Raw genomic sequence first — 70596 nt, forward strand, 5'->3', positions numbered from 1 at the left:
GAGGCCGGAGGCCGAGGTTGAGCTTGTAACTATAACTATAACTACGTATATTACGTATATATATAGCATTACGTATAACTATAACTAGCATTACGTTACAATTGATGTCCGAGAGTAAGTCTGGGACGCTAGCAACTACATATTTTATGAAGGCTGACTGCTGCATAATTGCGACTGTAGCGTTTCGGATGGCTGATTTAAGCGCAATATTTAATCAGAGTTTCCGGTCGGATTGCAGTTACTGCAAGTTGTGCTCGCGTTAGTCATCGGTTGCAGTGGTATTCCCTGTCGGCTGCAGTGCCGATGTGTGATATGTATTGTATTGTCACGGTGCATGCTAGATGTATGGAGCAGCCGCCCTAGGTGGCTGCTGGTATAGATTTCCTGCATTTCCTGTGGAAATGCTCAGTTTATTGCTTCTCTTTTCCCCATTTTCTATATTTTTCCCTTTTTTGGGCAATAAACTCTTATTTTGTGGAAGGCCCGTGTTCTTCCACATCCAGATTTATCTGTATTTCGAGGGGGTGTTAGACCTTCCTCGTGACAAATGGCGCTCCTGGCAAAAAATGCACCAGTCTGATGGAGACGTAGCCTGCCCTGTGGGTTCGTGGATGCCGACAGGGACCTCGTCAGTTTCCCATCAGATTTCCCCATACCGGTGGACGTATGGTGGCCAACCTGTGGACGAAATTTATCCTGACACTCTCTTCTACTCTGGACAAGAACAGCCGGTCCAGTTCGCACCATCTTATGCCTTTAGTGGATATAGCAGTGATCACACCGTTGTACGACGTGGTCCCGCTGCTTCTAATGGCCATAGTAGCCATTCCAGCCCCGCACTATCTCCCAAACCGAAGAGAAAGGTGCCCTGCACCTTTGACTATTACGTGGGGCAGCCATCTGAGCCCAAAAGCCTGCAAGTGAGAGATCGGGACATCTCCAATGCCTGCGACACAGAGCATCTCTACGACCGACCCCCTTCGCTGCCAGTGAGTTACAGGGTCGAGCTGCTTGAGCAGCAGCTTTCTCAGCTGCTGGACGAAAACAATTTCTACCGATCCGAAACGATTCGACTGGAAGGGGAGCGGAACTTTTATGCGGAATTGGCCGAGGAGCGAGGGGCAGCACTGCGACGGCTGGCAGCTCGGCGCCCGCCAGTACGCCTTGTTCAGCAGCACCGTACAACGCAGACCGAAACAGGGACTGATGACGTTGCGCCGTTAGCAGCCAAGCGCACCCGCACAGCGATTTCCCAGTGCGATACCGGCATCATTTTGGACCGAGGTACCAGCAGCGATGCTAGTCCCCCTCATACCATGTCATCAGCATTATCTCCTGCTCCACCAACTGGAAAAGGCGCCATGCAACCTGTGCGCCAGACAGACCAGGAACGGATGGCCAGTCCCCGTGCGTACCACCGTAATACAGCGACATTAACTGCCGCTAAGCGTGTGTCGCTTACGGAACACATCGCTGTCACCGTCCTCCACCGTGCAACTTCGAAGAAAACGGTACGGCGTGCCGTTCACTCCTCTAAATCGCCAAAAAACGTTCAGCAGCAGTAACCCGAGGCATTACTGCTGCTTACCGATGTTCAAGCCCTCCGCAGGACCGTCCCTGTATACAGCGCAGGACGGCCGTATTGGAGCACCGTTGCAGAGCCAGGGCCGATGTGGCCGATGAACCTGTATCGCCCAGGGTGGTGAAGGATCCGGACAAGGCGGGCGATGTGCTGCACGCCGATTCCAAGGGTTGAATCAGCCCTTCTGCGCATCCTGCCTCCGCCGCCATCCGGCTGCTGGACAACCTGGAGTGCGCCTTTTGGCGAAAGAGTTTATTTTTCTGTTTTCTTGTATCTTTTTGGTTGTTAAAACCATTTCGTCATTGTCTTATGTGTTTTCTTACGGGCTGGGGGCAGCCCTTTTTCGAAGGAGGGGCATGTGTCACGGTGCATGCTAGATGTATGGAGCAGCCGCCCTAGGTGGCTGCTGGTATAGATTTCCTGCATTTCCTGTGGAAATGCTCAGTTTATTGCTTCTCTTTTCCCCATTTTCTATATTTTTCCCTTTTTTGGGCAATAAACTCTTATTTTGTGGAAGGCCCGTGTTCTTCCACATCCAGATTTATCTGTATTTCGAGGGGGTGTTAGACCTTCCTCGTGACAGTATGTAAGCGTAATGGCTGCATTCAGTTGACTGTTGCCGCCCTCACGAACTTATTGAAGTTCGCTACACAGTAAGTGCACAGCTTCGACTGGTCATATGGCGTATCTTGTTGGTGCTTGGCTGCTTTTATTCAAAAATTAGAGTTTCTCCGAGCAGTTACGCGATGAAACATAATAATATTATAATTATTATAATATACGATACAAGCCGGCATCTGTATCAGACTGTATGACATCGGGCTTCCAACCGCCATGAGGCGGCGCGTCAGTGCAAATCACGCACCTTGCATGGCTGATGGTGCGTCAGGCTGTCAGCCGCCCTGCCCAAGTTCTTCTCGCTGTATTCTATTTTCTCTGTTTTTTTCTCACATTGTTCAGTGGTGTTAAGGATTACTGTCCATTACACTTGTCATCAGGCACATCTCTGCTTCCTCCTTTCCGCCAGAAATTAAAGGATGCATCTGTACGAGAATGGTAAGCGATCGGTGTACGCGTAGAACGCTGTGGATGTGGAGATTGACAGTTCCCTGCAGCATGGTTATGTCGTCGGCCTGGAAGAGAATCCAGAGAACGACCGCACTCCGCCGCGCCTGATCGTCGATTTTGGATGCCCGACGCAGCAGGCGGTGGTGGCGGAATACGGGAAGGCCTGGGACTGCTCCACCTATCGATTCAACGAGGCGCCCCGGGGATCTGCCGTGGAGGTGCTGCTGCACGACGGCTCGCAGCGCCCCTGGAAATGGTACCCAGGGAAGATGTTGATTCGCATGTTAGGTCAGCTCAATTATGTGGCGCTGGTGGAGGTGATGATGCACGGGCAGTGTCGTCGCGAACTGCTTCCCCACCGACAGATTCGGGTTCCATCCAGAGGACAACGTACGCGAGGACCCCTTGCTCCTGGCGATTTCGTCATACAGACCTGCACCGTTGGCTGCTGGACTCAGAAGGGACCGCCCTCGACCTGGCTGCTCCGCCGAGTGGAGCAGGAGTTACAGCTGCGTGTTGTCAAGGTTCTTGGTCAGGAGATGCACTATCTGCGGCGACGCCAAGAGCTGCCTTTGGCCGAAGAAGATATCGTAAGTGACAGAGTTTTGCTAGAAACTTGTGGTCACCGTGGCGAATTCTTAATACTAGTAACTAGTATAATTGATTGCTGAATTCGTTCCCTGTGTTTAAAATTGATTTAGTTAAAAGTAGTAGTATGCCAATGGACGCTTTGTCTGCTCTTAATAATATTGCGTGTCTGTAATAGAGTACTGTTGAACGTATAACTTGTTGATATCCCGCATAATCTTACGATCCTACCACAGGTGAGGGTTTTCGATCGAAACTCCCAGCTTCTCGCATTTCACCCTGAATTATGCAAAGAAAACGAAGAGCTACAGCGATCAGAGCAGGTGGGTGTCGGGGAACGCGGCTTGGTGTTGCCGTTTGTATGCTGAAGGAGATCTTCCGCTCGCTAGACACCGTGGATCGGCAGCGCTGCCGTCGCACCTGTCAGCTGTGGGAAACCCTTCTCACGTCGGCGGAACTGTGCACAGAGGTGCGGGTATCGCGGCAGCGTCCATCGCAACGCATCCAGTGGGACGGCGATTACCTCGTGTACGCCTGCTTCTTCAAGCACATCATGGCGAACACCTTCACCAACAGCCTGTGTAATATCCCCGGGACGGAGGACGCTAAGGGAGACATGGGTGGGCTTGATGCAGCAATGGAGCAACTGGTCAAGGAGGTTTCCAACGACATGGGCATCCGCATGGAGCGTTTCATCCTGCAGCAGCCGCAGCGCACGATCGTGATCCGGCACTCGGGAATGGAGCGGTGGAATCTGACAGCGCTGGCGGCCGTGATCGCGGCGCTCCTGGCACGCCGGATGTCGTGCTGGGATCGGATGGTTTTGAAGGAATAGGCCATCCTCTGGTTTTGAAGGAATAGGACTCTTTGACTAGATTCACACTCTTCGTTGCACAGAACCAATACCTTTGTTATATTTACGTACACTTCTTATTATAAAATGCTTGCTTATGCTCTGTTTTGCTTTTTCCTCTTACAGACTTCAGTTTTCTTTTTAGCTCAGAAAAGCCGGGGACTAGAAGGGGTGGGACTACAGTTTTGAAAATTAGGCAAATTTGAACATCAGCCAAATCCATTTCTTGGTACTACAGTTTTGAAAATTGGCAATCTGGCACAGAAAAATTCAGTCACGATAGAAATATTTTTTTCAGAATTTTAGCGACCGTAGGTCAGGCAATATGTGACCATGCCGGGCTAGTACGCGTGGTAACCGTGTAGCGCCGACATGCTATCCGTTGCCGCTTATAACAACTGTTGAAAAATCCACGCAGAATATGTCACTACATAGCCCGAACGATAGATCTCAGCGAGTATCTCAATACAAGTGCATTGTGATAGTCATCGAAATGACCAGTGACTAGGAAAACCTGAAAAACGAAGAAGCACTGATACGCACCATTGCATAAGTGCTATAAATTAGGAATTTCGGAACAGTTGGTCACTTCTGCTGATGTTTTTTACAACTGGTCATGACTCATGACCGTAATGTGGATCACAGCTTGAGTGACATGTACAGTGAAAGTAATTTTATCTCCGGTGGTGCAACTGAATGGAATACTCGTAGTACAGATAAACAGCAGGGCTGCTTCCGGAGAATAGTCACCATCGTTAACAGACCGGTGGTCAATTCTTACTAAACATACCAAATTTTGCATGCCCATTCCGCCGTCCTCGTCACGTCTCTATAGATGACTTTGTCACAACATGCAGCCAGAGCACCGTAGCCTTGGAGCACCTCTTTAATACAATCCGCCAGGGGCTTGCCAGCGCTGTTCACCTTGATGACAGGGCGACAGAAGAACATTCGCTGGATGCGTTGGCCTGCCACGCCCAGTACTTGCTGCACATAGCCAGTCACGCCGGCGCTCCAATCCTGCTTTTCGCGCCACTCTCTACCATAGTCCGGAAATAATTATGTTGATTGCCGAGTCCGAATTAGGGATCTGTGCGATATCAGCTGTCAGTTTACAATGTTCGACCGGCTGCTGATGTCAGAGGGATCATGAGGGCCCAAGTAATATTCGCTGATTAACTGAGGCATCAACTTCACATCACACAACAGATGCGCCCTTTCAAAAGGGACGGAATACTTCCGGCACACCCGTCTGGAAGCATATAGCTCCTTTTGAAGATCTCTAAGCTCTTCAAGGTCGGAGCTGTAAGCTCTTGAAAATTTTTTTACGAAGCTCCTCAAGCTTTTTAGAAAAAGCCAAGGGCATTTGCTCCGGCGGAGCAGTTCGATGCTGAATAGCGCAGGTGCATACCTGCAGTACAGTTAATTTGCCGGATATGCCGATATGAATGACTGGCGAAGCTGGAAATATAATTTTTTTTCTTGATTTTCAGCAAGACCGCCGTACTTTGCGATACCGTATCATCCCTTTAATCGTTGGGAAAACGGCACTGCGCATTTCATTCGTCAGATGACAAAGGAAGGATTCAGTTGGCTATGCAGGAAGCAGTACAGAATGATAGGCATCATAAACTGGAAATCATTGAAACTGCAATCAGACAGAACTTTGATACAGATCCTAATCAGCATGCTAGCGTCACCGGTCTGGAAGATAAGTCAGAAAGCGACAGCAATCGCCGCGTGTGCTCCTCGATTTCGAAAGGCAGTCGGTGCGAGGGGACTACGGAAAGGTCTGGAGCTCCTCCTACCATCGAATGCACGCCGCGCGCGTAGGCAAAGTTATTGAGGTGCTGCACAGCGGCGCGGATAGGACCTCGAAATGGTATTCGGGGCAGATATTAGTTAGATGCTCCTAAATTTTGAGAAATTTGTTGCGGGTGGAGGTGATGTTGGAAGGCCATGGGCGTCACGAACTGCTCCCCGACTCACAGATTTGGAAAAGGGACCCTACGACCACGAGAGCATATGTGAAACTAGAACTGGTTGTAAGAGGCGATTTCGTCATGCAGACATGCAGAGTCCTTAACCGCCACTGGACTCTGCAGCCGGCGGTTGCGGATTTGCTGCTGAAAAAGGTGGAGCGAAAGCGTTACGTTTCGTCAGGATCCTCAGCCAGACGATGCATCATCTGCAGAGGCGCGAGGCAACACCTGTAGGTGACAAAGATGTGGAACGTGTTCAGATTTTCTTGTTGATTGCTGTTACTGCTACAGATAATTATCGAAAGCTTCTTAGCAGGCAATGTGACGAAGTCACGACATGCACCCTGTGAGCCTTCAGACTGACTGGCGGTCGGAAGGTCTCCTTATATATTAGGAACTGAATCGATTCTGCCTGTTTGCCTTAGCGCGCTTCGTGGACTACAAGTCCAGCAGTGAACCGAGCCATGTCGAGGCCTAGGGGGTAGTTTGAAACTGAGTGGCTCGATAATTTTTAACTGATTCTTGCGCTTTTTTGGGCCATGCTCTGTTTCATTCACTTTATCATGGTTAAATTTTCCCGTTATGCGGGACTTGTATCTTGTATCTTCAGTTTATACTACAAAGCCAGGAGCAACGTCAAACACACCATTTTCATTGAGCAGACAGCTGCTGAAGAATCAAGATTAATCGTCCGTTCGATTAACATTATTCGTTCACTATCTCAGAAACCGAATATCCTACGTACGAATCGTTTGAACTATCAGTGATTGTAACGATGTGAGGTAAGTCACAACGTTATAGCATTTGGCATGGGACTGACAGCACCGTTTTCTGCTGTATAACCTTTTCGTCCACGATCTATCAAACAGCGTGCACTGGGATGGCGGTGAGTGCGCAGAATCGAAATTGCTACGTGAGCAGCAAAAGGTGTTCGAATATTGTACAGTTTTCCTTGCCGCTTGGTGTTGTGTCGAGTGCAAACCATCAGTATCCTGCAATCTTCGAACATTTAATACCGCATTACACATAGAATGTCCACGTTAGGACATCGGGGGTTCTATAGGTTCGAACCTATAGACTGGTACAGAAGTGGTTTACCAAGTTCTGAACCCTACACATTTCAAACACCACTGCAAAATAAGAACTTGGACCAATGGAACCACAATGAACCATTCACAGTCAATTGCCGACACACTGTCACACCACCACTTTACCCCGTGAACCAGGTGAGGGCAAGGTGCAAGTGACTTTGGCGCTGCCAATGCCTTGGCAAGAGATAAAACCTGGTATGTCATCCCTCTTGCACCGTTGAACGCAATAAATATGGCATAATTAAGTCAGAAAACTAAAACCATTAAAATCAAAACTTGCAATACGATGTTTTAGTTTGGTTTCTCGTAGACAGCTCTACCGCGAACTAATGGATTATAACGTTTTGCTAGCAGTTAACAGTATTAATTAGGGCTATTTGTTTCGCATAATTATCACAATAAAAGAAAAAAGACGACAATGCTTTGCGCAATGTAAGGACTGGGGACAATGCCTTCCGACGGAAAGAAACCTATAATCTGCTAAATAAAGAATAAAATAATGTAAACTGCTAAAATGAAGAATAAATAAAATTTGAACGTTTTTTAAGCTAAAAAGATAAAAAGGTCTTTAAGCAATTGAGCAGCCTCGTATTCATATAGCAATACGTATTCTCATAAGGTCACCTTTTGATTAACTTTTATTCTTATTGCGTATTCTCATTTCCTCTTATTTCGAGACGACAGATAGTTGTCTTGCGTTGATGATCGGGCATTGCTTGTAAACTGGCACAGCTAGGCATTACTAGTACTTGTACTGCTGTTTTCGAACACTATTTCTGTTTCACTAATATTCGTGATAAAACAGATATTCGTAATAAACAGAAGCTGATGTTCGTACTGATAGTCAAGGGATTTACAGAGCAAGATTTCACACAATAATTACTATCGTACTAAATTAACTGATACGAACTAAATTTCTTAAGGGTACAGACTATAATAATTTTATTCCCAAATAAAAATACGTATGGTTTAACATAGATACAGCTTAGGACAAAATGGTCGCATACCCAACATCTCCAAATTCAGTACGAATGCAGCGCAGTGCACTGTACGACTGAGTTCAAAATATCCGTTTCGTACAAGTGCACTGCACCGGTTGCGTACAGAATGCTGGGTATGGGGCTATGCGACCATTTAGTCCTACATTGTATGGTTGAAAAATTGTATTCTGCGTATTAATACGTCGATAGACGATTGTTATTTCGCGATGTTGCACGGGTGTTAGACGCTTCTCCGCGCTTTCCAGTGTCCGAATCCACCGAGCGAGGAACGAAACCGGTAAAGCAGGACCTAATCAAGTGGTTAGTCTGGCGACGGTACTGGGTACTGGAAGCGTAATAAATCACCTAAAAGTAGAAAGGTCACGTGTCCGATTTGTAAATTTGAATCCTAAGTTTGAATTTGTATTTCGATCACTAGTTGCGGCACGGAGCGGAAGCTAAGCAAGAACTGTCGTTCCATGTGAAACTGGGTGTACCAGACTACCAGTTAAACAGAAAGCGAAAATACAGTAGTTCCAACAAAGTATGTAGACTGCTACAGAGTACATACTAACAATAACATAACACTGCTGACATACCAGGTGGCCGAACAAAATGGCCTTCACCGCTTTTGGTTTGCCCCACGCAAATTATTTGATGTACTGTAAACTGCTTAGACTAGATAGACAAATTAAATTTTATCAGTTACAAAAACCTTTAAAACGTTTTTCGAAAATTGAGCGTTCCCCGTTCAATATGGCGCCAAATGAAATCATCTCAAGATTTTTTGTGTCCCAGTTAAAACTTTCGTCTCACCGTTTTTGGTACTTAATATTTTTATTTTTTAAATGTTTTTTCTTTTTCCGGAACAATAACGTGACAAACAGTAACGTGCTTAGTTGATTACCTACAATTATATTTATAAAATTTATCAAGAAAATCAGAAGTTTTGTTTTCCAGGACATCATTCAGCTCTACCCATTTTATCAAAAAGAATTCTGGAAAAAAACAAAATTTCCTTGCACTAATGGTTTGATATGACTTTTATCTACTATGGGGATCGATTGCTCTTCTGAATAAAAATACCATCTTTATGAAACACTAGACAGACCCAGTGCACTTTAGTAAACCAGAGGGCCATTTTGTTCAGCCGCCCGGTAATAAAAATGTTTTAATTTACCGGTATCGATGCTAGGCCGAAAAGCACGGTTGCACGGAATACCAGCTGTAACATGGGTCGTGCGATGTAGCTCTTCAGAAACGGTCCTGCTGCAATCGGTGCCGGTATTAAACAACTGGCATAGCAAACGAAAACGATAAAAAACATGCGCACACTGCGGTTGCGTCGCAATGATTTTGGTGATATTTCCTCGATTCGAGGCTGAACGATGCGCTTCGCAAGGTATCGCCGACAAAATAGGATGAAGAAAATTAGGAGGTAAAAAGTGAATGCCAATGCCAGAGGGAGTCCTATTCCAGCCACTGTATAAATGGTGGTTATGGTTTGGGAATGGTACATAACAGTGCAAGAATCCCAAGCGGAGAATCTCATGAAAGCGCCACCGATTTTGAACTGCGATAACGCAGCTGCTGCAAATCCAAAAACGTATGGAACGATCACCATAACAGCAAGAATCTTTCTCTGGATCAACCGTGGATAACTGTGCGGGAAGCATACTGCAACGAAGCGGTTTAAACTGATCGTCACTTCGGTCCAGTCGATGGACATGGTCAATGCTTGGTATATGATAAAAAACTGGGTGCAAAAATCCCGGTTAGCGGATTGACTGAAGGGCACATCATGATAGGATAATACAACCAACGGCATACCGATACCGCATTGGAAGGTCACTTGCACTAATAAAGTAAGAACAAGCACGCCCGATCCCGAGCGTAGAGTTCTGGATGATAATATGGTGAATATCAAGAAAATGCTGGTCAGGGTGCCAGTAACGCTCAATATGAGCATTGCTGCGTACCATATCTGAACTTCTTTTGCGTACGTTACCCACACCAGGGTGGATGTGTTTGTACCGGGCGCTATGCTGTCGTTGCCGGAAACGCTTATTGCCATTATAAGATAAATATAAGTGCGCAAGGAAGATTGATCCACGAACTAGTATTAGTATTTTCTATCGATGTAGCAAATCTGATGACGTAAACGTTACAGAAGTATGGGAAACATACACTTACTTCAAGAAATGCTTCAGAGTTTTGTTTATAAACCTAGCAGCCGAGTATGCAAACTCTATCATGACAGCATGGAGCCGGAATCATCACTACGCAGCTTTTCTCGTCTGTTGAAATGTTGTAGTTTTAAAATTTAGTTCGCTCCGCTTATATGCAATTTCCGAACCGGAAATAAACCTTGACTTCGGGAAGCCTCTACGTCAGAGAATTATCACCAAAACAAGTCCAATCATCCTCTTGGGCATTATTGGAGCAGTGTCGCGCGCACACGAGATATGGGTGATTTATTTCCTGGTTTGAAAATTCGGCTAAACATAGCAAAGGGTAATACTGACTAGTTGTCTTCCTATCTCTCGCTGTAATACATTAAAAATTACTAGCACGAAGCTGAGTGGGTTGTCAGCTGGGAATACAGCCCAATTGGCCCTTCTTGTAAGCGGATCAAAGTCGCAAACAGGCGTATTTTCCTCAATACGCTGTACAATGGACCAGGATACACAAAAGCGCACCTAATTAATCATGCCGGTCTATCGTCGCTTCGGATACACACCAATATATTATATTATATATTTATATTCTAGCAACCGCTCTGCCTCCGGATTGCCCGTGGCACACGATTGCATTTCGTTATTTAAAAATGGCATTCTTTAAGGCTGGAAAAATTTCGTGACGAAGCAATTTCCTTATTTTCATTTTAAATGTTACCGCTCTCGACAATATTAGGTAACCGTTTTCCAATTTTCGAAACGTAAAGCTTACCAAAACTTCAGTGTTGCCGGATTCTGAATCACACGGTACTAGTTATGGCTGCATCCTGCGCATTTTAATCGTGAGAAGGGTGTGTGTGGTTTAAGATAAAACCCAAGAACGTTTTAGGAAAGCAGAGAAGATCGGCCTTTTAGAAAAGCTTTTCATTGACACAATAAACGTAATAAGATATCACCACAATATTTCGGCAAATTACATAAATACTACTGTTAAAAATGCACACACAAGCTCAAGCTTTAAGTTGACCGATATTTAGATGCCGCAACTCGGAGACACGCAGTTCCAAAATTTCGTTTGTTCTAGCTAAGTTCAGTCTGGCTACCGTTTTTTCCATCTCAGGTAACTCAAGATGCCTTGATAACCCTCTAAAAATGTTGCTTTGTTTAAAGATTCTATTAAATGCCTCCTACGTATATTCGGCAATAAAAGGTTAGCAACCTTAAAAAGTGGCTTTCAATTGAATGACTTATTGCTGGTTTGATTTTAAAAGACTGTAGACCTACTACGGCCCCGTCACCGGACATAAATTCAAAAAACTTTCATATTTCACAGGAAAAGAAAGGACTTTGAATAAAATTATTTTCTTCGGCAATGGTCCATGGGCATGGTCAGAATGAAATTTAAAGGCAAATGCCACACTGCGCTGTAGCTCATAGGAAATGCACCGCATCAAGATTTATGACGTTACTGAGCACCTGTACGAGGTCAGTATACTCGTTAAAAATTTTTATTTGGGGTGCATGCATATGGTAATCGTTGTTCGTCGTTTCAGGAGGTAGTACAACTGATATTTTTCCTTTCAATTCACACTAACTTTTATCGGAAGAATCAGATCGGTACCAGCTTCCTGGTTTGGCTTTCTCAGTAATTTTTCAAGCATTACAAACACGAGCAATACGATTTATCTCGGCACAACCAACCCGTTTCAGCGGCGCTTAATTTGTGAATATTTATATCTATAATGACTGACACGTGATTTTGAAAGATGTCAGCACAAACTTAAAATAATAGGTAGCGATCCATTTCTACAGAACAAAATACCTGACACTGTATTATCTCCAGAAACGGTGACCAGTGTGAACGAAAGTGTATAAAAATTTTCAGTTATTGAACCACATTGTGGAAAAATTCATTCCTTTTTTGCCATCAACACCTCATTAACATTTCTCGAAAGATTAAAGAAATACAATGGCCAAAACCGCCATCAAGTTGAAAACTTGTGGCAGTGATTTTCGTACGATTCATAAAGGCTACAAACTTTTTACAGGCAGAAGGCCATAGTAACATTTTACGCTGATTCTGATTCTGAATCTGCATTTTGTTTTTTGAAATTCTAAAAAACATCTGGGTCGAGTAAAGTAGTAGAAATGTGGTTTGAATCGGGCATGAATACATAGATGCCAGGCAAGCAGCGCGTTAGCGACAAACTGTTTGCCCCCTACAACCGCACTCACTTCGACTGCTACTACGACTTATAAGTACATGTACAAGGCTCACTCATATTCATAATTCGAGTTCTGCAAAGACCATAATTTCTTATCAAATCGATAACGAGCATGGAGAGCATAAAAAACTGACAAGAGAATTTGCAATCCGTTTTGAGAAATTCCAAGCGGTTGAGGCAGTAGGTCGTGCCTGAAGTTTCACCTCTTAATTACAACTTGATACCTTTGCCGAAAACAAGCTGAAAAGTACTGGATTTTTATCGAGCAGATTTTAACCTCATTCAATTCCAGAGATATTATCTCTTATATACCTTGGTAAAGCTTACTTATAACTTAATATTGTTCTGATTACGCCAATCGACCATGGCAGATGAAAATAGTTTTACGTTTACTCCAATGTTTTTTGGCCTACTACAGAACACAAAATTTGCCTGAAATTTACAACCGGTGACGGGGCCTTGGGTAGTTTAAGCTCTATAGCTGCGGTGATTGTATCACATAAATATATTAATTAAATAGTATGATATGTCTGGATTGTGACGGTAAGTTCGAAGTTACGACAGACCGGCGTGTTTTATTAGGCACCCTTTGGTACGCTTGGGTACGCTCGTATATCCTGATGCTGTCTACGTAATAGAGGAAAGCATGCCCGTTTGCGGCTTGGATCCGCTAACAATGAAGTTTTTTATTGGTCAAATACACTGAAGTACATTCTTAAAAAAATAAGTAACTGCACTCATAAAAGCAAAATTTCATTTAACGCTGCCGCTCCTTCCATTGTTCCAAGAACGGAGGCGGCGTTGCCTCGCTGAATCTCCAGCGACAGTCGTTGGCGGAGGAATTCATGGGAGCGAGGTTCACCCGTATGGAGTTGGAGTCGCTTGCCGATTTCTTTCACCAATAGGCTAGCTGACTTTCCCCATGGGCCAATTAGTAACTAACAATTAGTAGCTAACAATAGGAGCCAATTAGTAGCGTTAAGGTTGAGTGTATTCCCAGCTGATAACCCCGTATTGTGCATATCCTGTATATATAACTGAGTGTATTGTGCACAGACCCTTCTCATGTTAACTGGGACAAATTCTTTATTTGATTGTACAGTATATAGCATGTACTGACCGTGAGTGGCGTTCATTGATGGGCATATTGAAAAATAAATTAAAACAGATTTCTATATTGCAGGTTTTCAGTTCGTCATTGTGAATAGTGGAGTGTAGTGGTATGACTGGTATCTGTAACATAATCATACAAACATCATCGTCGGCTTAGCCTCAGGTGATACTGTGGAACACGTAATTTCTTTATGATCCGAAGTTTGAATATTTGGTTAGGTGGAGGTAAGGTTTTACCTACTCGACAATGCCCAAGATTTAAAAGAAATGGTGCCCATGATCTAGTGAACTACAGCTCAATGCAGAAAATACAGATCGGAGCGAATCAAGAAAAGGAAAAGGAAAGAATACTAAACCAGAAGAACTATGGTAATCCAATAGACTTACTGTACCGCCTACTTCAGTTTACATGTCTTCAAGTGGGCAATTCCGACTTTAACAGCTCTTTGTCAGGGCGGGCTTATGATTCAGCCCTTCTCTCATTGGTTGGTTTTGGGTTTTTCCTGTCTGGGCATTTCATGCGTTTTGATGGCTCTGTAAGGCAGCTGCGCTGCCTACAGAGACCAGTTGGTTTTTGGCTGGCGCGCAAGGCGCGGTGTGTGTTAGATTTCGGCATTAAAGCCTTCATCCGGGTTTGCTTTTGTTCCGCTGTCGATGGAGGATGCGCGCTTAGCCAGCGCCATCTGATATCTTCTACTTTTACCTCACAGCTCGCAGTCACACAAACCAGTTTTTGTAAGAATGGGATCGCAAAGACAAAAACAACTAATCTGACGAAGAGATAGTATTGAGAAATTGTCGTTGACAAGGACTGAGTTTGTCCCCGAAGATTCCTGCACATTCGAAAAAAGCGGTGAAAAAAATGCAAATGGCTTTTCTTATACGTACATTGGTAAACGTTAGCAAACGTTTCTAAAAATACCATCCAGAGCGCTCCATTAAGCGATATCTGACAGCCGCAGAAACTGCACGGAATACGTCAGCGAATTGATTGCCTTTTTATTTTTAGACTCAGAATGAAAAAGCACGACTGCAAATATAATTTTTAGCGAGCTAATACGACATAGTGCAATTTAAATTCACTTCCCGTGGCAAAGCTTTAATAGATTTAAATCTGAAAGAAGATGCTCTAAACTTTAAAAAAATTACAGTCTTGAAAATTGCCGTACTCATGTCGATCTTATGTAGTCCCTACAAACAGTAAATCGATATTACATAAATATAGTGATTTCCCGTCTGCCACTCCCTATTTCCGTCCTTATTTCCCGATCGGTGGTGTCCTTATACCGCAACCTTTCTGAGCGCAGGCGTTGTCCCGCTCGCCAAATTTTATTGTTTTTTATAGAATCATATAATTATGTAAAATATTACAAAAAACGAACCGAACTTGTCGTGTTTGTCTCATCGAATTTTTTAAGTTTTGGATAATAGCGGTGGTATTTACAGCCAAATCAGGCCATTTTCGGGAAAGCGTAACTGGTAGACTATAAATGTTCGTAAATTCTTAAATTTTGTAATTTTCATAATCGTAGTTCTCGGATCTTCATTTCATAGCCAATTTTCTTAAAGTCTTAAAAACCATGACAAACGAAAGACCATAGAAATAACGTTCACTCTCTCTTTTCAGTTTTTCTAAAAAGCAGCTCTCCTTTGACCCCTGCCGCTCGGATCAAGGGATTTCCAGCTACCGCTGTTCATGTGTATTTGGCCATGCAGCCAGCCGGCTGCAGCGAAGCGATTTGAGCTTACCTCAACTTATTGGAAGTATTATTTACTGTTATTGCAACACATCATCATAAGGATAAAAGAATTCTCTACAAGGTCATACAAAACTTGCCAACTTTAAAAGCGCCAAATTAAAAATACAGCGGCTATGGTACCCATAAGTCCTGCCAGGCCTAGTCGGGACAGCCAGAAATATTCCTCTACTTTCGCTGCTTCTACTGGAATCTACCATTTTTTTTTCAAATGCGGTAATTCTTTGTGACAGCACTCGGTCTGTAGCACCTTCGATAATTTTGTTTCGATGCTCAACTCTAGGGTAGTTGGGGAAACTGGAAATAGGTCTTCAATTTGGTGCAGAAATCGGGCTGCTGAACAACAAATAACCATTTTCATACAACTATGATTCAAAACTGGAAGGGGGTGATAACTACCAGACAGTAGCGCAATTCCTATCCTTTCATCCGCTACTTTTGTTTTTAACATCAACATCTTGCCTAATGCCATCGGTGCTCCAGGCAACCGCGCTCCTCGGTATGGACTTTTTCATATACAGTACTCTTTCAGACATTACATTATTTCACGCAGTTGTTCCAACTTGGCCCGGCACCCCTGTACATACAGTCTGGTACTAAAAAGTAATACTATTCATACAATAATATTATATATTTCATGCACGCAGCTTCCGTTATTACATGGTTATTCTGCAAGCAAGCAGGTCAACAGAAGAAAGCAGCTACGATGAGTGTATGTCCCGCGGAGGTTGTCCAGGGTTTCGCAGGTTCATTGCGTTTCCTTCGTTTCGACGCTGATATTGCCACGGAAATCGTCGCAAACCTGGTTCAGCTCTTTTATCTTAAAAGAAAAAAATTCACATACTGCGACTGCATGGACAAGTGCGAAATACAGTACGTTATTACATGAATTCGACAATTGTACATGCGTTTCCGCTGTACGTTGTGTCACTTGTGTGTAAAAGTATTTCGATTGAGCTGCCCTGCGCTATACAAAAGCCAAGCGGAAATCGTATAGTAAACCTAATGTACCGTAACTTATAAGGTAACAGAGGTGTTTTGTGAGTCAAATGTACATTACGCTGTGCAACTCACAAACGTCATGAAAACAAAACGAATAATATGCATGAAGTTATCGCACATAGCCACATTTCATGCTTCACCAACAGCTAATATTATGTTGCTTGCAGTAACTCGCAAATAATATTATAATATTTGCAAGTGCAAATGGTGCTGGTTATGCACTCGTACACCGACAGTGCACCGATAGTCGCGCGGTAACATCATGCACTCTCCTAAACCAGCTCCGGAACATTTACTTACTTGGCACTCGTTGAATTACGAATACCAAATGCGCATCATATTCATCAGCCATCCCGGCAAATAAAAATTATAGAATATCTGCACTCACAGTGCAGTAAGACCAGAAGAAGGCTGCTACAGTTGCACGACTCTTAAGTAATCGACTCACTCTCAATAACTTCGAAATACGCACAGAAGATGTATAATAAAAAAAAAAATCAAGTACCGAAGTAAACGTGTAGATTATACAGAATATTTGGCAATTATTACCTCTTCTGACACAACCGTCAACTCGACGAAAATTTGCTCCAGGAGATCACACAGTTGGATCAGCCCCTCTTTATCCGTTTCCGGTCCCTCCGGGATCTCGATGACCTTTCCCGGGGAGCGCTTTCCAGGTCCGGTGGCCCATCCGCTGCTGGGACTCCAGCGCAAACGATGTCCGTTGCGATAGCCGCTGCCGGCTGTCGAAGTGGGCCGTTCCCGGGTTTGCCAGATGCCGACGGGGGGCGTGAACTGGAATTCTTCCATCGGCAGAGGACTGCACCAAACCACACCGATGAATGCCAGTGCCGCGCAAAGGGCAAATGACACTTTCAACGCACAGGGCATGATGTGGCGCAAACTTGTCTAAACTCGCTATTCCATCACACTGTCAATGAAGATTCTATCAGCGGTCGTTTATATCGATAACAAACCATTATATAAAATGGCACCCCACATATAATTATGACTAATCGGCCTGCAAAATGCAAAAGGTGTTCGCGTAATTCGGCTGCAATTCTGACGAAGCGGATGTTTGTCGTTTACAAGTTGATTAATATTTTTCCAGATTGATGGCGAAAGCGCTTGATACGGTGGATGGAGATTACCGGGGCACTCCTTACTGCAATTGCACGTGCTCGGGGAACGGGAGTACTAAGTGCGCAGTGAACGTAATACAGTACGGGGTAGAACATATTGTTAAGGTTTCCACTGAAAACCTTCCAGTTATCCGTGTTCTGCACGCGTTTGTTTATTAATCATATGTGTGCGTCGAGTGCGATAAACTGCTGTGATAATTGGCATCATTGCGCAGAATGCACTATGCACTTATCTGTGGATGTACTCTCCAGTTTTCATTAATTTTGTCACTGATGTGTGTGAAATCATTATGTTACCGTTCCTCAACGACTGGTTTTTAATTGTAATTACTGTGCTGTGTGATGCTCCAAAGATGAGTGTGACGCGCGATAATATTTTCATCAGTTTATCGCACCGCGGTAGAAGATTCACCGGGCGATCAGCGCAGTCAACGATTTCTTCCTTCATATATAGAGTACATAGCGCTTGTTGTCCTAATACTCCATATTTGCCAAATATCGTGTCATGCGGATAAAATAATTTTTGATTCTGTTGTCAAAATTACACTAAAAGAAAATACGCTACTGTATATAAGTACGCAAATTCTCGGTCAACTTCAGCCAACGTCCTTATTGCTAAATAAAGTTGTTATGATTGTTTATGTAATTCAGACTTTCGCAGACTACGGAACAGTCTTAAATGATGGCATTCCCAACTATTCCTTCGCAGCATTGATTAAGCTTGGTATGTCATATATGTGCGAGATGGGAACATGAAATTCTACTTTGGAATATCTACATGAGATTTGGCACAATGAAACCTATACATGAACTTCATTAGGTATCTTATGCTTGCTTAAGTGACATACTTTTTTACCGCAGTTACGCTTATACACTTTGCGAATCGATAAAAACTACACACACACATCTGACCGTGTTGGTGTACATTTGTTGAAGGGCCCGATTACCGATTATTCCCACTTCCTTTCCCATAATATTAATAATCCACTAATACTGCAGTTTTGACGATACTAGAATACTTTACCGCACGATAGGCGGAATAGAAAACTACTATACAATATTTGAAAGAATGCGGTTTTGCAGGATACCGTTCTGCTCATTATGGAAGAGGCAGCGGAGATTGTTAGAAAAAATTGCAGTACAAAATGTTCGGCGATTTCTTGCTGCCCGTTAGTCGTTAAAGTACTTAGTCGTCCGCTAGAGTAGAGTGGCTGCTGATTCACTAAATTCAGCCGAGCGCTCGATTTATTGATTCACAAAGTGCAAGAGCACGAAATGCACATGTCGAGGCCGAAGCATTCATATACAGTCGTTGTTGCTTACATCGTTGTTGCTGCTTAAATTTTATCTTTGATATCAATGGCATAGAAAGAAATGGAATAAAATAAAGTATATTCTAAGCTTTATTTTAAGCCTGAGCATAAACCTGAAGTCCAACCACAACTGGGTCCTCGTGCTTGTTAGTGTAGCATCAGAAACTATTATTCGCTGTATATGCCCAACTTTAATTAGCAGATTTCAATCCCAGTTTCATTAATTTTGTGAAACTTTTTAGTTACTACGCGGGCCACCGCGACATTGAATACCGAGTCGAATGTTTTGCCTAAGAAACCTAAGAAATCTTTTGAGAGTACACGATTTTACACACAATCCACCTGCAGAATTGTTTGCAGCGGTTGCTGCAATGTCAGCTATCTGATAGTTTATAATGCAGTAAAAGTAATCGGTAATAAGCATTTCCGAAGCTGTTTTACCTCAGAGAAGCGCAATGGATTTCCATCAGGACTTTTACCGGTTTTAGATGGTTATGACACGACGTTGGGCTATTACTGAATGAGAGCGATAAGTGCGACAGCTTGTTGAAAAGAGCCACGAATGAGTCACCGTATGGTATGACGGTTTGTTTTATATTTGAAATCTTGTTATTTTCAGGCGCACCACGGTTATTTTTTGTTTTAGTTTCCTTGTTATTTTCAAGCATTTTGTTAGTTTTTGTTAGTTTTCTTGTAATTTCAGGCGTTCAAGCCGTTTAGTAAGCGTGAGGACGAAAAAAAGATATCATTCACGAAGGCTGTTTAAAAAAGTGTTGAAATTTGTTTGGTCAGTGCAATGATGTCAGGCAACTTCGGCAGTTTCGTAAATAGCTTCTGTAGAGCAGCTGCGCTTCCCGTTTTTCTGCCGGCCTAGTAATCTGCAAACGCCAGTTTGTTACGAAATTCACATCATAATAATTTCTACCACTTTGTATTTTGTCACAAAGAATTCTTATGTTCTCTTGATCTTTTTGTCTACTAAATTAGCTTAGTATAAATTCACTTATTACAATGTAAACATCAAATAAGCTATTTCGAAACAACCCATACTAACAAAAATTATTATTAGGCACCAGAAGTAAACGAAAAATAAATTATTAGTTAATTTTACTTACCACACCACGTGTCACACCAGACACAAAAATAACCGCAGGTCAAACTCCCGGGTTTCGATGTCGGCACTCTGTACAGTATTCAAGGCTCTGACCCTACTGATCCTTATAAGTACAGTACCGTAAGTCTGATTTTGCTAGCACCACTCCTCAAACACTTACTCGCGCCACATTTACAAATGTTTCGCACCGGTTCCTCACATTTTTATAATTTTATTGCTGTTCAACGAAAAAATGTTTTTTTTTGTAAATGTTTGCCAAATTTATCTTCGTATTTTATGAAGCGTTCAGAGTAAGCTGAACTGAGTGACTAATTTAAGGCGCTCCCAGAGTTGATGTTCGCTCAAAAGACAGAACAAAAAATAAAAGACCGAACAAGAAAAGACAGATTCAAAGACAAGTTGTTCGAAACAAAATACCGAACCGAACAAGTTTTCGTGTCTCTCTGAAACTTGTTCATTTAAAGCGGTTCGCTCATAGTAGAAGGAACATTATCTTCTTCGAATTTCAACCTCCAATAGAAACTTCGATGTAGCTGTGATGAAAGTGCGCAATGTACACATAAGCTTGGATCCGGCGTAACGCTACCTTCAGATTGTTATTAGCTTTGTAGTTCCTTGATCGAATAAATTATTTTTAATCTTTTCGATAAGCTGCGAATACCACAAAAAGCTGCCAGTATGCCTTCGAAAAGCGATATTGTTAAGAAGAAGCTGCCTGCTTTGCTAGCATTTTTAGCGCTTGCAAAAGTGTTGCTTGCAAAGTTAACGACAGATGCAGATGCGGTATTATCCTGTGACAACTGCGTTTGTTTACGACCACGTTTCGCAGGCCTGGGGGTAGGGGCTTTGGATGCCATCGTTAATTTACAAATATAATAAACGTCGAAGAGCAATAGTTATATTCAGCAGTTAATTATTCTAAAAACAAGGCTCCAAGCTTTACAGCGAACAGGAAAGAATACTTCAGTTTGTGGTTTTTATTGTAAAATATCTATGTACTTGTAACATAAAAGTATCTATGTTACACGTATCCGTGTACATAATTACATATGCAGTAATCATAGTTCATCGCATCCGTATGCGTCATAGTGGTCAAATGAAAGCTATTGGCTGGATGCCTCCGAACATGTTTTTTAGTAGCGGGGGGACCGCCCAACCCGAACATGAAAAAAGTGTCTTTTTTCGATGTCTTTTTCGGTCTTTTTGCAACTGTCCTGCGCTTTCTCACACTCAACTCCTCCGAACAGTTTTCTGTTCGCGAACACAGTCTTTCATAGTTCAAGCTGTCTTTTCTGAAATTCTGTTCAAAACAGCTCCGAACATCAACTCTGAGAGCGCCTTAACAGAGCTACCACCACTGGCCAGTGAAGAAAATCGCTGCTCAAGTAGGTAGGCAAACTACCAGCTATCACTAATGTGCTGTGAGCGATCACAATAGCTACAACCAAGTGACCGATCCACCATTACTACCATTACCGCTTCTGTCCAGTGTGCAAAATTAACAGGTTAGTGGGTAACCGAGCTAACAGTATTGTCCAGTGAGAAAAACCAATAAATAGTGAGTGACACAGCTACCGGCAGTGACCAGCACATGCGCTTCAGTTCTGCCAAGGCACTTAATGGATTTATTCATTTACCAAAATCATAAGTTGTCAAGTATTGACCGGCACTGGTCCTTTATCGAATGACAACTATATCAGCAACACAACACAACAACAATAGAACACTGATATTCACTGGCAGTGTTGCAAGGCAGGAATCTGGTCAGGAATCTCGTGAAATAGTTCCTACTCGTATGAAGTATGTACTCGTAAGTCACATTAGCGTAAACCGTTTGTGATTAAGAAAACCAAAGGCGTAGCCGCAGCTGTTTCTTGTAAATTACTAATACTGTATCTCGTGTAATGCGGTCTTTGGTCGACAGTAAACTGAAAATGCGCGGCACTGAGGAGATGTATTCTAACTAGAAGTATAGCGCGGCTATAATACCAGTTATTGAAACTACCGGTTACCTGCACGAACTGAAATTCGGAAAAAGCAAAAGATGCCTTTTAGAGCTATTGCCGGCTGTTATTCGTAAATTGCTCTCTAAACTGTAAAAAGCTGAACACGGTGTACTGATGCAGTTCTGCTTATTCTAGTGGAACAGCACTCAGCCCGCAGCAGTGTCTCAGTTGGTTGCATATGCTGACTGCACAGAAGAGGTGTAACTGAGTAAACTGCTGCGTTGTTTCCGCTAGGTATTCATTGGTTTACTTCCGGCGTAGTTGCAATATCGCAAGAATAAACTGTAGAACGACTTTCTTGCTCTTACATGACAGCATTTCCAGTGTAAAGCTTTATCTAGATGCCATTATTATACATAGTCAGCATCGCTTGCGGAATTCCTGGAGAATTATTACCGTAAATAAGTGGCTGTTTTGCGATCCGTCCTTGGTAGTTTACCGCGCGAAAGACGATTACAGTAATTGGCCCCTTTAATTACACTTCTTTATAAAGCACCTTTCTCCACAGCATCCATGCCATATGGAGCCGGAATGGCTCGTAGACTATAGCATAGGGGCAAATCCCGTTATAGCATTCCCCTCTTTATAAGAGTTACATACACTTTCTCTGTAACCGAATCTAATTTGAACGATGGCGAACTTCTGAATAACATTCAATTCCGGGTGCAATCTGTATGTCTGCTAGCGGCAAATTTGGATGCAGTTCGATGCAAGCAGATTCGCTGTCGAATATAAACGACCAACGTTACCGAAGCACCTCAACAGAAAATTTTTATTTATGTACTCAGACGACTAGGTGTCAATTATTGAGGTAATAAATTTTGCGCCCTCGCCCCTGGCCTTATAAAATACAGCGGTGCGCCTGAGGGCAGTTCCTCTGCATAAAATACACCCCGTTATAAGGTACAGGTTTATTGGAACCGTCCCTGTATTTTATTGAGAGGTGTCACTGTATATCGGCTGTTTTTGCTGGTAATCTTCCCAGTATCATGCTCCAGTTCGTTTCTAGCGCGTTGAGTTATCGTTCTCGCCACAGACCCGTACAGCAATTTAGACTCGCAGGTTTGCTTATCTCTCATAACTCTCTATAGAAGATGGTGAAAGAGACTGATGTGAGAAACCTGTGCCCCGTTCCTTTGTATATGACAACTTAGAGCCATCTTTTACTGATTTGTGAATCCCGACATGAACACCACCTTAAGTAATATCACGTCAAATCAGTCCGTTACGAGCAGTGTAACGTGGGCTGCAGTCTGGGATTTCGAAACCGTCATACGAATGTCATTCTTCGTACTGCAAATGGTCCTCAATATCTCCCTGCTCCTTTTCTTCGTCCTACACAAAACACTTCGCACCGGATTCAGCGTGTATCTCATTGTCCTTCTCTCATCCAACATATTCTACGCTGTGGGAATCTATCCTCTGGAGATACTGCGAACAGTGTACGGACGTTGGTGGATGTCCAGAGCCGCGTGCAGTTTCTACGTTTACCACTGCTGGGTGTTCCTTGCGGTGCAGCTGCACGTGCATAGTCTGATCAGCATAAATCGTCTGTGGGCGTTGACCTTTCCGTTTTCGTATCGGAATTTCCACACCACAAAAGTGGCGTGTCTACTGTCTCTGGGAATGTTGATGTATGTGCATATCGTCTGTGGTCCCCTATTCGTCATTGATGAGCTGTATTACTGGCAGGCACAAGAAAAGTTTGACTGCTATTTAGACCCGGCAAAGCAATGGCTGCATTCAACTGTAGTCACTCTGGTAGGGTTCGGTTTGCCCGCTAGTGCTGCTATTTTATCCTATCCCTATATTCTGTTCGCATATCTCCGTCGGCGGCGAAGGAAAAATTTAATCAGAGCCTCACGGGAACCGGTTGGTGGACCTAACAACCAGAACAACCTTAGCCGGGTACAGAGTTTGTCAGTGTTAGCAAATCAAGAATTATCAAGAAAATGCGCATCGGTTTTCACTAAAAAAATTGTTTTTAAGCAGAGAGTGGAAGTAGCAGCCGTATCAAGTGGGAAAAACGACGACAGCGTTCGCCCTTTTCTGCTGCTGACCCTACTGACCTGCAGTATTATGGTGTGCTGGATTCCCAGTGAATTATATTATACACTGCGCTGCTTCATGGACGTCACGGGCTGGTCGCGTTTCCGTGAAATCACGGGAATTTTGTTTCCGATTCAAGCTGTTCTGGATCCCATCATTTTGCGCTGTCCTTAAGCAGCTTTCGCTTAGCAATCGGACAAGTTCAGACGAAACCAGCCGATGTCAACAGGAATATTCGAGGGATGGCAAAGACACACTGATTTTTGTCGGTTTGTACTAACAGGACCGACTCTATACAGGCCTGAGAGCTGGGCTGTCACGTGATTATAAATGAGACGCTTACAGGAATGAGCTCACGGGCCGACCGTTGCAACGGCTGCCAGTGAGTGCCATAGCCTTGCATGTTAATTCAAACCACCTAACTACATTCATTCTGCTTCTTTTGCCCGAAAATTTATTATCAAAAAGCATAAAATTTTTTTCTCTTTCTTCTAAGCTATTGCGGAACCGTTTCTGATTGCAACCAACAGAAATATTTTTTTGGAACCGTAAATGGATTAACATACTGATAGATAACTGTGTCTCTTCAACCCGTCACGTGACTTTTTCGGCTCTCAGGCCTGTAATGAGTCGGTCCTGGTACATACAATATTTTAAAGGTAAACTTTCTGACACCAGCTTCATGTCGCCGCATAAATTTTAACCTTTCGTCAATGAGATTATTCATGACAGAGATTTCAAGGCAGATACCGGGAGTGCTTGGGAATCAAATCCTGCAGCGGAATTCTAGAAACGATGTGGAGGAAAAGTGTACTGAATCGGAACCAACACCAGGTGCAACGTCAGGACTGGGAAGACGAGGAAGGGGCACTCCCCGTGACCGTGGATGAATGAATAAACACTAATTTAATGATATTGAATATTTCGGGGCAGTAACAGCGCTTCAGGTGTTATTATCAGCGCACAAAATGCGAGCACACTTATCATTTCATAAACGATCACCTAATTTATTCTAATAAAGTATCAGCAGTACACAGTTACTGAGCAAAGTGGATAGATTTGTACGCAGTTTTAATGTTTAGGCTGTTTCGCTGTCTTATTCAGTTTGGTTGAATTTCCGATATTATTTAGCCATGTTTTTTCAACCTAATCCGAGGGATAATAATTACTCAGATCCCATGTTATTGAGTAGTAAACAACGTATCGTGACGCCGTTTTAACGACTTTCGTCCAAGTGCGCCGTTAACCGTGGAAGAGCAGAGAATAGTTGACCTGGCGCTGTTTGTGCGATGTGGATCACCACACTGCTTGAAATATGCGTTGGAAAATTGCGCTGGAATGCGATTTGCATGGTGCACTACAATTGAATTTCTTCCGTCTTACTTGCGGTTAACTGACAGTAACTAATGCGTTAATTATTGAGTGTGCTGATAATTAAAGGGTGAACCTGACGGCCATATTAGTGATTTTGATTTTGACCCTTTCTGATACGATCATTATAAATCAGCAGTGAACAGTCGTTGTATTTGGTTCCGTGGGTCGCTTGTCCAGATATCCACATTAAGAGCTTTAATTGAATAATATTGTGCTCGGACTGTTGTTAAATTCACCTTCGCACTTAAACTTTTACGGTACATACGTACTTCGATGTATTAATGCGAGTTGTAGTTAACGCAAGCATAGTGTAGTCAACTGATACCATTGTAAAAAATCGGCATTAGTTTCACTGCCTAGCGATTATACCGAGATTTGCCGAACACATGAAAGTTTCATGTGCTCGGCAAATATCGGTGTAACCAGTGCCAGGATAAATTAAAGCTATTCACTCATTAGGTCCGATGCCCCATAAAAAAATGTTCTAAAGTATTTTATGCTGTAAAAACTCTGGGTGACCACTCCGTACACACCCTTTCACACCCTTTCAATCCGTAAACAACCCCTTTGTAAACAACAACGCTACCTTTCATTCCGTACACAACCTTTCAATTTTTTTTTCACAGCAGAGTTATTTCTGGAATAAAAAAAACGCGCAATCTCGACCGCTTTTTTGGATTTTGAACAGCAACGTTTTTCACCCTAGTCTCCGCTCCGTAACACGATCTGCTCCGTAACACTTGTACTGTATACTCAATCTTCGCTTGCCACGTGAGTTATTTGCCGACGTTGTCATACACCAGGACGTCTTCGTCGGAACGGTTCCATGATGTTGCAAAAAGCTAGTAATACTGTTTCTGAAATTTTGCTTTTCTGTAGTAATATAGATTACAAATATTTAAGTATAATCAAGAACTTACTATAGGTAGAGGACTGGGAAGCGACTCTGCAACGGTCGACTACGTCATCACTGTCGCATACAGAATGCACTGGTGTGCTATTGCTTACCATAGGCCCACCGATTTTATTGTCCCTTTTTAAAGATATTCTCAGTTCCTTTGTCCTCTAAAGCTTCTGATATTTTAACAGATCATATTGAATTTAGAAACCCAAACATGAGAGGCTAGAAATAGAAGAGAAAGGAAATATGCTGAGAAAACTGACAAAAACCGTAAAAAACGCGCATCTGTCACCATGGCAGCCGCCCTCCCGTGTATGCGAGAGTGATGACGTCAGACGGTAGGTTACCAGTCCTCCTCACACTATAGTAAGTACTTGGTATAATATATAGATATATATAAAAGTTTGGTAGTGCACCGAGTGAATGGTAGTGCGCAAAAAGGTTGTGCAAGGAAATTGTGACGGAATGAAAGCGAGTGCAAAAGGTTGTTAAAGTTAAGAAACGTGAGGAATCCCTGTTCGGTCACCTGTGACGATGCGGGCCGTTGCTCTGTCTGCACAGCCATTCTTGTTAAACGGGTTCCGTCGACATTTCCGGTATCTGTATCGCTAATGTGCTCTGTTCTGGTAAAATCAAGAAACAGTATTTCAAGCCCGCTGTGAAGCTGTTGTCTGAAAACTGTGACAGTCTGGTGTGTATTGTGTGTGTATTTGCACACGTTTAGCCAGTAAATCCGGATAAGAGATCATTAATTTTTCATTTGGCAAGGATCTGAAATGCGAAACCGATTTGCAAGGGGAGCCAGAACGGCTGACAAGTCGAAGTATAGCAGACACTACTTCCCGGCATCCGCACGGCATCTGGCTCGTAACCGCCCTGAGGCGGCGCAACAGTGCAGCTCACGCACGCATCGGATGGTTCGAACTTCGGATCAGCTGGCCATGCCAGAGTTTTGCCTGTTTCACTCACTGTATTCCTTTTTTCTCTATTTCCAACGTTGTTCAGCGGCGTTAGGATAACTGTCCATTACCCGTTCTTATCAGGCACATCTCTGCTTCCTCCTTTGGGCCAGAAACGCAAGCATGCATCTGTACGAGAATGGTGAGCGATCGGTGTACGCGTGGAATGCTGTGGATGTGGAGATTGACGGCTCCCTGCAGCATGGCAATGTCGTCGGCCTGGAAGAAAAGCCAGAGAACGGCCACACTCCGCCGCGCCTGATCGTCGATTTCGGATGCCCGACGCAGCAGGCGGCGGTGGTGGAATACGGGAAGATCTGGGACTGCTCCACCTATCGATTCAGCGAGGCACCCCGGGGATCTGCCGTGGAGGTGCTGCTGCACGACGGCTCGCAGCGACCCTGGAAATGGTACCCCGGGAAGATGCTGATTCGCATGTTAGGTCAGCTCAATTATGTGGCGCTGGTGGAGGCGATGATGGACGGGCAGTGTCGACGCGAACTGCTTCCCCACCGACAGATTCGCCTTCCCTCAAGGGAACCACATGGGCGAGGATCCATTGCTGCGGGCGATTTCGTCAAGCAGACGTACCAAGGTACTGGGATCAGTGACTACTGGGCGCAGGAGGGGACGGCCTCGCCGTGGCTGCTCCGCCAAGTGGAGCAGGAGCTGCAGCTGCATGTGCTCAAGGTTCTTGGCAACGAAATGCACTTTCTGCGGCGACGTCAGGATTTCCCTTGGGCCGAAGCAGATATCGTGAGTGGCAGGTTTCTGTTAGACTGCTGGTCATGTTGATCAAATTTTCAACTTTAAAGATTCAGTTAGTTAAATGATATGATGCGATGCAGCGATTGCATCCCCATGGTGCTTTGTTGCCTGCTTTTCTAAAAAGTATTTTTGAACGTGTTCACCTTCATTAAAGTCACGTATAACCCGCCGATCCTACTATAGTTGAGGGCCTTCGAAAGAAAAGCAAAGCATTCAGGAATTCAGTGTGAATTGCTTAACGAAAACGAAAAGCTGCAGCAGAAAGAGCAGCTGGATGTCGGGGAACACGGCTTGTGGTTGCCATTCGAGGTGCTGAAGGAGATCTTCCGCTCGCTGGACACCGTGGATCGACAGCGCTGCCGTCGCACCTGTCAACTGTGGGAAACCCTTCTCACGTCCGCGGAACTGTGCACGGAGGTGCGGGTATCGCGGCAGCGTCCTTCTCAACGCATCCAGTGGGATGGTGATTACCTCGTGTACGCCTGCTTCTTCAAGCACATCGCGCCAAACACCCGGACCATCAGCCTGTGCAATGTCCCAGGAACGGAGGACGCCAAGGGGGACATGGGTGGGCTTGATGCAGCAATCGAGCAACTGGTTAGGGAGGTCTCCAACGACATGGGCGTCCGCATGGAGCATTCCATGCTGCACCAGCCGCAGCGCACGATCGTCATCCGGCACTCGGGAATGGAGCGATGGAATCTCACTGCGCTGGCGGCCGTGATCGCGGCGCTCCTGGCACGCCGGGCGTCGTGCTGGGATCGGATGGTTCTGAAGGGATAGGCCCCCGATCAGTCCTAATCACTGTTTGACTAGATTCACAAGCTTACAGAAACAGTCTTTGTTTTGCTTATGTACACGTTTGTTCTGGTAATAAAATAGGCTATTTTTCGTGATTCTGTTCACGTACACGATGACTACAGTACAGTCTGTATACGTACTCGATGACTAAAGGTTCATAAATAGGTATTAGGTATGACAGGTAAAGGTCCATAATGGTACCACGCATCCACAACATTCCAGCCCACGTTTTCGCTTCCTAATCGTGTTGGTTGATTTTCCTGCCAATTGGCTTGACAGAGAAGAAAGGGCCAAAAGAAATTAATAACTATCGAACAATCAAATTCAGATAATTCAACTATATCACAGGGGATTTTTCGCAGATTTCCGGTTGGCAATCTATAAATGCCGAGTGTGGTAAACAGCTTTTATGCTGTAAGTACTTAATATTGTAATATTTCAGTGCACTCTGCATTAAATTTTGAGTCACCATGAATTATGAAGCGACCCAAGTTCTTATGAAAATGGGCAACACCAGGAGCTACGCAGCAAAACATAATTTCTGCAAGGAGTTTTCAGGGACGGCCAGATTATGGCATTTGCAGAAACAAGCAATAAAAAATTAGCAAAATTGATACTACGTATTAAAATTTGCGTACTGCATTTGCAAGATTACCTTGATTAGACTAACGACATATCAGTAACCAGCGTTAACAATAAACAGCAGCACCACACACAGTGTCACCAAAGAAATCGTCAGTTTGTGGCGATGCTTGTGATATATGAACGTTTCTCCTACGCTATACACAACTGAGAATACGGTCGAATCTCATTTATGATCTTTACTGTACACGCTCATGATGGATCTCTCAAATTCAACTTCAGCAGAACGCTGAGAAATAAGCATGCAAAACAGACGTCTCTAGACACAGATAACTACGTGAAGGTAGTTCACAACAACTGCATAGCACACCTGTTTACCGGTGAACGCATCCGTACACATAATATGTGAAAGCACGTCACATAACATTTGGATGTATAAACAGGCCATGTTAGCGGATGAGTACTTTACCTCCCAGACTCATGAACTGGCGGTGTGGACCATTTGTTGCGCAATGGTATTCTCGTCTGGAGACGGTTTCAAAACGTTTCCGTACTGGGTACCCTTTGCTGCGTTATGCGTTTTGTTAGCGGCATCTTCTTCGCCCGTTTGGCGCGCTGGATTCGGGCGAGGGCGAAGGCTCGCGGGTCAGCTCACTTCCACAATCAGGCCCATCGAAGTGACGATGATACATCCACAGAAAATACCCAGTCAGGCTAATTAGCAGTGTCGGCAATTGCAGCGACTCCAGTACAAGGAATTCCGTCAGCGGGAAGAGGAGAAACAGCCAGCAGGCCGTACAACGGATAACTTCTAGGCTGCAGAGTAGTGCGTTGCCCAACTGATAGCAAGCACATCGGTATTCCACACTGACAACAACAGGTAATGCCGCAACTGTTTGGCCCGTGTTGTGACTGTCGACATGTTCCCGGGGAACGTCCGCATTCGGCACGGGAACTCTTTTGTAGATTAGACCGGGGAAATGCTGATGAATTACAATGTTTTGGCTTGTTCTTTCACTCCAAAGAGCCCTGTCAATCCGTTAAAGCAATGGAAACAAAATCGTTGCTCTGCATTAAAGGTTTATTGGAGCCGAAAATGTCAAGTGCAAACAGCCATACCGTTCATCAAAATATGTGGCGGGGTCGTCCGGGCAGACACACTCCACCAGGAAGCGCAGATAGCCCATAAGCCTCTTTCCATACCGCACTGCTCCGAAGGTAGTAGCCATAAAGCCGCTCGCTATCATCAGCAATGCGCATTCAAGCATAAGTAGAAGACCGAGTGCTTCGCAGAACGAGGAGGCCGCAGGACCAGCATCATACTGGTGCTTACTAAAACGCCAGTTAACAGCAGTGTCCGTCCAAGACGCCACCATGGCACCGGTGTAGGTCACCCTCTGAAGACCAGCATCGGTAACTGGTTGGACAAGGTTAGTGTCAAATAGCCATAGTGTTATGCTCAAACAATTGGACGAGTACCAGAATGGCGCTTTACACTGCCGCCTACAACTATCAGCGCCCTAACGAAATCGTATTTCCTTACGGTATATTTTACTACCGTGAAAGTGCATCACGCTCACATTACCGTTTTGCGCCAAGCGGGCCAGTGGCTCGTGTGGCCATCCAGAGCGGGGTTGTTCGGGTGGGAACCCATTTCACTGAACGTCACATTCGTTCCAAGAAACCCAATGAATACGGTAAAGGCGTTGAGCGCGACAATACCGCAAGTCAGCAAGATCAGAACGCAGTTTTTGCAGAACAGTGGCGAACGTATCGCGACTGCTATTCCAGTCAGTTCAAGCTTCTTTTTGCAGAGGACCTCCGGAAACGAGTATGTGAACAATCCTTGCCCAGAAAGCCTTGCCCTGTGCAGAGCAGCAGGAGGCATTTACTTTCAGAAAAAAAAGAAAAATTAGCTAGTGTAGCGGCTCATGCAAGTGACACCACAAACTCTGTGGTACAGACTACAGAGGCTGTGTTCCGGAAATTAACGCTGGCAGCGTACGCACTGATCGTATGCGAATGCGCAGGCAGCCCGTCGGCTCATTTTCCGTACACACACCTTGTGGAGTCACTTGCTCCAGCCGTTACAACTTACAATATGCTTCGATATTTTTCAGAGTAAAATCATTTAAACAAATTGGGTTTATAAGAACCGAAATATCCACTTGCATAAGCAGCCGTATCAAAGCGCCGCTACTTGAATAAGCGCAATCAGCAGCTGCTCACGTAGCGGTGCTCGGGTCTCGGGATGGGCTTTCTGGTGCATCTGGGTATATGTACTTCCTTAATTTTTTCAGATTTTATAGACTACTTAGATGCTTTAGTTTTCGTATGTTATCATAGGAATCTGATTTTTTAGATTTTTTGGATTTCTTGTGTTCTCTTGTGTTTCTTAGACCGTTTAGTTTCTAAGGGTTCATAAGTTTTGTAGTTTTCGTAGTTTTCGTAGTCGTCGCATTCCTGACGGTTAACGTCTTTCGGTGGTTCTTGCGAAGAGCGTTGGCCGACATGCACAACATCGATGAGCCAAGGACACAGGTATATACAAGCTTCATGAAAAACTCGTGTACTCGGAAATACAACCCAAGATCTGACCGAAATATGAGAGAAACCCAGGTATACATACCAAATTCTTTTGCGGATCGAATCCCAATACGGTTTATCCATCCACCATCCGAACAATCTGCCGGTGCAGTTCACCGATAGCAAACTTAATCTGACGACACACGAGGGCAACATCGCTTGCTTGCCCAGTACGTGCGCGGACGCCACAACCAGCGCCGACGCGGAGACGACGACCGGCAACGCACAAACCATCACCCACATCAGCGCAGCGCAGCCTAATCCAACCAACAGCAGAAGACGCCGCAGTATCATCCCCACACACGACGGAATATCGTAGCCGGTGTACCCGGTCAGGGCTGCAATGCGGTGACACTGGCGGGGAAGTGCTGCTGCCAGAGGGGATGTTCCCAGTTGCGGTTGACGCACAGCGAGCAGCACATAGCCACGGCCATGATGGCCGTGCCATAGACCGACGTAAAAATGCCAATACTTGCCATAAAAACTACAGTTGGGGTATATGGCGCGGTAGAGAGATCGCAAGAGCGCGCCCAGGGGGCCATGACATCATCCCAGACAGAGCCGCTCATATTCTATGGAAAATTAGCACTCACATAACATCCCAAAAAGATTTTTGTTTTTGAAGTAATGTTCCCGTTTATGTTAGCGTGTACACATTAATTCCACGAACTAACAAACAAACTTCCGTTAAATAAAGTTAAAGCAGAAAGGACACGGAAAAGTTGTGCGAAATAATGAAAAAAGCGTAACAGATAGAGTATTGCTTTGCACCTCGTACAAACACGAGCACGGCGTTACACTCATAACAATGAGAATGTGACGCTAATAAAAAGTACCGTAGCTTACGTAATTAAATAACTCTATGACTCGGTCCAGCGCCAGCGGAGCACGGGATCCACTCGCATCCCTAAACCTCCGCGAAACCAACGCATCCCCAATCTCATACATATCTGGATGGCGAACCAGAGAACGACGAGGGCTTCCGTAATGATTTCTTGAAACGCCCAGGAACGACCTTTGTGAAAGTAATAGCTAAGGGTTCGTTTCTGCTTCTGCATGGTGAAGGATATCCGAAAATGATTAGTCGACAAATCTTGGAAAGTCAAGCTGAATTTATACCGACAACGGCGAGACTAGAGCATGGCGTTAATCTTTTCCATGATGCATGGAACAAACCGTTAGCGGAAAAACATGACTGAATTACAGACTCACACTTGCACGTAGGTCGCAAAGTACATCGTCATATCGATCTGTTTCCTGGCGCTGGCAGAGAAATGGTGGCTGGCAGCCTGGCATATCGATCTTTTTCGTGCCTTTGCAAGAGGAATGCAGCCACTGCAACCTGTTTCGTACATTGGCACGTTCCGCCTACTTCCGCGATACAACGAGCACGTAGACCGTTTTTACTGCAAGGTAATGAATGCTTCCCATGGAGGTGCCGCTGTTTAATGATGGGAATTAGTACGCAGTCTACGGATTGTATTAATTGCCAGAGGATACATTTCTAAATGCGTACTTGACAATCCTCACACAAGAGGACGCATCCTGTACACAGTAATTACTGGGTTCGTGCAGGACATCTAACACACATGCCGCAAAGCACACACCGCCAAGTGCGTTAAAACCAATCATCCATTTCCAGGGAGTTAGTCCTACAATGTGCACCTAAGAAGTCACGGAAGCAAGGAATCGCCATAACATCTCAGCAACGCAATGTTGTGCGATCAAACCGCATTTATTCCTTCGAAAATTCCTGAAACTTCACACTGGCAGGTAATTTCTCTCCACTCAAGCTAAACTTCTACGCAAAACTGCTTCTTTTCAACCAGTTTAAACATTTTTCTGTGGGGCTAAATCAACGGAAAATTGTGAAACAACGAAGTTCTACCGCTTCCGGTGGATAACCAAATGACATCCCCGTGTTCCAAGGATAGACATTAATAAACACTGGAGACGGTAGTGGTTGTACAAACAGCTACTGTACGAGGCAAGTGTCCCTTAAATTAATAGGCGCGTTTTTCCTTACCATAATACCATACCACCCTCTTCAACGGCTCCCCACACGAACCTTACGCTATGTCTACAAGAAACCACAAACGTTCATAACTGCCACAAACGTTCATGTCCGAAGCAGCCGCCCGTGGTGGCTGCTGGTATAGAATTTATGCATTTCTCGCAAAATTCATTCATAATCATGCGTTCGTAATCATCATCATCACCTTCTTTCTGTACAATTAAAATAAATGTTTTAAATACAAATTTCTGTCTACTACCCTTAATGCTTTAATTTTATATAATTTTGTTTTTGTGTTTTATCTCAGTTTTTTTGTTTTATCGTTAAATACAGTACTTGGCACAATGCCTGGGCCCTGGTGTGCCCCTGCCGGAAGAAATCTGGGGGAATAAAGTTGCATGCTTGCTTGCTTGCGGCATTCATCATTCCGTAGTTGGGAATTAATGTAGTAACTGTACTACTCCCAACAACATTTCGTTCCCTACCGTTTCCCGTGTTTATTAAATCGAACCTGAGGCGTGGCCATGGCGCATGGTTCATGGTTTTGCAGCTGCTTTCTAATTCTGTAGTTGGCTTCGCTGTACAGTTATTGCTAATTCGAGTTTCTCTTTCTCAACGTTGTTGAGCTGTCCCAGTATTTTAACCATGGAATAAATCATTGTAATCCCAATAATTCTCGTTTCTTTTCGTGTCGTAACACACGGCTTATTTTCCGCCTCGCAGCAAGCTGGACAAGAATGTACTTGTGCGAAAATGCTGACGGGGTGCGCACATGGAACGCCGTCGACGTGGAAGTTGACGGAATGCTGCAGCACGGCTATGTCATCGGCCTGGAAGACATGTTAGAGAACGACAGCACTCCACCGCGTCTCATTGTCGATTTCGGGTGCCCCTCACAGCAGGCGGTGCTGGTTCCATATGGGAAAATCCTCGACTGCTCCGTCAGCAAATTCTGCAACGCGCGCGAAGGAGACGACGTGGAGGTGCTGTTGCACGACGGTCCCGGTCGCCCCTGGAAATGGTATCCCGGGAAGATGTTGATCCGTGGGTTCCAGCTTCTGCCCTGGGGGGCGCTGGTGGAATTGAGAAGGGACGGACAGGTTTGTCGCGAGCTGCTTCCCCGCCAACAGATTCGCGATGTGTCAAGCGAAGCCGTCAAGCCAATCCCCCTTCCAGCAGGCCATTTCGTCGTGCAGACGTGGGGTGTGCCTAACGGCTACTGGGCTCTGGAGCAGTCCGCATCGGCGATGCTCCTCCGGAAAGTCGAGCGGGAGTTCTCGCTCCGATTTGTCAAGGTTCTCAGCCAGGAGATGCATTATGTGCGGCGCCGTCAGGAAGCGCCTTTTTCCACTGAAAATGTGGTAAGCGTTGTGAGAGACTGTTATTTGAAGGGCTGAGGCGCCAAATGTGGCAGGTTGCATGAAAATTAATAAAATTCTTGCTGTAAGACCTTTTGAGTTCAATTTTAGGCTATGTCGGCGACTCGGCGTAAATTTCTACTGCCTGCAGTAATAGCTAAAACTGATTTTTGTTGTAGCACGGAGCCGAGCTCTGTTTAGGGGCAGCGGTCATGCTTTGACGCTGAATCCTGAGGCAGGTGTGTAGAGGCTGGGGTGGGTTTCATGGAAGTTATTAAGTAGGTTGCATTTTGCACGGCCGGACGATCAAAGGCAAAATTAACGACAGTTTTGGCGTTGTTAATTTAAGGCTCCGGTGATTCGCATAAGAGGTTGCGTTATGCACTAAACAATTAACAGCGATAGATATTACCGTGGCGAACTGTTGTGTTTTGACAGTCATTTTTCAATTTTTTGTATCGATACCGAAACGATTTCATGTTGCCCGTAAAAGTAACAGAAAAAATATTTTTTGTGGTAGAAAAACATACATTAACCCGTTCCCGTCCATTCCTGTCAAATGGCAGGGTGGGGGACTCTTTTTCTACAAGAGCCCGTAACGCACATAGCTCATATTCTTTAGTTATATTTCACAGTAGAGATATTAGGTGTCGTTTTTAAAAATCGGACTGTCCAACACAGAGTGGTCTGGGCATGCACCAAGTGACCTAAGGTGCCCAAAATCTGAAATTTTGGGTTCGCGAAAGTCTTCGTTGCCCTTGCAGCCTCCCAGCATGAGATAATTCCAAAATAAATAATTCAAGCCAATCTAGCGGCCCTTATTGCAAAATCATTAGAATACAAGAAAAATAACTGGACAGCGGACAAGCACGGTCATTCTAAAATTTCCTGCCACGTTTGACAGGGATGGGCGTGGATCTGCTTTATCAATAAAACTATAAATTCGATATAAAATCTCAAAGGCTTTGTAGAAAGCCACACATGCAATCAAAAATTCGAGCAAAAAAAGTGTTACAAAGGTTGGTATTTTGGTGGTCATCGAAATGACCGGTGGTCAGTAAGCTCGAAAATTTTCAAAAAACGCTTTTTTTGGGCGGAGAATTTGAAAAACAATTTACGAATAAAATGCAAACAGCATTAACTAACGCGAATTATGGACCTAAAAAACGTTTCCGTTTGAAAATTCAGATTTATGGTATATTCGAGAAACCAATATGCTACGCAGTACGCACTATGCCTAGAGTAGTCCAGGATTAGAAGAAATGATAAGATTTGAACTGATGTAAACGTGATTCATGGAAGGTATTTCACCCAGCCATTTTTAAAATTGTACAGCACTTTGTACAAATTGTCCCTTACGAATAGGCGTCATTGAGTTACCAAGCTACAGCGGATAATAGCGGAAATGACCATGCGGGAACAGTTTTTCATTGCCGGTGCGGCATACGCCGTATACTCTACCCTAGGATGTAGGTGATGCGGTGCGGGTAGTGTCGCTGTGGTTACTGCCTTATGAACCGCTTAGTGATGGTTGAGACCGTTTGTAGAGTACCCTCTACAACCTCTATTCACTAAAAAGGTACCAAACGTCGGCTGAAAACAGTAAGCGGCAATAACGAAGATTGGTTACCATACAGTATAACGCGAACATCAGCGGCAAACACCGCATATGTACTGCCAGTACTGTACTGGTATGAGTGGTAAGAATGCAGTTGTAAGAATGTTGTTTTATCTAACTGAAAATCGTTTTCTATCGTTTTTTATTGAAAAACGTGGACACTGTATCTGTTGTAACGCGTGGCGGCCGAAAAGTGCAGTTTTTTAACAAGTTTTGTTAATACTGACCACTGGTCAACTCGATGACCACAACACTGTCTGGGAATTGAAGAGCTTTTTGAGGCCTTTCGTTAAAGCGTTCGCCCGTCCCAGTGCTACCCTCCCATAACTATTTATACATTTCGGCGTGCTACCTGCCAAATGGTAGGATGCCCATCCCTGTCAGTTTGGCAGACTATCGCCCTGCTTGACCTATGGTCACAAAAATTCTCAAAAAATCAGTTTTTCTTGATTGAATTATTTGGTTCTGGAGTGCCAATTTTCAAGTTAATATTCGCACTCCTTCTGGTAGCTGACTTTGGTGGGTTAACACGTGTATGAACACTATTCTAAAGCAGTGTTATCCACTTATTCCATTCTTGAATGCAGGACTTGTTATTGCGTTTGTCAGATGCCTCAGTACAGTCTCCGTACACTGCTACTCCAATAGTAAAATACTCGAATTATTGTATTTTATTATATGGAGTAATTTCTACAATTGTGTAAGTTAAAGTAAAAAGTAACCCATAAAAGTGAAAAGTTTAAAGAGACCACTGGCAGCATTAACAATTAACATCCGAGCAGTACTGTTGTGATTTTCGAAAATTCGAGTCGAGTGGGCAACTCAGGATTGAATGCCCAGGCAGAAATTCACTGGGTACACTGTCTCGCCTACGCAGTCTTCGTGCTCAATGGTCTATGTGGGCCCAGTCGTTCATTACTGAATTTTAACGTCGTTATTAACGAAACGATACCCCCTTCGTTTCGTTAATAACGACGGGTACTGCCCGTTTAAACGTTCGTTAATTGTACTCCGTCGTTAATTCTATCGTCAATCGTACCCCTTCGTTGATACCGCAACCTGCTTAATGATTATCCCCCGGATTTTTTATGTGAATTGCAAAATCTTGCATGTTAGTGCTTGAACTGATCTCACGGTAAACTAAGTAAATTAGGGAAATTATTAAGTAAATTACATGTCACTTTGGCTTTTAATGGTTGGTTATGTTAAAATAAACTACTTACAGGAATTACGGGAAATCAAATTTCCCCCGACACAGCTGTCGTACTGTACATACTCGCATAATGGAGTAACATGTGAGCGGCAGCTGTGCGGGAGGGCACTTGACTTCCCGTAATATATGAGGGGAAACTAGAAGTCCGCTCCGAAGTGCCGAAGAATATGGTTACCTTCAACACTGATAGCACTGCAGATGATCTTAAAATGATTGTTTCGATGAATCAGACATGGATTATGTGGTATATGTGTGCGACCTTGCCGGTCGCGGGTACGTATAATTATTATAACCTTGTACGCCCTGACTTGCTTAGATACAAATATACGCTGTTGTCACGTACAGCTGCATGAGCAGTTAGTAGGTTCGCTGATAAGTTATAGTAAACATTAATAAACATTAATGTACGAGTAGTATTATTCAGTACGTATCCCATACTTCACACTGTTCACATATCAAATTGGTCGGTTTGGGAAGTGCCGATGAATCACAAATGTCGGTCCCGCAGACAGAAAACTTGACCTGAATGCTTAAACGAATAAAAGGAAAAATCAATTTAAAGTGGTGACTAATTCAAAACGCGCTCTGGGTGTAGCAGTCCCTGTGCACGTGTTAGACCCATGCGCCAACCATGTTACCATTAAGCATTACAGTTTTATTTTTCGGCAGCTGAGCTGTGGTTATTTTTAGAACAACTTCCACATTGTTACGAAAACACTCAGGCAGAGCAAAATATTACGGCGGTTTTCGGGCCGAAGGTCATCCGACTAGTAGTGATTTTGTTAGTTATACGACAAAGTAACAAACCTGAACGCAACCTAAGACTCAGAAAGGTAGGAAATGGTGTGAGTAGTGTAAAATACAAAGTCTAAGTGAGTAAGTACAGTAGATTAATCATACAGAGAAAAGTCCATTACGTAACGATATTATTTTGCGCGACTGAAGTGAGCCCTGTTCTGCTTTCAGTTTTTATTGTAACACAGTTACGAGTAGGTCAGTCCTGCTTTTACTGTAGGCGGCGTCGTTTGAAAGGGGGAGAAAGAACCATGCGTACTGCCATCAGCTAGACGAGAGAACCGAAGAGTCGGAGCCGAAACGGAAGAAGCCGTTGACTTTCGGGGAGCGTGGTTTGCCGTTGCCGTTGGAAGTGTTGAAAGAGGTCTTGCGGTGCCTGGACACCGTGGATCAACAGCGCTGCCGCCGCACCTGCCAACTGTGGGAAACCCTCCTCACTTCGGCCGAACTGTGCCAGGTTCTGCGTGTATCGCGGCAACAGCCCCGACTTGATCGGATCAAGCAGTGGGACTGCAATTACGCCATGTACTGCTGCATCTTTAAGCACATTACGCCAACCACCCATACTCTCTGTATTCACGATGCCGAACCGTCGTACCTGCAGCATTGGAACCGGAGCGCTGCTGATGAAGTGGGGGCCTTGTTAAAGAAGGTCCTGGACGACGCCGGCATGCGCATTGAGCGTTGCATCGTGCACCAGCGATCGATCAGGATGCAAACGTCCGATCCGCATGACCAGTGTAGTATCGGCGTTCTTTGCGCCGAAACCGCCCTGCACTTGTCCCAGCTTGTGTCGTGTTCTGATCGCGTGATTTGGAAGGACTATTCCCTCGCACTAGCGGAGAAGAGACGTGTGACCTTGATGGAGTTCCGCATTCCTTCGGCCGTCTTCACCCGGGGATATGTTAGTGCTGCGCGTATTGCGGATTTGCTGGAGCAGCATCTGCGCTGCGACGAGCCGCCTCTCTCTGCGGAGCGTATTGGCCATTGCATGGCCAGTCACATCGACAGCGGAACAAAGGCTGTTAAAATAATGCAGGTGCATATTAATCGAAATTACAGTACCTACGCAGACAGAACTGCAGTGTGTTGAATTGTTTTTTGAAACAACTAACAGTATGAAGTTTCCTATTTTTCACAAGTTACACTAATCTAACATTTTACTGTCTAGGTAACACTATTTTGATCTCTGTTCCAGATAGTAAAAAAAATTTTTGTTTTTGCAAATATATTAGTGCTAAAAAATTAGCGTTTGACTGATGCTCAGGTTTAGAACTGTGGTTAATTTGCTGAATAAACGTGCAGATTCTCCGGGATTACCAATCCTGCGATCCGCGGCCATCGGCACATTATCGAGGATACGAGTGGAGTGCGGACAATGTGGCCGACGTGGATGTGGGCAAATTAAACGGATTCTGTCTGCGGGCCTTGGCGAACTGCTGGAAGGACTGGTGCCCAGCATCCGCGAATGGCGACGCACAGGCTGAACATCCCAGCAGTGAAGTTCGCAACCACGAGACCAAAGAGGAGCAGGCGTAAAATTCTGTAGTCTTGTCAAGTGTTGATTCACATATACGACTTTTTGGGACATTTTTTGTTCGACCCTGTTAATTACAGTTAAGTATAATCGTTATATCTTTACTCCAGTTTCAGTTTATACTTAATAGGGCAAGTGTTTCTTTGGTCTTATCGCCTACCCTTCGGTAAATATGATATGTTTACGACATGCAAACTTCTGGCTCTTTTCAGTTCGCCACATCTTGCCAACCGAATGCTGTGCGTGCTAATTAAGTAACTCTGAACCGTCTTTTTTCATTATGTGATCAGGCATCTCAGCACCATTTAAACAAAAAAAATTGCAACGATTACGTGAAATCTTGCTGATGAAAGCGTGCGAGCCTAATGGATAGATCTGGATTTCTTTGATTCTAAGTACAGTAATTGTCGGAACTAAGCCCCTTGTTAAACCGCAGTAGGTGTTCGCTGCTTGTAACAGCCGGTAAATTTTGCTAATGACGACGAGTCTGAGGAGGAGAAAGTGTGTAACTGTTGAAGACTCGATTTGGTATTAAGTTATTAACACAAACTTCCGGTTTTGAATCTATTGTATCTAACCATTATTGAGTCTTCGGTCGTTTCGTAAACAAAGGAATTGCATTCGACCGTACCTTGCATACGAAAGCCCGTTCTAGATGGACCTTGTTCACGAAAGACTTTGCTGGCAGAAGCAATAAAACGACGTGTAGCGGCCAATTCCAGGACGCCTTACATATCTCTCTTCATTTTATAATAAAATCCATACAAAAATCGCTAAAAGAAAACATCAACCGGAATAAGTGCAATCAAGTCGCCGAAATAAACAATCATATCCTAATGCGTACAGTGCACAACCGCGTTTTAGAAGTACAAGTTATTGAGCGATAATGCAGATAAACATGCTCATTCGTAACGCTGCCGCTCCTTCCATTTTACCGAGTACGGAAGCGGCGTTGCCTCATTGGATTTCGAGGGAAATGCGTATTGCTTAGCTGGTATCACGCTTACCAGTCATTCTGGCAGGGTGGGGCGCTAATCTCGCTCTCTGGCCTGAATGCACTGAGTGAGCTGATCTCTGTCGCTAACAGACTGGGCGCTTGTCGAAAATGGGAAGATCGTCTTCGGCGATGCATTAACATTGTTTCACAGTGCATAGAGTTTTTAATTTTTGCGATATGAAGCGAGGGTTTCCATTCGTGCTCATCACGTTGTCAACCGTTTTTATCGTCACACACAGTAACTAATAGCCAGCTTCTGCAGACTTTGTGCGAATTCCACCGTGCACTTGATCAAGCTCCCGTTTCTTTGTCCATAGGATGGCCTCCCAAGTGTTGTTCCTCGTGATCTCTCTGGTGTTAGGTAAGATTAATGCATACTAACATGTAAAAGTATCGCAATTTTCCCAGATTTTTCTTTTTCGTTTTAAGAACTAAGCAAGGAAATATTATTGTTAACTGCGTTTGCAGTTTGTGACAACAGTGTATATTCATTCTTTATTTACTTTCGTCGTTTGTTTTGTGATTTCCGTTAATTGAAATGTATGAAATTCCTTAATTTAAATTTCGGAAATAATAATACCTAAAAGGATGATATATCGACTACTTACAAGTTACAGTTACTTTTGCTCTTCCGTCTTTACAAGTGTGGATGCTGAAGGCATACGGTATCTTCACTATCTTGTTTTCCTAATTTTCCTAACTTAATTTTTTACTTTCGAATTTATAATTATAGGTTTGGGCTTAGGCCACTACAGTTCACACAACAAATCATTATTGTCACTACAGTCCACATCACTATCTGGTTAATGGCATTACAAAAGGTCATTTGACCTTTTATTCATATGCACTACAGTTCGCTTAAGGGAAGCGGGCCGGTACATGGTACCGAATTCGTGTACATGCTCACAAACTTTCGCTTTCGCGCACTTCCAGACACATTTTTTGCTTCGGTTTCTGACGTTCTGTAGCCAGAAGATTTGTATTCACTGGCGTGAAAACCGTTTGTGCGCGCAACATCCGGTTCGGAAGTTATGGCTGTTAGAAAATTCAAAAAAGTTTAAATGCGTTCAGGTGTACCAAAAGTCTCATTATGGACCGATCTCCTTCAAATTTTGCACGTAAATGCACATAACCACGAAGAACGTTTGTACACCGATCCGCTGTTCTAGCATGTTTTTCAAATTTTAAAATGAATTTCAAAAATTTTAAAATTCATTTTAAAATTTGAAAAAAATCATGGAAGTCTGGATCGGTGTAAAAACGATCTTCATGGACATGCGCATTTACGTGCAAAATTTGAGAGAGATCGGTCTACAATGAGACTTTTAGTACACCTGAACGCATTTACAAGACCTGGGGTCATGTACAGAGCAGGTCTCAGATATGGGATATTGAAGTACAGATACTTCCGAATACAGATACTTTCGAATATTCGAATATTTTGAATATTTTTGAAATATTTTGGAAACATGAGTGATTGCGACTTCTCTTTTGACTTTTCTGGCTCAAAAGTTAACTGGGAAAAGTTTATACCCGAGTTAAAGAAATTCGTAAACCATGTTAAGCGTTTGGAGTCGAAAATCGATGAGCTGACTGCCGAAAATGTGGCCATGAAGAACCAGCTGAAAGTCGCTCCGTTGGCAACGCTGCCAAGTCCAGCAGATGAGTCTCCTATGAATAACCTAATGTCGCCTCAGAATATTGTTGATTTTAATAATGGAATGGAAGAGCTGTGTGAACGGGTCTACGTTATGGAATGCGGCCTCTGCACTGGTGGTGAGGTCTTGTTGTCGGGATGCGGGTATGTTGTTGACAATGTAAAACTGGATCCTGTTGTGGAGCATACAGTTGATGAAAACTTTGGATATGCACCTGGAGACTGGGACATAGTCAGCGAAAAAAGAAAGAAACTGCATGAAAACGGTACGCTGTGGAAGCCAAGAAGAGTCGTGGTAACTTGGTGCAACAAAACTACCCACATCCGCGTCGGCTGAAACCCCACGCACCATTCCACCCGGGCGCCGTACGTCAACCCCTTCTTCTTATGCAAGTGTTGTAGCTGCGAAACGAATACCCAAAACCATTCGAGGAAGTCAGAACTTGAGCGGTACAAATGAGGAACCTCGCAGTGAACTGGGTAAGACCCTGCAATGTAAGCGAAAACCCCACTCCGATTTCTGTGTGAGAGGTATTCCTCGCCTCGAGAACTCAAAATTTTCAAGTGTTAAGGAATACAACGATTTTATCGCCAACCAGCTGAACAGCGAAGGGATCGCTACGAGATTTGTAAGTGTGTTCGTCCCTCCGCGCGGAGACAAGCGTACTGCGACTTTCGCTCGGATTGGAATATTCAAAGATGATGCCGAAAAAATCTTGCGTCCTGAAATCTGGCCTTCCAACGTCTTCGTGCGAGAATGGGTGTATTGATTTGACTTGTTGTCTATCTGTGAAATTTTTTGCTTTTTTATGTTTACCTGTTGAATGTACACTGGTACGCCGTTTTGTAATTGTAAGGGATAACTCGAAGAATTGCTGCGTAGTGCATAGGGCTGTCCTTTCTGTGACAGCTGATCTTGAATGGTTGTCTACAACCTCGTGCAGGAACTATTCCTGATTGTTGTAGACGTTAAGCTGATTAAACAAGCTGATTAAACATTTAAACTTTTTGGAAAATTTTGCAGCAGCCATAATTCCCGAACCGGATGTTGCGCGCACAAACTGTTTTCACGCCAGTGTATACAAATCTTCTGGCTACAAAACTTCATAAACCGAAACAAAAATGTGTTTGGGAGTGCGCGAAAGTGCAAGTTTTCGTGCATGTACACGAATTTGGTACCATGTACCGGCCCACTTCCCTTAAATGGCAGTCATACAGTCGGTTGCACTACAGATACGGAACGCTAACGATACTACATATGATTAAGGTAATTTTTACAACGGAAACGTTCGCATAGCAAATGCTATCATTAGTTCTTCGGCTGCTTTTCCGTAGATAGCCCAAATTAAATTGATAATATGCTGAGTGTACTGCGACGGTTCATGAACACTCGTTACATAGTTTACATAATAATATGGTAACGTAGTACTCTAGCATTAGCACATTGTAGTGGATATGTACCGTAGTCAACTGGTCACTTTTAGTGCCATTAGCATAGTAAAGTTTTTCACAAAAAGAGTCAGATTGCAGTTTTGAAGTGCCATTAGCCAAATTACGACGTGGACTGTAGTGACAACACTGTTTCGTTGTGAACTCACTGAACTGTAGATAGTGGCAATAACGTTCGCCTATAGTTTATTTTGGCAGTCATTACAAAATTTTAATGATGATAAAGTTAAACGATGAGTGTAAGGTACATTCTGTAGCTAGCAGTTTGTAGGATGCGAAGGCTTGGTGTTTATCAGTCGTTAAATGACTCCAGCACTACAGCAATACCTCAGTAAAATCATATTATTTGTTGTTTATAGGATGGGAACTACTCTAGTCAATATTCGTTTACTGAACATAAATTTTGAAATTTGCTTTGTCGGTTTCGCTGTTACCGTTACGCGTTGGCCTGCCCGTGTGTACATTTAGCGGTGTATTTTTGCAGTCATTTGTTTGCATAAGTACTGCGCCTGAAACCTTGTCACATTCCCCAGATCGTAAAACAGTGGATGATGTGTGTTTGCAGTTTCTTGTCTCCGTTTACACTTACGATTACAACTGTACCGTAATTTTAGTTCTGTTGTAGTTTATATTCTTTATTATATACGCGGGCTGCCTTGGTCAGCCGCGTTCAACCTATTCGCCAGACAGGCGCGGTTACGGAAGAACCGAAAATTTAGTTCATTTACTGAGTCGCATCCCTCTACCACTCATTACTGGTTATTACTGAAGTTGCAGATATTAGAATTGAAATGATTCGGTAGAACTGGTTCGTAGTCGCACAGTAGCTCGAATCGTACCTTTTACATATTATTATATTATTAGAAGGAAATCTTGTACCGCAGTAAAACATAAACGGGTCTAAAACCATTTTACGAAAACATATACAATACGCAACAAAATTCACGAGACCTCTTCAAAAATTGATCACGTCGAATTAATTTTATTGGAGCCGTTTCGTAGCTGCACTAAATTTAATATGCTAAAATTCCACTGCAGTAGAGGATACCGTACAAATGGTGTAATTCCCATAGTGGATTCTGCATTGGGGTCGGGCGATACTGTAATAGAACAGAAATTACAGTGTGTAATGTGCTGATTCGATGTCGTTTTGAAATTGTGGTCTCTTATTTGCGCTAATAAGCGCATATATATGCGCTGCCGGAAAAAAAATCTACCGCTAAAACGAAGAAGTTCTGCGAGAGAACTCCGTGAACATTTTTCTACACAGATGATTAGGGACGCACTAGGGGAATATTTCGTACAGCGCCTGCTCGTACAAGTTCGGACTACTGCACTTACATGCAAATGCCATGCCATGCACTGGCATGCAGTGCAGCGTTAACACCCACGCATTGAGCGAGCGTTGACACACAGCCACACACTCGTTCTAACAAACGTGGAAGTTTCAACGTCTGCACAACTGATATTCTGAGTTGAAATTGGATGTACTGCTATCAGTGCTATGGCACAAGTGTAGAACGTACTCCTGACATTCGACGCAGGACCTCCTTTTACGGACATTGTCGAGTCTCGTACTTGTGCAAGGTGAGTTTCAAGTTTTTTTGTAGTCGTAGAACGAAACTGCAGCCTACATGGCCTACATGTTTGGACGGGCAGATTACTGGAGCCATAACGCATTGCTGAGTCGCGTCTCTTTTTTAGGTGATATCCCGTCTGCGGACCTCCGCACAGGCTTTCTCATTCCACAACGTGGCGCCATCCAGATCAAGAAATAAAAAATCGGAAATGAAATGAAAGAGCAACACTAAATAGTCAAATAACAAAAACCACCATCAAAATCATAGATTTTTACTGCTGTTCAAATGCTGCGCTATTTGATTATTAATTCCACGATTGGGTAGCCTTGTACCAATCGGCGCATTTGCTATCGTTACGCCTAGTGGTTTCACGCAATTGTGGTTGGGTGAAACCGGCCACTCACAGAACGGATAGACGCTCGACAAGCCAATGCAAGAGCGGACATACTAACGCGCTCCGTTGATATGACGAGTTATACCAACGCAACACGCTACGAGCCTATTTTTCCGGGAGGGTATATTACCTAGTATCTGCTAACAACCAAATGGTTTTACACACATTAGCTTCAGGTTTCACCGATTTATTCGGTCGTATATGAATGTTTCTTTAATAACGCTATATTATAACATGGACGTTTTCTTTCGCAGGACTGTTAAGTAGTGGCGACTGTGATAAGGGTGCGAGTGATTGGGGGTACGACAACGATGCAGGTTGGTGAAAACCAATTCTGTTTCTTTGGTTCTTATGTTCTGACTTATCACCGTGGACTATGAAAGAGTCCAGGACGGTAGCCCAGACTGACAGGACTCCGTGGAGTGTAATACGTGACGTTTTAGGGAAGAAATGCACAACGCACGATATCCAGTCTACGTAGTACACTTTATTAACGTTCTCAATCGTGAAAACCAACACACTGACGTTCAATGCTCAGTGAGCTAACGTCTACCAGAAATCTCACATGTAGACTGCACGGCGCAGAGTGAACATAGTGAACAGCAGCCGTCAGCCAATCAAAAGAGAGCCACGCCACAGACGGTAATTCCATGGGGAATCCCCAGTGCGTAGTGCAACGAAGCACTCCCCCAACTCCAGTAGCGTCACTAAGGTGGACGCAGGGGAGCCATCGCCTCACATGCCTCTGGGTGGGAGGCTGAGCTCCGTCGAAGCTAATTCCATTCCATCTCGCTCCGATCGGTGGTCTGTGCGCGCGCTCGTAAACAAAAACAACATCAAATTCTCTCTATTCCTTCTTATCACATAATTCCAAATGCACAATGTGAATTAAAGAGATCTGTATAAAAATACTATTCCATATAAACAGATCAACAGTTATAACAGATCAACAGAAGCAGTTAAATGTAACATGTAGACTAGGATCCTCCATTGACTCGCGTAGGTCACTGGTCCTGTCCACCGTTTTCCACATCTCTTTGGCCCATTCCGCTCCATCTTGAGCAACTTCGCTCCGCTTGAGCATCTCTGCGCATCTTCGTGCGACTTTTCATCACATCAGCTTTTAGGGATAAGGTGCGTATCGAATGTACGTCTTAGGAACACTGCTTCAGTTTTGGAATAGATGCGTATCAATTGTACGACTTCATAATGAGATCCGGTTAAGTCATGGAGGGACATCATGTAGACAAGCGAAGTTCGCTTCCTCCCTAGTAAGATCATCTTTCTGATCATGGATGTGCGACAACATCTGGTAAGGTTAATTCGGCATAGGCCATGGAGGAACTTAGCCATTTTTCATCGGCTTTCAAGCTCATCTCAGCTTGCCTCCCTGGTAAAGTTCATCTTGTCGCACAATCCATCTCTTCCGCCTTATTTAGAGAGCCGGCCGAGTGTACCGTAGCTACTCTGAACTAAGATGAGTCGATATATAGGGATGCCGACATAAGCCGTAACAACTCCTATCAGATCGGTTTTTACTGATCCATCATCTCGTTCGACCCATCTCCATCGTCTCTGTCTCGCGGTGGACGTTTCCGAGTTGAGCCCGGCTGATTTCTGTCGGAAGTCCGATCAACTGGTGCAGCTAATCCGGCTGGTACGTCCTCGTCCGCTTGAACTCGTAAAACGATGTTTCGTGGACCGCGACCTTTCCCTGGTCGTGAACGTTTGATCGCGTCCAAACGGTGTCGTGCGTCATTTTCTTCACGTTGCAAGTTTCGATTTTGAGGATCTTCGGCCAACCGTTGTCGGGCATCCTCGTACTGATTCCGGATGTTCTGATTTCGAGCAGCACGTCTGCCCGGTGTATTCGGAACATGAGAAGTGGTCGGATTTTTCGATCCTTTCCATACCAGGTGATCTTCAATATATTCATGGACTCGATCTTGCGGCTCGATATACGGCGTGTCCATAGTATCTCGGATTCGATTGATTCTTTCCTGGTATTGCGCTTCATGTATTTCATGGAGATTACAATCATCAAATCGCTTTTTGCAGATCGCCAATCCGTCCTTCGCTTTACGTGCGATCTCCTGATGTCTCGACGGCATTCCTAATTTAGCAACCTTTTCCCGGTACACAGACGGAACTTTCCCCTTCGTAAAGTCCGAAAACAGCTGATTCTGTGTCGGAAAATGGCCCAATCTCGCAGCAAAGACCTTCTGATCGAAAACTCGCGATTTGTAGTCGGTAGGGTCAACCGTCAGTCCAATGGCTGCTCGTGCCGCAAGTACCTTGAATGCCGGATTCACGTTACGTAGCACAAATTGTGCCACATATAGACTTCGCTCCTTAATTTCTTGGTAACGGAACTGTGTGAGTCCCGTATTGTCGATTGTATCCAATGGGACTTCCCATAAGCTCAAGTCGAGGAGACTCGGTAAGCCACATTGTCGGATTGGTGTGTAACACACCATCGCAGATTCGGTGGTGATCTCCAGGCGACCGAGGTTGCTCTCTCTGAGATCCGTTTCGTAATTAGAATCCCGTAGAAATTCACGAAGATTATGGAGCTGCGCATGTATCATCACTGACTGCTCCGATTCGATTTCCAATCCGAAGTAGCGACAGATTTCAGCTCGCTGAATTTCGATGTCGTCCATATCATACATTTTGCTAATCAGCCTTCGACGCGAGTTATCAAACCGAGAGTGATCTCTCTGGCGACCGTCTTCACGTCGTCGATCAGGTCGTTCCTGTTGACGGTGGCGTTCAGGCTGACATCGGTTTTCCGGTTCCTTTTGCGATTCGTGAGGGCCTTCTGCTCACGTCGCGCCGATGTCGATGGTTCAAGATCGCGGTCTAATACTACGTTCCGTTTGTGAACGATACTTTCAGATGATAATTCCATCGGTTCATCATCATCCATCGTTACAACCAATGGTTCTACCATATGGACCACTGATTTCACTTTCAGCTGTTTCGGTGGAGTATCATAACGTTCTCCACTCGAAGTTCGTTTATGATTGATCGGGAAACCTGCGAAATAATTCATATCATCCTGCCATCCCTTGTCGTATGGACTGCGACTGCGGGCAGGTGCCGCTAAGGTTCCTTCTCGTCGTTCCGGTGTGAACCCTCTGACTTTCGGGTGGCAAAAACCGACTCCCATCGGTACTTGTTGACGTGGTTCCTCTTGGCGCGTTTCATCTCGACGCGGTTCATCTCTTCGTCTGTCGACCGGTTCATGTCGACGATGTGCGCTGGTCTCGATCACTTGATCTCCGTGTCGCACCCAGGATCTGCCGCCACGATAATCATAGTCTCGCGAGCGTGATCTATCATCTCTTTCGTTATGATAGTCACGGGTGCGTTCGCGGGAACGTTCTCTTGACCGTTCATTCCGAGAGTCATAATTTCACTCATGTGAGTACTCTCGTGATCGTTGATGTTCCCGTCTCACTGGTGATCGAGGTCGTTGGAAACCGTCATCGCGCCGAAAACTGTGAAACGCCTTCATAACATCTCGTTCCATTTCATGTGTCTTTCGAACCTCCTCGGTCATCTTTTCGATGAGCATCTTGGTATCGGGTTTAAGTACTTCGCCTCTTTCCAACCTCATCTTTTCTCGTAAGAGGAGTTCGAATGTGCTTGCGCGGATCTTTGACGGTTCCTTAATTAATTCATCGATCTGGAGGAGAATGGCCTTCACTCTAACCTCCGCTTCGGCTGCATTCAATTGAGCCACAGGAATAGGAGCTTTGCCTTGCACCGACCTTTCTCGGTAATCCTGGGCTGCCCGTTGTTCGGCACGTTTCCTATTGGCTATCGTTTCGTCTGCCAGATCTTTCTGCCGTTTTTCCTCCATCATCTTTGCCTGATCCGCTTCGAACTTTTTACGGAAGGCATCACATAGATCATCTTGAGGAGGTTCATAAGTGGCATCCCAACCGATCTCGCCATTCTTAATCGCCTGTCGATATCGATCCTCGATCAACATCTTTTCTCGTGGTGGAACTGTCTTCCATGCCTCTGCTGATGTTATGGCTCGAAAAACATCTTTATTCCCGCGAATAGCTTCGGTGTATGCCACTAAAGTTCGATTTGGTTCTTTGAAGATGCAGAACCAGCACGGGTAATCTCCTTTTTCAACCTTGTTGTTTCTGATACAGTCCGGACATTTAGAATTATAGCCCGTAAACGGATCAATCCACGGTTTTGGTTGGTTTGCGGCAGGTGCGGTCGCAAGTTGAGATCGCGGGGGTGCCGGTTGACTTCGCACGTTCGTAGGTGCGACTTGATTCTTCGCTGCTGCCGGTTGACTGCCTTGAGACGCAGGTGCTGCCTGATTTGTGGACGGTACCACCTGACTTCGCGTAGATGTCGGTGCTGCTTGGTTTTTTCCATTTGTGGATCGGGCTTGGTTGCTCGCGGCTGCTGCTGGTGCTGCTTGACTTCTCACCGCCGGTGCCGCCGCTTGAATGTTCGGTTTGGTCGGGCCTTTTTCCGCCATCTTCGGTTTTAATCTGCAATGTTAAGGCATGTCACAATATCATCTCGTAACCATCTCCCGATCATTCTTATCATCTTTTACGCCTATTTTAGGCTATCCCCGTACTGAGCTGAGACCTTCCTAGCTCATAATAACATTTTAACACCGTAACATGGTGACATTTCCATGTCGTCAGTTCTAAGCTCATTCGCCTTTTTGACTGGTGTGGTTATCTCATCTTCTCATCTCGTTTAGCACATTCGCTAAGTCATTTCAACCATCTGTTTCAACGTTTTTCATCTCGGTTATTTCAACTTTTCGCTTTCGTTAAACTGATATGATGCTGTTTCTTCTGTGATATGCGGTGGACCTTCCTGACCGCATATCACGCATCTCGCGTTCACTCTTTTGCTGATGTATCAGCCGACTCTACTGTCTCAGTCGCTGCTGACACCGCATCCCCAGTTTCAGCTGATTTCGTTTGAGCATCGCCAGCTGCGGGCTCGGCGGATGCTGGCTGTTGCGATTCCAAGGTAACTTCCTGGGATGCCGAAATCTTCGCTGAGTCCACGATCTCCTTCTCTGGAGTGTCTTCTGGGAGCTCCTCAGGTTTTGAATAAATACGCTTGCTTTTAATCTCAAGGAGATTATCATCGAGGAGACTTTCCACTGCCTGTCTGATTACATCCCGATCTCTTTCGATGTTGTAAATTCCCAGCTCGTAGTTAACGGCAAAGAAGTTTGATAGGTCATCCCATGTGACTCCCATCGATCCGCCAAGTCTCGGCATTGCCGCATCGGTAATGGCGATTTTCCAATATTTCAGTTCCATCTTCAGCCGAGGGTGAAGCGTTGGTTTTGAGAGGTAATATGACCATCTGTTGGAATCCGAGTAACAAAAGCCCAACTTTCCTTCTTTGTAGGCCCTCTTGGTCATTCTGTCATAGCTCACACCGGATAATTTCAGGACTCGGTTGGCACAGATTGTCGCCTTGAGATCCTTTTGAGTCATCGTCTGGAATGGCTGTTTAGCCAAGATGCTCTTCAGTTCGCACCAAGCGTGGTTCTGATTATCCAGTGGTATTCCGAGCATGTAGTCGCGATCTTCTGACGTCGATTCTTTTTCATCGATTACGAGCTTTGGAATCGAGCTTGATGAGGACTTCGTCGATTTGGGTTCGTTTCTCTGGGTGGGAGCTGAGTCCGTCTCATCATCCTTCGATGTTTCTTCAGCTGCTACTCCCTCTTCTTGGGAGGTTAGATCGGTTTTAGATTTGCCGCCACTAGTTTTTGCCTGCTTTGATGTTGGCAACAGCGATGTCTGTTGTCGACGACGGCGCATTTCTTCTAATTCCGCTTCGGTTTGTGCCGTCAGCTTATCCATGGGAGTTACGGCCTTCGTTTTCTCACCATGTGACTGTTGGCTCGTTGTGGCTGCTTGTCCCGACGTTGTGGGTGCATCTTGTTCTGGTTCATTATCCAATTCGTAATCTAGTCCCATAATGTCGTTCGGCGTTAGCGACTTCTTCAACTTATCTGCCTTGATCTTTTCCCTGGCAGCCCGTTTCTGATCTCCCTTCTGTAAGATCACATTCAGCATGGGAGTTTCTGGATCGTTGCGCTGAGGAATTGGGAGTTTTTCCATCACTTCGCTAGATGAGAAATTACAGTAATCGTGTATTTCCTCCGGTATAAAACCCAACAAGGTATATCTGATCGGAGATCCTTCATAAGCGTTGGTGGTGAGGAGTTTACCCTCTTGAAGCATCTGTGTTAACATCGTCTCATTGCCCGCCTCTATTTCACCAAATCATACCCGATCCACCTTGCCATAATCCATTCATATATTGGCTAATGCGATGTCGGGTAGATCCAACTGGACTTCGCAAGCCTGCTATAGCCACTTCAATCTGCCTCCTCTTATTGGCATGTTCCTCGAACAGCGTTTTGTCGATTCCGCCTGTTCTGATCAACTTCGACTTCAAGCTCCAGTCGAGATGTTTCTTGACCACCCTGCCCGTATTCAGGGCAAAATCAATTATCGTATCCAACTTTGAAGGAGTAAGACGGCGATTGTTATCGTTTAACCAAGTCTTTGCGCGTTGACGGAATCTCACTGTTACTGAGGTGTCACCTCGTGTGCGGAACGTAGACATGATGTAATTTGTAGCCGCGATCAGCTCATCTGGCGTCAACGTGTCATCATCGTCTCCCAATTCTTCGAAATCGGGAAATGGTTTATCGTCCTCTGGTTCAGAGTATTCCAAGTCGCTATTACCCTGTCTTCTGGTATATTGTGCTAGTCCGACTTCATCGATACGTCGAACTGCCGCAGGTTTAGCCTTCTTCTTAGTGCTCTTCTTTTTGGCGCTTTTCTTCTGTTTTTCCAAGGCTGCTTGTTTCTGTTTTTCCAGAGTCGCTTCCAGACTGTTGGGTGCCACCTTCGGCTCTCCCGTCTGACTTCGTGTGGCCCGAATCGGAATGTTGGGCTTCGACTTCGAAGCGACCGTCGATGTACTTAGACGACTTGCCTCTGATGCTGTCGACTCGCGGGATGTATCACGTTTCCCTTTTTCCTTCTGCGCCTTCTCTCTGCGTTCTTTTTGAGTCGACGATGCCATAATCTCTCCCATATTGATCGCCCTCTTTATCGCGATAGATTTCGGTTTTTCTTCCGGCGAGGTTGCCCTGTATAACACTATTGTATAACACCCTTTTTCGGTGTGGTCGTCGACGATTTCAAGCTCTCATCGATTTCGAGGACTTCATCATCCTCTTTTGATTCCTCGCTCACGATCTCTTCATCATCAGATGGGAATCGGTCCTTCCTTTTTCCCGCTTTCTGTTTCTGATCTTTCCGAGATTTCCCTCTCGACTTTTCCGTACCCGTCTTTCCGGGTTTATCAGTCCCTTTGTCTGATTTCTCCGACTTCTTTGATTTTGTGTCAGTTTTAGATGAGCTTGGTTTCGACTCCTCTTTAGACGATTTCGATTTGGATTCGTCCTTGGACGATCTTGGCGCTGGATCATCGTCTTCTGAGTCTTCCTGAACCGTATCCTCCTCATCATCTTCGTCTCCGTCAGTTTCGGATTCCTCAGGTGGGTGACATCGATCGCAGTTCACGTCGTTACATGCCTTGTGATCTGCTCCTTGGATGATCGCGATCGCTCGTTGCATCGATCGTCTCGGGTTATTTTCATCAACTGGTTCGTCTTCCATCTGAGGGGCATTTTCGCCTGATGGAGCGTCTTCGGCTTCCATCTGTTCTTCATATTCACCTTCACCGGCAAGACCTTCCTCTTCTGCCTGTTTGGACTTGACATAAATTTCATGTATTTCGGCCGCTGCCGCGAGATGCTTCTCCGGAGTTTCCATCTCGTAGACCAGCTCGTAACGCGGTGTGTAGACTCTCGTACGAAGTTGGCCATCGTCAGTATATGTAACTGTCACCCTGACATAGGCTTCATCTTCGGCAGCTCGATGACTCATGATGTTCAGAATTCCATTTCTGTTGGCTTGAACATCTTTTTTCTTGTCCTCCGGCAACATATTGTGCAGATTCGCCAGTGCTTTTTCATTCTCCATAATAGCATATTCCCTCTCTTCTTTCGATATAAACCAAGGTGCAAATGGGACGGGATCTCCTGATATAGGATCGACAATTTCGGCGATCATCACAATGGGCAATCCGACCGTACAGTGGAGTCCCAATTTGAAGGCTCGACAGGTCATTTCCTGGTACAAGTAGGTCGTATCATATGCCTCTTTCGGCTTCCTTTTACCATCTGACTCGATCCCCTCTTTCAATCGATGTCGCTCAACTGCTAACATCTCTCCATCGGTTGCGTACATGTACGCAAAGTGGTCGTCGTGTGTTCCCACTCGTATACAGATCCAAGCTCTCTCTTTCACGGCTATTGGCGTGATCAGTTGTCTTAACATCTGAATGAGGATTCGTGGATCCGCGCGATCTTCCTCGCGTCTGATCTTAAGTAGCGCCCCCTGCACCTCATCTCTCGACTGTTTGGTGATCTGGTTTCTGATTTCTGTCGGTGTAGTAGGATGATATGAGGGAATATCCTCTTTCGTGTCCTTATCGATAAGCTGGGCAGTAACCTTGTATGGAAGTCCTTCTGATCTCGAATATGTCGCCGTATATGCCCGGACCTGTGGTATGATCATCGGAGTTCTTGCCGGTGGTGGTGGCAGTTGGGTCAAACTTTTCCCTGCCAGTACAGCGATTTGTTGTTCCTTCGGTGGTTCCTTACTTACCGAGGGTTTCACCGGAACTACCGACGTCTCTTGCGCCTTCGGCGGTGCCTTACTCGCCGTGGACTTCACTGGTACAACCGACATTTCCTGCACCTTCGGCGGTTCCTTACTCGCCGTGGGCTTCACTGGTACCGGCATCTCTTTTTCTTTCGGCGGTTCCTTACTCGCCGTCGACTTTTTAGTCTGATGTCCCTTCTCCGTTGATTTAGGACTTGTCGTCTGCGATCTGTTCCGTTTGACGCTACTACGAGATGAATCTGCCGTTGAACTTTCTCGTGATCTCGCTCTTTGCTCGATAGCTTCGTCAATTCGTTTCTTCTGTTCTTTTAAGTCCGCATCTGTCATCTCTTCAACTAGCTTCGCAGTTGATGTACCAGGTTTAGGTGCGCCGCTCGTCGCAGGTTGCATCTGTGATGGGCCGGCTACAATGGGCTCGGGCTGTGCAACTTCTTTGGGAAACTTTTTGATCCATCTCAGAATCTTTTCAATCATTTCTGGCCACGGCCTGTTTATTAACGCTTGATGATATGTTTTCATCGTGGCAACTCTGATTCCGAGGTCTGTCCGTGCTTCCTGAACCTTCTTTTTCCGATCCTTAAGCACTATGTGTCCCGAGTCGGTTACGGCCATCTGCTCTATCATATATCCGTAGAGGAGTTGCTCATCGTTCACCCTTTCATGCATCCGATAAAAGTCCCGACACAGACGGTTAAAGTTATGAATAGCCCTCCGATCATCTGCGGTGAGCTCTTCCTCCGCTCCTACAATCATGTTGAGCCGATCATCTTCTTCGCTCACGTTCACCGCCAATCTTGGTACATATCTGGAAGGTGAACCTGGAGGACTTATTGTCATCGTTTCCATCTGTGGGCCTAATGGGGGCAACATTCCTCTTGGTCGAGGTGAATTGCGATTTCCATGTCGCGATCTTCCGCCTCTTTGGTTCGGAGATCGTCTGTCGAATCGGTTAAACGGATGAGGTGCCCTCATAGGTGGTGTCTCACTCCGTTCGGGAAACAATGATGGAAAAGATGGTGCTGGCGCCCTTCCGCCGCGCACCGATCCTGGCGGCGATCCGCCAATTGCCCCGCTATGTCGACTGGTGCTGACATTGGGCCTCCGAATCCGTGATGTCGGATAGGCGACGCTGACATTCCGCCAAGTCCCCCATGTCGGACAGGTGTGGATGACATCCGGCCAAATCCACCATGTCCCGTCGGAAAACTGGGTACTGGCGGTGGTCCCATCGGCATTTGCACAGATCCATACATCGGTGGAGTCTGTGTTCCAGGAAACAATTGAAATGGATCGTTTTGTACCGGATATTGAGTTGGTCCGGCCGGATGGCCGTAGGTCAACCAATTCTGTGTACTCTGATAATTCGTAGGGTCCTGGTACGGATAGTATGCCTGAACGCCGGCCGCATAGGGCGGTTGATCGCTCGGTCCCGGTTCGTTCTGCGCCATTCCTGCAGACGATGTGGACTCGTTTCCGTAATAAGTGCCTTGGCTACGATCGCCTTCCATTCTTATCGGCGTCGGTGCTTTTAACGGATTGCCGATGCTTTCCGAGTCGGAATTTTTTTGAATTTTGCCGTTCCAACCTTTCCATTAACTTTTTATTACCTGCTATAACAATGAAACGATATCTGTTAGCCAGTTTACGACGGTTAGCTTTTACACCTCCCCAACTCCTGTGCATGCATCATAAAGCCCCTTTTTAGTATTATTTTGTGTTTTTGCGCCCTTTAGTTATCCGATCAAGGAGTCCCGTATCGGCGGCATCTTCATCAGCTCCTTGTCGCGTTAGGAATTCCGTAGGAGTGGGTTTCGACTTTGTCTTTTTGACCTTCCTTTGCTCGATAGCAGCGGCGATATCGCTTGCCAACTGTGCAGCTGTTGCTCCCACTGCTTCGAGCTGCTGTTGCCTACCAGAGCTTTTCATCTCATGCTCTGTTAGTTCAGTCCCTTTCGACTGATCGGTAGCAGACCCAGCATATCGGTTGGAGTCTTTTTGCGGAGCTCGCTCTGTTACCCCGTCTGCTTCCGTTAAATCCCCGGCCTGTTCGCTCAGCTTGACAGTGACTGCCGTTTCGAAGTCCTTATCCCGTTTCTTCGATCTTCCTCGTTTCTTTTTCTTCATCTCTGTTATGTCCGATGGTTCAGATAGCACTGGGCGTGGTTTGGGACTCTGTTCCAAATGACGGTCTGCTACCTCATCACCTTCCTCTCTGTGTAGCGGAGGTGGTTTGAGAGAAGTGCGCTCTGCTTCGGTCTCCATCTCATCCACTCCGGTAGCAGATCGTGGTTCACGCTCTGGTATTCCTTCTTTATCCTCTCGTTCTTCCGTTAAAGGCGGATGCCATGGCTTTAATCGATCGATGGAGACGACTTTCAAATCAGCTTCTTTTATCGGGTTCATTTCGATGACTTCAACTTCGTTCGGTCGTGGGAAGCTGAGGATTTTCCATACTTTATCGTACTTCTTTTTAAAATCCGATTGCCCTTCCTTTCTCCCTTGTTTTGTATCTTTGGGAAGTCGGATAAGTACGAAGTCGCCGATTTTGAAATTCGGTTCCGATTTCTTCTTGTTATAAATCTCTGCATTCTTCTCATATGCATCTTTTATGTTGCATCTGGCAACTTCCTCAGCGAATATCAAATTCCTTTTCATGGTCTCCACCCATTCGTCTGGAGTACCATAATCGTCTGGTAAGTTCGTTTTTGTCACCACATCCTCTGGCATAGTCATCTCTCTTCCATGTAGCATGAAGTATGCCGAGTAGCCGATTGTGGCATGTATCACTCTGTTCATCCCTGATACCACATACGGGAGGTATTTGCTGAATTTCCGCTCGTTTCCCGCTTTCATATACTGTGCCAGTCCATCTCCAATGATCTGCATCTGCCGTTCGACTTGGCCCTGGCCTTCAGGGTGATATGCCGTTCCGAACGTGTGTTTAATCTTAAACACGTTGGTGACTTTCGATAGAACTTCCGCTGTGAAGTGTCTTCCACGATCCGTATGTAAGATATGCGGTGCTCCATGTACCAATATCACATGTTTTACGAAGACTTTGGCAAATTCCTTCGCTGTAGCCGTCTTCATCGGTACTGCTATCACATATTTCGTCAGCTGGTCAATGAACACCGCGATATACTTGTATCCACGTTTCTTTGTCGGCAATAAGGGTCCTTTAAGATCAGCGTATACTCGGAAGAAAGGATGTCCCACTTTGATCTCTTGCAGTTTTCCAGGTGGACATTTCCTTGGTGTCTTGGTGAACTGACATCCTTGACATGCGAGTATATAATTCTTGACGTCCGTACTCATTCTGTCCCAATAGTAGCGCAGTCTTATCGCTGCTAGCGTCTTTTCATATCCAAGATGACCTGCTGCTTTCTCATCATGCAGCGCATGGATGATCGCTCGTCTCATCGACAGTGGTACGACGTATGACCTTTCTAATCTCCCTTTGTTATCTTTTATTCGGTACAAGATTCCGTCCCACAGCTGATAGTGTACTTCGAACTTCGATCTCGTTTGGGCGTCTGCTAAATGTTCTAGTTCATCGATGATCATTGCAAGGTGGGGATCTTTTAACTGCTTATTTCGGAGCTGCAAGTTCGAATCATCCTCTTCTTCCTCATCTCCTTGCAAGTTGACGATGCGAACAGTTGCGGTGTTGAGATCGTTCCAGTCCGTGATGACTTTGCATCGCGGTAACGGTTTATGTCGGTTATCCTTCTTTTTAGGGAATCTCAGCAGCTTGATCGGGCATTCATTTAAAGCTCGTATACGGTTAACGTTAATCGTTGATTGAGCCGGCTCATTCGCCGTAGCCGGATCATCTTTTATCCGCTTCTCTCGCTCGTCGACCATCTGTACGAACAGCTGCCACACTTCAACTGCCGGTTCTTTTATGTCATACTCTTTCTTTATATCTTCAAAGTTCGGAATCTCATCAAATTCTTCATCGTGGCATGTCGGGCCTTCGATTGGTGCCCTCGATAATGCATCCGCGTTATCGCAGTACTTTCCCGGTTTGTACTCGATCTTGAACTGATGGCCTTGTAATGCCATTGCCCATCTCGTAAGTCGCGGATTCATGCCAACTTTGTTCGTTTCCGATCTCAGCAAATTTGTCAATGCTTGATGATCTGTTCGTACGGTGAACTCGGAGTAATCGATGTATGATTTGAACTTCCTGACGGCGAACACGACCGCCAAACACTCCCATTCAGTTACACCGTAATTCCGTTCAGCTCCGTGTAAGACGCGGCTCGCATAGGCAATTGGATGACCTTCTTGTGATAGTACTGCTCCAATTCCTTCTTTGCTCGCGTCGCATTCGATTACTGTTGGCTTAGCTGGATCGAATTTCGCTAAGTCTGGACCTTCACATAGCAACTTTTTCAAATTATCAAACTCCTTCGTATGAACTTCTGTCCAGTCTTTTCGCACGTGTTTATCGTTTCTCAGCAGCTCATATAAGTGACAGGTCTGCTGCGCATATCCAGCTATGAATTTTCGATAATAGTTTGCAAGTCCCAGAAACGATCTCAGCTGCCGTTCAGTCTGAGGTCGTTTGAACTCGGATACTGCGGTGATCTTTTCGGGATCCATGCGAACTCCATCTTCGCTGAGTATATGGCCTAAAAATCCCATCTGCCGCATTCCGAATTCACACTTCGTCGGTTTAATGGTGAAACCTGCTTCGACCAAACTCTGAAGGACATTCCTCATATTCTGCAGGAAAATTTCCCAAGTTTTTTCAGCGAAAATGACATAATCGATGTATCCAAAGACGCAGCCCTTTCGCTTTGCCTTGGATAGGACTTTGTCCATGCACAGTTGAAATGTCGCGGGTCCATTGCATACTCCAAATGGCATCCTCTTAAATCGATACATGCCATCTTGCGTTACGAAAGTCGTTTTGTTAATTGACTCCGGATCCATCGGTATCTGCCAGAATCCACTTTGCAGATCCATTTTCCCGTAATACTTGTTGCCTGCACATGCATCTAGCAACTCATCTGGATTCGGTAACGGGTAATTGTTTTTCTTCGTTAACTTATTCAGCATGATGTAGTTGACGCAGAATCTTGTGCCCATTGTCCCGTCACCGTTCTTTTTCACAGCCAGCACGACTGGAAAACTCCAATCGGCATCTGATGGCTCGATGACGTCCTGCGCCAGCATCTCTTCGATGTGCTTTGTTATGAACTCGCGACCTGTCCAGCTCGTTCTGGCGGGATTGCATTTTACTGGTTTCGCATCTCCCGTGTCAATTACATGGGTGATCCCTTTTACATCGCCGTACGGTTTTTTCGATGTGGGAAGCACCTTCCAGAACTCCCAGAATGCATTATACACATCGTTTTTCTGAGCTTGTGTGAGATCAGGTCCGAGTTTCAAATTTCCGATGATTTTTGTCAGCTCGGCTTTCGTTGTATCATCCACTTCGGGATCAAAAAGCACGTTCTTTACTGTGCCACTATTGATCTGGACGTTCTCCATATGATCGTATGGCTCAACATAGCCAAGGAACTGACCCTTCTTAACAACTTGCCGTTTAATGCTGTGGTTAGCGATGACCAGATCAAAGTGCCTTCCTCTATGATCGGTCACTCCCGCTGACGGTTGAACATCAGTTTCCACTTGGAAGACGGGTGTGAACATCAGCTTCTCTTTAGCTGATACGAATTTCCCCATTCTAACTTTTACACGGGTACAAACAGATGGTTTTAAAAGAATCCGTTGATCGCTATAGACTCTTATCGTCTCTCTGTTCAATTTCATCCTTTGCACCTTCGTTCTTCTCACTTTAATGTCCTGTTCCTTTTCTTCATCAACTTCGTCATCTTCGTCGAGATCAAGGAGATCCTCTTGTTCTGAGAGATCGTTTACACCTGAGTCTTCTGAAGTTGTTGAGTTGTCACTCGAGCTTGTCCAATCTGAATCTGAGTCACTGCTCTCATCGTCAGCTGCAGCGCTCTTATCAAGTGGCCGCTCATCAACTCCATCTCCCTCAGATGAAAGGTCACCTTCGTCGCCCTGAGAATCGCTAAGTTTTTTCGTTTTCGGATTTTTGAGCAGGGGTTTGCCCGTTTCTTTTGCCTTGATTCCATATTTCGCTGCGATTCTCGGATGACTGCGCGTTACTCGCACTTTCGGTGATGACCTCGCCTCATCGGAGTTCGATTTCCGATCATCTGGAACTGTTCCTTCGAGCTGATCGATCTCTTCCAAGCTCATCAATCTGTTATTCTCGACTGGTGGACCTTCCTCACCAGTGTCGAGTATGTTTCCATCTTCTTTTGCTTCTGTTACTGGGTTTTGTTGCCCTGCTGAGATCTTCTCGAGCTCCTCTTTGAACTTTTCCCATATTTCACCTCGATTCATTAGCATCTGTGCTATCTCGTGAGCTCTTGGTGACCTTTCGTCATCTGCTTCGATCATCTCCTCATCTCCAACTTCCTCATATCTGATGGGCCTTTTAGTCCCAATGAAAACGCAATTTGCATTCAAGTCTTCAGCGAGGAGTTCGTTGTTAGGAGTCATCTCGTACATGCACCATTTATCATCTCCTCGTTGAGGGTATTCAGCTCCATCTGGAACTGGTGCGAAGGTCACCTTTTTCTTGACCGGGTAACCAGCTGATCCAACTTCTCTTCGTTTTCGATATACTTTCAGTTCAAGTATGTCGGTATCTGGCAGTGGAGGGAATTCCGCTTCCAACTTTTCCCAATACTTTTCATAGGATTTTTCATTTCCTCTCTCCAGCGCCTTATAGAACATTTCGAACAGCTCATATACTGGTTTACCGAGTCCGGTTGGGAAGATGATCGTTGTTCCTTCTCCCTTGTAGAGGTGATTCACACGAAAGTCCCAGAATAGGTCGGTTCTAGCATTTTCCCACATGGTTCCTTCATCAAATACTTCATTTATTTCTCGATCGAGTTTCGATCGGAGATGCTTGACTTTCGGGTCCGATCTCCCTAAGTCCGCAATCAAGCTGTCGACGCTGTTATCCCAATGAAGTAATGATCTCCCCCTTGTTATGATGAAGTTCCGAACGCAGGATAGCCATTCCTTATATCGCTGCCAATGGTAGCGTTCGATGTGCTGATTCCACATTGAGTTTGTTCTACTAATACTTTTCACTTCCTTCTGGACATGGTTTTTCGTCTCTTCGATTGCCGCATTGCAGCTTGGCCAATCTCTGAGATCATCTTGACAAGCGTCTCGACGACATTCCTCACATCTCCCTTGAGGTTGCACTCGACACGGGTTCTCATTGTAACCGTGATGACAACTGCTAATACGTTCTTCCAGTGTCATTTTATCGAGGCAAGCGAACGGGTTGTTGCTGTCGTCGATTTCCGTATTCCAAAAACCGTGATTCGGTGTCCCTTTATCCTTGTCAGATGAGATTTCGATGATCTCCGGTTGTTGTTGATCTCTCAACTGTTTGGCTGCTCCATCTCGTATCTCACTTAGGAGTATTTGTTCATCTTCCGTCACCTTTTTCAGTGCGTCGAATTCTTTTTTGAATTTCTTATCGTTCCAGACTTTGGCAGCTTTTATTCCCAGTGCCTCTGGTACTGGGATAGACTTTGCTAACTCCATGCCAGGTGCAAGAGCTCGTTTCGCTTCAGTAGCTGCTTCCTGTTGTATGCCAGCGATCTGCTCCATCGTTAACGGAGTTTCATCTTTCGTTCCCAGTGCCTCTGGTACTGGGATGACGACATTTGCCCGTTCTATCGGTTTCACTGATGATCTCCCCAGTCGGGTGGAGATCTCCTTTTGGATGGCTGCCATCTTTTCGATTGTCGACAGCTGAGCAGGTGAACCTCCCGTTCGTTGGTTCATCGTCTGCTTTCCCAGTGCCTCTGGTACTGGGATAACCTTTTGATCCGTTTTAGCTGCTTTTACAAGTCCGGTGACCTTTCCGGCTTGAACTTTAACAGCTGATTTCGGCTCATCTTCAACTTCCTCCTCCCCATGATTGTCGATCAAGACGAACTTTGTCGCCAGAAAATCATGTCCCAATAATACTTGTACATCATCTGATTTCGGTCCTACGTAGAAGGAGTGTTGACTGGTCCGTTTCCGCAATGTCACTGGTGCTACACAATAATGCGTTACGTTGAAGCCTGATGTCCCGCTGATTCCGTTAATTCGCACCAATCGATCTGGTGGCAGCGGTAAGACATGAAGTCCGTTCTTTTCGCAAAACGGTCGGCTGATCAGTGATGTTTCCGCACCGGTATCCAACATCGCCAAGACCTTTATGTCGCCGATTTTCACCTCATGTGTGTACGCTTCGATCCTTTTCGGCAAGTTATGCTTCGATCCATTTTGTACTTTGAGCGTACGAACGGTACATTTAACTGGGATAAGCGATACAGGTCCCGGATCCATATCAACTGCTGAAGAGGACACCTGCCCGTTCGCTAAGGTGCTATTCCTCTTCAGTATCGAACTCAGATGATCGATCCTGTGTGGGACATCAGTTCGGATATCATAAAACTGTCTCTTCTTTCCATCTTTTGAGCTTTTTCCCATCTCACACCCCTTTTCCTTTGCAGCTTTATCATCTTTGACGATCTTTTCAACTTCGTTTAGTTGCTCCTTCGCAACTTCTGAGTGATCTTTGATCACCTCGGAGATGGTCTGATGCAATGTCACATCATCTGATTTATCACGCAGATGCTCAATGACCTCATCTGTGATCTGATCAGCTCGTTTCAACTCATCTGCTTCGCTATCTTTCAGCTGATCTGGTGATCTCTCATATGTAACCATCTCATATCCGTTTTGGGTCATCCAATCGATCACCTTCGCAGATACTTCATTGTTCGTTTTCGTCGGATCAATCTCCGAAGACATCCCATCTGTTCGAACTGGTGACTTGTCATTGGGATCTTTTTGCAGTGCTTCGGTGAAGTCTCGTGACCTTTCAGTCGGTTTAATAGCGAATCCGCCACTTGGCAACTTTTGTAACGGAACTTTTTCTCCATAATTCGGCGGTTTATCAGCTGGGGGAGCATTTCGGTTTTGGTCAACGAGTGTCTTCTTATAGTCCATCTCGTTGAACATTGGGACGAGGTTTCCCCAGATTTGCTTCCGCTGTAGCGTAACTGCATCATCCAATGAGTCATCTGAGATTTGTTGTGCCCGTTCGCTCTCTTCAAGCTGCACTTTTCGCAGCGTCAGTTCCTTTTCCTGACCTTTTCCAACGATCTTTTTGTCGTTAATTTTAGCGACTGCACTTGCTCCCTGATCTCTCACTGGTGCTTTCCTTATAGGAAGTGGTTTTTCATCTTTGCTGCCCACTGTGGCGTTCTGTTCTAACCACCTTTGTTTTAGTACCGTATCATCTTCATCTTCCGGACAATTCCCAAACTTCGTTTTCATCTCCGCATTCTGCTTAAGTAGGAATTCTCGGAATCTGGAATGCTGATCATTCGTCTCTTTTTCTTCCAATTTCTTCTTCAAGTTCGCCTTTCGAATGATCTCGTTACGTTGAGCGCGCCGTTCTTTTAGCTTTTCGGCACTACATTTTCCTTTATTTATCAACTGATCATCAGCAGTACTATTCTGCTGTGGTGTTGCAAGTCCATTCTGCGCAGGTGGTCCTTTCTTCACCTGTGATGGCATCTTATTAGTCATCTCACTCACAGTACCATTCTGTGGTGACTTCGCAGTACCATTCTGCGGAAGTGGCCTTTTGTCCACTTGTGATGGCATCTTATGAACCATCTCTTTCAGCTGATATGACGGCATCTTATTAGCCGTCTCACCTACAGTCCGATTCTGTGGCTGTGGTACTTTGCCCACTAATGATGGCATCTTGTTAGCCATCTCTTTCGCAGTCCGATTCTGCGTTCCTCCTTTATCCGGTGGTTTCGGTTGTGGAGGATCAGTAGGCTCACCGGCACCTACTGATCTTGGCCGTTTCCCTGATCCAGCATCTGCTGCTGCTGCTGGACTTGTTCATTTCCCTGGCCAGCGCCGTTCGCGCCGCCGCCGGCGTTATTCTGGCCGCCGCCGCCACCGTTGTTATCGGCGCGCCAATTGCCGCCGCCATTCCGGTTTCCGTATCCGCCGCGTCCATTGCCGCGACCTCGCCCGCGGAAACCACCTCTTCCGCCGCCGTTATAGCCACCATTTTGGCCACCACCGTTATTTCCATTCCCTTGGCCGCCGCCGCCGTTCCCCTGCTTGAACGCGGCCCATCGCGCGACCAGGTCGTAGCCGTTCGCTACCGCTTGTCGCCAGCCGCCTTGAGCTCGCAGCCGTTCCCATTCTCGGGTGGCGAACAAGTTCGGATTCCGGTTTGGTGGCATGCCGGCGAACATGCAGTTCTGTGCATCGTGGTTCCCGAATCCACAATTTTGGCACAGCTGCACGCCCTGGGCGATCCATCAGTCAATTTGACCAAATTTCCACTCGGTTCGAGAACCCTGTTGTGGCTGATAGTTGCCTCGGTTCTGCTGGTAGTTTCCTTGTCGGTTATTGGGCTGATAGTTGCCCTGCCCCTTGTTCGGTTGAAGTTGCCACTCCGTTGGCCACCGTTCCCGTTTCCGTAATTGGACCTTCCTTGCTGTTGGGGCACCCCTCCCTTCAGGGGACTTGGCATCACATTGGCCGGGGCCATTGGCCTTGCCTGCGCTTGTATCGCGGCGACCATGGCATATGAGATCGGTTGTCCAGTTTGGCTGTCGATGAAAGTCATCTCCTTGCGAGTTGGGGATGGCGATCTCGTCTGGTATTCCACAGGGGACGGTGTGGGTGCGTATTGTCGCTGTGCCATTTCAGCTTGGCCCGACCGGATGGTTGCGATCTCCGGTTGGTTGCGTTGACCTTCCACCACTTTATATTTGTCTTCGCCAGCTGTCCACGATCGGAAGAAGTCCTTTATCTCCGTTGGCGTTTTGAATTCTCTTATCTTCAGAGCTTTATATAGATCGGGATCAGTTCTGCATCCGTCGATCAGAAAGGCGACTGCCTGTAGTTCAGTAATGGCCTTTTTCGCCTTGAACTTCATCATTGCCTGATAGAACTGTTCGGGTGTTTCTTTTCCTAGTTTAAATTTCCTGTTCATGGCTTCGCGTAAGCCGAGAACTTCTTCATTTCGATCACCGAACTCATCTTTAAACTTGTTCAACCATTCCGTGACGGTGTAAACCTCCTCTTCAGCTTCTTCGATGTCTCTTTCGGCATCGAACCAGGTCTCTGCTGGTCCTCTAACGGCGCTGGCGATATCGATCAGTATCTGATCATCAGTCATGTCGTATGTCCGTTGTGTTTCTCTTACTAATCAAATCCATCCGCTTAACGCATCACGGTTGCCGTCGAAAGTCGCAAGATCAGTTTTGCGACCCATGTTTCTGATGGATCTGTTAAATTCCCGTTGTCCTCGATTTTCATTCCGATCTTCTCGTTGGTTGCGTTCGTTACGATATTCCTGGAAGAATCTTCCGTCGTGTTCGTGCCGTGGAGAGCGAGCATCTTGATTTGCGCCGTCCTTAACCGCTGTTTCGATGGGCCGTTGGAACTGTGAGGGGTCACCCGAGCTCATATGTGGTTGCTGAATACCTGACGGTGGATGATAGTCGCTGGTTTCCCCATCTTTTTTGTTTTTTAGCCCGCCTGTGCCGCCGCCCGTTCGCAGCGGCATCTCGAAATGGAAGCTCCCGCCCGCTTCTTGTGCCTTACTGTAGCTGGGCGGGGGTGTGTCGGCGGCATCTCTCTTTGCACTTCCTGCTTGCAGAATTAGCTCTTCCCTCTGTTTATTTGTCACTTTCCGGCCCTTGTTCTCGTCTTCGAGACGTTTAATTCTGATGTTGAGCTGCTCGTTTTCCGTTTGCAGCTGATCTCGCTCCTGCTTGAGCATATGGGCGAAATTCTGCCGCTGAATCGTCTCCGCGTTTAACTCCTTTTCGTCTGTCTCTCTCGCTTTAATCTGGTCGATTAGCTGATTCATATGCTGTTCCAGTTGAGCGTACGCATCAGCTGCCGATTTCAGTTGAGTTCTCGATCGGGTGACCTCATCTTGGTGGGTCATCACCGTTTGTGTCATATCGACCAGCTCCGTGTTGAGCTTTATGTTCTCGTCTGTCAGTTCACGGATCTTTTTCTGATGTTCTTTGCTCTCCACTTCGACTTTTGTCACCTTCGTATCTAGTCGTCGTGCTTCATCTTCCCATCTTTGGCCCCATTCGGCCGCCTGCTGACCAGCTTCTTTGAGCTGCGCGTTCTCCTCAGTGACCTGCCTGATCTCATCTTTTAGTCGTTCTCCTTCGGTAGCTAGGAGCTCTCTCAGGTCTTGTGCCACTTTGAGGGCATCATCAGCTCGTTTCTGGTGATCTTCCGATTCCCGTTGGAGAGTTTGAATATTCTCATCTTTAAGCGTCATGTCATCTCTGAGCTTGAATATATCCTTATTCACCGCTGTCAATCGTTTGGTCGCTTCCGCTAATTTGTTTGCATATTCATCTCGTTTTGCTTCAGCTTCATCTGCTTTTTTTCGCAGTTCATCGCACTGATCTGTGAGTTCGGCTATGTGACGTGATCGTTCAGCTGATTCCTCTGACAGACTCTCGTTGAGATCGCTTACTGCCATATAGCCTTCCATCTCTCTGTCATCCGCGATCTTTGCTGATTCTTCAGCGATCTGTTTTTGACGTTCATATCGAACTTTCCACTCATCTGCCGTACTTTCCAATACGCCTTGCTGTTGTTCCAGCTCATATAAGCGCGTTTGTAATGATCCCAATTTATTCTGATATTCCTGTTTCTTCTTGATGACCTGAGCTTCTTTTTCTTCCAACGAAATCTCAAGTTCTCTGACTCGTCGTTTCAGGTTTGAGGTGGGGCTGTTGGGAGATGGAGATCGTACGTTGACGATCTTCCCCGTCTGATTCCTTTCAATCAGACTTTCGGGGATGTCCTCGAAGGATGTCAATCCTTGAGCTCGGTCAGCTTCCTTCATTGCGGTTTTAAATGACATATTCAATGTCATCTCGTCTTCAGTGAAGTACGATTCTTCGTTCCCGCGATTGGACATCATCTCATCAGATGCCATCGGACTCTCGAAGATGTCTTCGGTTGTTGTTTCATCTCCAAGTGTGAGATCATCTAGTCTGAGTTCGTTGAGATCATCTGTTGTGATCTTTGGCTGTACGGTGAGTTCGGTTTTGGCCAGGTTCTCCTTCTTATCCTGGTCTGACATAACCTTTTGCGATGTCAGATCCATCTCCGCAGCTTCTTCTGAGTTCATTCCTTCTTTGGTGACCTCCTGGTTCACCTCACTGTTTCGCGCCGCAGGCGCGGGAGATCGTTTCAGATCATCACGGGAGCTCTCTTGAGCTGACACTGCTTCGAGTGCCTGATCTGATCTCAAAGGTCACTGATGATCTCGAGATAATCGATCTCCGAGATGGTCACTTTTCGGTCAACTCAGTTCGATTGAAAACAGCTTCCTTTAACTGATTTTAGATCGTTTACAATGAGAAAAGATCGTTTTAACTGATGAGAGATCGTTACGAGATCGTTTTAGATCGATCTGATCTGATGTCAAGATCACTGACGATCTCGAGATGATCGATCCCTGAGCTGGTCACTTTTTGGTCACTTCAATTCAATTAAAACTAACTTCCTTCAGCTAATTTTAGACCGTTTCCGATGAAAAGAGATCGTTCTCACTGCTGGGAGATCGTTAGGAGATCGTTTTAGATCGATTTTACCGTTAAAATTTTCGACCAATCAAAGTTCGTTTAACTGACCAATCACGTGTAGCCGTTAAAATTTTCTGACCGGCCTGACGTCACAGATCGACGGCCAGACTTGCGTGCCGTGTGCAAAAACTACGCCTACGTCTAGCTCAGCTCAGTACCGACCAATGAAAATTGTGCGTTTTACGCCTCAACCAATCCAATAATTAATAACGGGTTTTTACCTGTCTACCGTTCCGATCCCGCGAAAAGATGATCCAGATTACGAAGATGATCCAGATGATCTTCTCCACAGGCCGATCCCGCGCAGCCGTATTCCGCACGGTTGTGGCGCCTTCCTGTCCGACCTAGTCTGCCTTCTGCTGGGCTTGTCAGGCCTATCAGCAGGTCGCTCTACAGCCAATTTGGTGGAGCGCGTTTAACTGAACTCTTGGCACCTCATTCGGTGCTGCCAACTTGTGGCTTCTCGGCGCTGGTGCCCGACAGCCTTGACCCCAACAAGAGGTACTCGCTGCCTAGCAGAGGAAACAGCACAAGTTCTCCGACAGGAGAGATCTTGCACCGCAGCCTTCTGCCGTCTGATTGGAAGTGCACGACGAGTTCTCCTACAGGAGACTCTCTAGTCAGTGCAGCCGCTGATGCTGGCAATCCGATCGATGAGCGCGCCTTGCTTCAGATAAGGAAAACCAGTGCCTTACTGGTGAAATAAGATCAATGAGATCAAAATGATCCAGATCAATACGGCCGTTCGCCAAACAAGTAAGATGTGGTCGTTCGCCAAACAGATAGAACTCAGAAACCGTCTGTTCACGGCTCTGCTACCATATCACCGTGGACTATGAAAGAGTCCAGGACGGTAGCCCAGACTGCCAGGACTCCGTGGAGTGTAATACGTGACGTTTTAGGGAAGAAATGCACAACGCACGATATCCAGTCTACGTAGTACACTTTATTAACGTTCTCAATCGTGAAAACCAACACACTGACGTTCAATGCTCAGTGAGCTAACGTCTACCAGAAATCTCACATGTAGACTGCACGGCGCAGAGTGAACATAGTGAACAGCAGCCGTCAGCCAATCAAAAGAGAGCCACGCCACAGACGGTAATTCCATGGGGAATCCCCAGTGCGTAGTGCAACGAAGCACTCCCCCAACTCCAGTAGCGTCACTAAGGTGGACGCAGGGGAGCCATCGCCTCACAGACTGTTTGACTAACTAACTACCTAACTAACTACAGTTTTCTACCGACTCATATCCGTAAGATCATTTACGTTATTGACCTGACTGCTTTGTTCCGTAAACAGATGTGCCAGGACCGGGAAACTGGAGCCGTGTTGATTCAAACTGTTCACTCGACAATGACCAGTCGCCGATAGATCTTAAAGAAGAGGAAGCTAAGTTCGATGCTGGACTCACGGACATCTCCTTTGCTAATTATGATACGCTGCTGAAAAACGAAG

The 70596-nt window shown here is 45.3% G+C and overlaps 6 protein-coding genes across 7 annotated transcripts; 3 read left to right on the forward strand and 3 right to left on the reverse strand.

Annotated features, from left to right (window-relative positions):
- Nucleotides 1-2519: 2519 nt before the first annotated feature.
- LOC129597439 (uncharacterized) lies at nt 2520-4210 on the forward strand. Of its 2 annotated transcripts, XM_055495091.1 has the most exons (3): nt 2520-3240; nt 3475-3561; nt 3628-4210. In XM_055495091.1, the coding sequence occupies exons 2-3, from the start codon at nt 3525-3527 to the stop codon at nt 4071-4073; spliced, it is 483 nt and encodes a 160-aa protein (XP_055351066.1). In that variant the 5' UTR covers nt 2520-3240; nt 3475-3524; the 3' UTR covers nt 4074-4210. The 2 variants fall into 2 exon arrangements, with proteins under 2 accessions (XP_055351066.1, XP_055350994.1); XM_055495019.1 differs by having other exon boundaries at nt 3475-4210.
- An 11603-nt stretch (nt 4211-15813) lies between these two features.
- On the reverse strand, nt 15814-17348 carry LOC129581288 (uncharacterized). Its single transcript, XM_055472277.1, has 2 exons — nt 16968-17348; nt 15814-16236 (listed from the first exon to the last, which is right to left on the reverse strand). The coding sequence occupies exons 1-2, from the start codon at nt 17307-17309 to the stop codon at nt 16165-16167; spliced, it is 414 nt and encodes a 137-aa protein (XP_055328252.1). The 5' UTR covers nt 17310-17348; the 3' UTR covers nt 15814-16164.
- Nucleotides 17349-27290: 9942 nt separating this feature from the next.
- On the forward strand, nt 27291-28916 carry LOC129580958 (uncharacterized). Its single transcript, XM_055471739.1, has 2 exons — nt 27291-28032; nt 28228-28916. The coding sequence occupies exons 1-2, from the start codon at nt 27400-27402 to the stop codon at nt 28825-28827; spliced, it is 1233 nt and encodes a 410-aa protein (XP_055327714.1). The 5' UTR covers nt 27291-27399; the 3' UTR covers nt 28828-28916.
- Nucleotides 28917-29825: 909 nt separating this feature from the next.
- Nucleotides 29826-30619, reverse strand: LOC129581620 (uncharacterized). Its single transcript, XM_055472814.1, has 2 exons — nt 30547-30619; nt 29826-30456 (listed from the first exon to the last, which is right to left on the reverse strand). The coding sequence occupies exons 1-2, from the start codon at nt 30612-30614 to the stop codon at nt 30012-30014; spliced, it is 513 nt and encodes a 170-aa protein (XP_055328789.1). The 5' UTR covers nt 30615-30619; the 3' UTR covers nt 29826-30011.
- A 384-nt stretch (nt 30620-31003) lies between these two features.
- Nucleotides 31004-32542, reverse strand: LOC129590193 (uncharacterized). The gene is made up of 2 exons (XM_055485323.1): nt 32057-32542; nt 31004-31292 (listed from the first exon to the last, which is right to left on the reverse strand). Exons 1-2 carry the CDS (start codon nt 32305-32307, stop codon nt 31004-31006), a joined length of 540 nt encoding a protein of 179 aa, XP_055341298.1. The 5' UTR covers nt 32308-32542.
- A 2002-nt stretch (nt 32543-34544) lies between these two features.
- Nucleotides 34545-40829, forward strand: LOC129602580 (uncharacterized). The gene is made up of 3 exons (XM_055501635.1): nt 34545-35388; nt 39232-40050; nt 40317-40829. Exons 1-3 carry the CDS (start codon nt 34765-34767, stop codon nt 40548-40550), a joined length of 1677 nt encoding a protein of 558 aa, XP_055357610.1. The 5' UTR covers nt 34545-34764; the 3' UTR covers nt 40551-40829.
- The last annotated feature ends 29767 nt before the right edge of the window (nt 40830-70596 follow it).

The sequence above is a fragment of the Paramacrobiotus metropolitanus genome, unplaced genomic scaffold, assembly GCF_019649055.1.
Source record: "Paramacrobiotus metropolitanus isolate TYO unplaced genomic scaffold, Prichtersi_v1.0 Parri_scaffold0000001, whole genome shotgun sequence".
Taxonomy (NCBI): Eukaryota; Metazoa; Tardigrada; class Eutardigrada; order Parachela; family Macrobiotidae; genus Paramacrobiotus; species Paramacrobiotus metropolitanus.

What these genes read in the sequence shown, in the direction of transcription:
- LOC129581288 (XM_055472277.1), bottom strand. Translation starts at nt 17,309, where the DNA reads ATGCCCTGTGCGTTGAAAGTGTCATTTGCCCTTTGCGCGGCACTGGCA. An exon ending in TGACGGTTGTGTCAGAAGAG is followed by an intron (nt 16,237 to 16,967) that starts GTAATAATTGCC and finishes TTTTCTTTTAAG; the next exon opens with ATAAAAGAGCTGAACCAGGT.
- LOC129580958 (XM_055471739.1), top strand. Translation starts at nt 27,400, where the DNA reads ATGCATCTGTACGAGAATGGTGAGCGATCGGTGTACGCGTGGAATGCT. An exon ending in CTTGGGCCGAAGCAGATATC is followed by an intron (nt 28,033 to 28,227) that starts GTGAGTGGCAGG and finishes ATCCTACTATAG; the next exon opens with TTGAGGGCCTTCGAAAGAAA.
- LOC129597439 (XM_055495019.1), top strand. Translation starts at nt 3,525, where the DNA reads ATGCAAAGAAAACGAAGAGCTACAGCGATCAGAGCAGGTGGGTGTCGG.
- LOC129590193 (XM_055485323.1), bottom strand. Translation starts at nt 32,307, where the DNA reads ATGATACTGCGGCGTCTTCTGCTGTTGGTTGGATTAGGCTGCGCTGCG. An exon ending in TCGATCCGCAAAAGAATTTG is followed by an intron (nt 31,293 to 32,056) that starts GTATGTATACCT and finishes TGCTCTGCACAG; the next exon opens with GGCAAGGCTTTCTGGGCAAG.
- LOC129581620 (XM_055472814.1), bottom strand. Translation starts at nt 30,614, where the DNA reads ATGGGCTATCTGCGCTTCCTGGTGGAGTGTGTCTGCCCGGACGACCCC. An exon ending in GCCACATATTTTGATGAACG is followed by an intron (nt 30,457 to 30,546) that starts GTATGGCTGTTT and finishes ACGGATTGACAG; the next exon opens with GGCTCTTTGGAGTGAAAGAA.
- LOC129602580 (XM_055501635.1), top strand. Translation starts at nt 34,765, where the DNA reads ATGTACTTGTGCGAAAATGCTGACGGGGTGCGCACATGGAACGCCGTC. An exon ending in CTTTTTCCACTGAAAATGTG is followed by an intron (nt 35,389 to 39,231) that starts GTAAGCGTTGTG and finishes CTTTTACTGTAG; the next exon opens with GCGGCGTCGTTTGAAAGGGG. An exon ending in AGGCTGTTAAAATAATGCAG is followed by an intron (nt 40,051 to 40,316) that starts GTGCATATTAAT and finishes ATAAACGTGCAG; the next exon opens with ATTCTCCGGGATTACCAATC.